The following is a 61,479-nucleotide window of genomic DNA, read 5'->3' on the forward strand; positions in this document are numbered from 1 at the left end:
AGCATTCGTCTGTACGCCGGTCAATGAACCGCAAGCGGAAAACTATAAACTGATTGCGCATGCAGTTTTTGCCCTCTACGATGCATTACATACATGCAAATATATACATATATATTTTTTATATTAAGGTGTTTTTCTATAATTGCAGCAATGAGGTGCACGCGTCGCAATGACGACGTTTTGTATGCGTTTAATGAGGTTACACTGCACACATGCATATTTAGTTATTTGTATATTTTGAAAATGTTTATTATTAAGTGGATTTATAAATTTCGACAGCGTATTGTTATCAGACCAAACCAACAACTCCGATAGGTTTGCGCAAATTGTAAATTTTTGCGCTGAGATTGCAATAAATTTAAAGGTAGGCAGAGCCACGAAAATAATGTTTCGAAAAAAAGTGAACGCTGATATGATCGACTAAGGCATTACTTATAGCCATATTGAGCTAAACAAATTTTATTACGATAAGTAGTAAGTAATATGCATTAAGGCAATTTTGATTTATTTATGAAATTTAAAATAAATTTTGTATATGTCAAAGTTGCGTGTATACCCCAACTTACACTTTTATCGCAGCTATAGAAAATCGATTGCCGAGATCAGCAATAAGCGATTTTTTTTTGTTTCTTTCATTAATTTATTTATTATGGTCGCATGCAATTTTATGATTTAATTAATATTGAATTACATTTGCCTGCCTGCCTCGCCTGTCTGTGCAATTATACAATCAACAACAATTCAATTGCCCCCTCACCTATCCCTGGTGCTGTTAATCGCCATGCGGCAACTGTACCTGCCTTTAAACGACGCTCTTAATTTATTCCTGGCAAATATTTAGCATACAAACACACAACTTGCCGAGCTTATTAATTAAGAGAGACCAACTCACACTCGGAGCATTTGCCTGTCTGCCGTATGTGTGTGTGTGTGTGTGTGTGTGTGTGTGTGTGCATGTCTTGTGGCACTCCCTGGACCAATAATCGAGAAATCATAAAAGCGTAAAATCGAAATGCCGTTGTTTCGTGGTGGCTGCAAAACTTTCAGACATCCTGTCGCTCTGTCTCGTACACTCAGCACACAGTGTACATCCTCTGGCCCCGTTTCCCTTTATTAACACGCATATCAATTCATTTTGATTGTAATTTATGCCGTAACCAATGGCTGCATATCGCTCACATCAGGCCCATCCCTCTCCCTCCCTCTCCTGTCCGAGAGCATAGCCTGTCGTGGAAAGTAATAAAATTATTGTTTATAGATATGTTGCGGCTGTAGTTAAAAGATAGATAGATAGACTATACACTCCGCCGGATACAAGTCATATGTGGCTGGATAATTGGGCTACTTTCCTGCAACGTGATGTGATGTTTAGTGGAGCGTGATCTTCAAATGGACCAGGCTTCGGACAGTGTCTAAAAGGAGTTGGCAATCCAATTAGTCACGAGTGAAACTAACAAGTTTTGCAACTTGTGAATATAGACAGCCATTATGGATCCAGGAATATATTCTATCTGTAAGATACTGTTATTATTACAAACATGCATTGAATACAGTCAAATAATTGTTATTTTTGAAAACATTTTCAACATTAGTCACAATTGCTTTAACACATGCATAAATGTTTTTAAATAACTCCTGGCACTGACAATTTACCAATTGGCCTAATTGAGCTGCCCATTGGCCCGCTTTGAGTTTTAGCTACAACTTTGTTCTCCCATCCCACGAGTCAAAAGACAAACGCCGACAAATGACCCAGCAATGAGCTTGGGTAAATGAATCAATGAATGTGAATGTGCGAATACCAAAGACTGGAGTAGAAGACAAGAATAGAACAGAATGTATTTTGTAACAATTCATTAAGCAAATAGAAATGTGCGCTAAACGCATTAAGAGATTAGCACACATATACAAAGGCAACAAATAACAACAACAACAAGAACAGTATGATAAAGAATGTAGCAATACTCATCGATAAACTGGTGAACTGGGCAACTTAATGACCCTCAGGCGATGGCCAACCGGGAATGAGAGTTGACCAAATTTAATTGTGTGTGTGTTGTTGCAAGGCGAACTTAACAAGTGTGTGTGCGTGTGCTGCATGTGGTTAGCAGTGGAATTAAGAGCATGTGTGAATAGGTAAAATCATTTGCATAGGTTTATTAAGTGCGCATTGTTTCGTCAACAATGTGAACATGGCCAACACAGACACGCACAATCTGCAACCGGAAGTTGCCAGTTGAAAATCACTTAAGTGCAATTTCGCACTTGTGCTAAAAGGGTTAAAGAACATTTCGAGGAGAGATGATGTTATGTATTTATTTTAATTATTTATTCATTTCTGATATTCTATTTATACAAGAATAATCTTCAATTCAAAGCACTCGTCCCAATATATCATATAATATCATTTTATTGTTATTGCTATTTGTGAGTTTCTTAATTAAGGACTTAATTTTTAATAGTCCTTAATTGATGAGACCGGTTTTTTTATAGACGAATAGTGCGTCTTTTGTTTGAAATAACGTATAATGGATTTTAAAATATGTATACATACATATATGTATATATATTCATATTCATATATATTCATATTTATATTATTATTTTAAATGTATTATTTAATATGTATTCCATATCTAGAATTGTGGTCTGATCTCTTTTTAATAAATAAATATTTCTCAACTGCATTAAAAACCACATTTAGTTAGTTTCTAATAAGCCGCAGTTCCCAAAGATTTCGATTAAGGCATAAATTATTCACGTTTGGGCGATCGAGCTGACCTTAAAATCTTGTTTAAATATTTATGGTGTTATAATTCAAGTTTTCGACCATTAGCCAATTATTTGGAAATTGGGCCCAATAATTTCTCTCTAAATATATTTCTTATAAAACCGTATATTTTTCGAGTTGAGCTACGTGAAAATATATTAATTAATGTATAAATTTATAATAAATTTATGTGTAAGTATAATAGAAAATATTACAATTTACTCGGACTTACACTTAGTATAACATTTATTTAATGACAAAAAACAAACAATGCATTGGTAAATAGTTTTCAAATGCTATAAATTAAATTTACGATTTTCTTAATATCTTTTATCTTTGGTATGCGCAAAAACAACTTGAAACTTCCACTAAATGTTATCTGACCCATTTCTTTTGTGTTATTTTTTACACTTAAACGTCACGTTCCTTAGCCTTAACTAAAATTCTCGCTATCCTTTTCATCAAATTTGTCTGGCAAGCTTGGCGCGTCCTTATCTTCCTTTTTTTTGTCCACGGACATGTGATAAACGTTTATGATTATTTGTATGTGCGTTTGTCGAAGTTCCTTTGACTTTGGCTGCCAATTTGACGCTGATATCTTGGGACTTGATTTACTTTAAATAGCGCAAAGCCCCAACCCCGAAACGGTGGCAAATGCAATTTATGTGTGGCAAGTGGCAGCAGCGCAAATAAAAGAAAAGAATAAACTCACACGTGACTGCAGGCCAAGCTACTGGCGCTACTGGTCAGTCAACATAAAAGTCATGGCAGCGCCTCCCTTTGTATGCCCATGCCCACATGTGTGAACAAATATTTTTTAGAGGGTGTCGTGCACTTTATGCGGGTCCTTTGCCCGAACTCCGGCAACGGCTACGTGTCATTTGGCCTATCTGGCGCTGCAAATCTTTACAGCTCCCCCCACGCTCCACGCCTGTTTAACGTGTCTACAGTTGTCGGATAACAATTTCCATAATCGCTGGTTAAACAAGGCCGCACACACACGCCTGGTCAAGCTGGCCACAGGGCGGTGTGGCAAAGTCGCAACCCGTTTATGATACATTGCCATTTGCTGTTAAGCCTTTGGCTCTTGCGGGGGAGTTTCTATTGTTGGCCTTGTTTGAATTATGCTTTACATATTTTTATTCACTTAACACAAGCTCGCATGTATCTGTGTGAGTGTCGAGCTGGTTTAATCAAATTATGGCTTATCTGACCGAAGGTCAGAACGCAAATAGCCATAAACATGTAGATTATAGTATACAACACCCAAAGTATTTCGCCGGCCAAGCAAATCACCCTGGACTCTGGCTTCTGGTTTTTGGCTTCTGGCTGGCGCTGCCCTGACCTTGTTTTTGCCAAGCTCAAAACAATTGATTGCATATTTTTAATGGGTTTTTCAGAATGTAATTAATGCATGACTTTATGAGCTTACTCCAGCCAAATTAAACACAATAAACCATTTAGTGTGGCGCTAGTTTATAAGCCAAGCTGTTAATAAATTTTAATTATAAAGAAACACCATTTGTAAGAAAACACTTAAGATATTCTTGCTTACTAAGAATTCATAGAGTTTCCGTTAATTCTGAGGAAAGAATTTTTAATCTTAAAGTCGAAGTCTATTCTGACATATAAAATGAACTTTTGCGGCGATACCCGAATCGACTGGAAAGTCATTTTGTAGATCGATCATTTACTCCCAGATTAAAGAAGTTTCAAGGATCAAGATCTCAGACGAAACTAAACGCAAGAAAAAGATTAGGAAGTAGAAAGGAATGATTTCATAAAAAATTTCATATTTTGATAGTACATATACAAAAATAAAATAAAAACAATAAATATATATAAATTCTTTTAGTCCAAATACTATGACAAACACAAATTTGCACATACTCATAAATGGACCCACCATAAGTTATACCAAAGCTCCAAGCAAAACTCAATAAATTTGATTTCGAAAAAGTAAAACCTGGGAGCGCAAATCCAACCGGCATCATTTCATGCTCAATTCAAATGTTGTTCAATCTCATTCAAACAATTTGTATTGTAGTTTTATTACCACAATAAAACGGATTAAGCAGCCAAAAGGGAAATACAATGAACCCTGTTAGTAAAGTGGGCGTGTCAGGGGCGCCCATATTCTCAATTCCACCCATACAAAACTCTACGTATGTGTAGCCTCTTTTTTTAAATTGACTGAATTTCCGCACGAATTAAATTCTGTAGCAAAAAGAACGAGAAATATTTCATGCATCAACTGACAGACAAGGCGCTGGGCGTGTTGTCCATATTATAGAGTCCTTGAGACCCATTGCCGGCATTTTTCACACTTTTGACGCGCTGCCTCTGCTGCACAATCAACGACACGTGGCAAGTGCCACATAATTTGTATCGAGCTGTAAAATACCCAAGTCTGTGCTTTATATACTGTTTTTTTTTATTATGAGTGTCAAATTTGATATGCTCAAGTCTTTAAAAATACTTTATATTGGAAATTTAAAGCCATGAGTGAAGAAAGTTGTTGTAGAATAAAAATCCATTTAGCTTAAGTTGCTTTCAGTTGCAACTCATTATAAAAATAAATTAATTTTTATGGTACACAAAGAAATAAAAAGTCTTTTGGATTAATTTTCTCAAGCTGCTTTGACATAAAAATAAATTCATTGATATCTTCCAAAAATTCTTAGATTTTACGCTATGCCTGTTACTTTGAATTGACAGGCACAAGTTGTTCGGCATGCGCTGCTGATCCCTATCTAAATCAATTATAATTCATATTCATATGCTGCCACCACACACACACACACATACACACAGACAGACATACACCCCTTCGTTGGGTAATGTGGCACAGTCAGAATGTGAAATCAAGTGTTAAAGAGTTTTGAAAAAGTCTGAAAAGTCTTTACCCATAACAATGTCGCAATTTCTTGGGGCTCTTTTTACGAGCGTTTCCGTTTGTTGCTTAGCTTAATATCGAAATAAACATACTTTATCCGTTATTGCCGTCAAATTTATGGTTTCTTAAATGCTACCATCCCCTCATGCCCATACCAGGCTGTAATATGAGAGGCAAATTGAATGGATTTTGAAAAGGGTCCCCCATGGAGCGCAAGTTCTTTAGATGTGGCCCAATGCCTGATTGGTTAATTCATCGACAGCTGGCCAAGTTTAGATAGAGATGCGAGCCGATAGATAAATAAATTCTAGACTAAATTGCAGCATATGTAGTTGTTGTTCAAAGTTTTGCTCAACTGTTGTTGAAACTTCGATCGAAGTCAAAATTCACAATTGCAATTAAAACCAAGTTGCAAGGTCACAGTTTTTGCACAGACAAGGAAAAATGCTTAAAAGTGACGACAACGCCACCGACGCTGTCGCTAACAAAATTGCAATTTTGCACATGAAAAACAAATGCAAATACACATGAATGTATAAATATGTATGTGTGTGCGTACATTCCATGAAATGCAATTGAGATCCGTGACAACATAATGCAGCAGCGGGAAATGTACAGGAGGAGGCTAACAGACACCACCACCACCTACCTACCCCAATGTAACTTAATTTTCCAGTCGCGCCTCTGCGCAGGTCCAACACTGGAAAATGAATTATAAACGCAGCGCACTGACGTAGGGGCTGAGGCGGAGGCAGAGCCAGACAAAACTCCCAACAACAACAACAACAACAAGAAAAGCTCACACAATAATGGCGGCCATAACTTGATGCTCCGGTTTAGGTGTCAAACTGAGAGAATACGCATAGGGAGCGCAATAGAAATTAAAGCATACGCAATAACAACAACAACGCAAGCAGTGGAGCAAGCGCATAATTCATATTTTACAAAAACAGCAACGCCCTCTATGCGTTCACTCTCTTTCTCTCTCTCACTCACTCTCTCTTTCTAGCACATCTCTTGATGGGCAGCCTGCGCTTCAATTGTCCTTTGGCAGGAGAAGCACTCGCATTACAATATTTATGTTTATACACCTAAAAATTGTTGCCAGCTGCTTATTAAATATATACTGGTGTGTTTATTATGTATGCCCTATTTATTAATAAGTGTAAGCTTATTTGTTTTTCTATAATAATATGAGAACATAGGCGCATATCTTCACTTAGAGAAAGAACCCTCTTAACATTATTTTACTGTCCTAAAAGAAATAATTGGTAAGATCTTTTCCTTATCATAGAGTTTCCCGCTTGATTTAAAGTCACTCTCTGTCGTAAGATCGTTTTGGTATTAAGGATAGCTCGGCAAGAAATTAAAATTAAAATTAAAATCAACTTATGTTTGTTTATATTTTTTTTAAACAAAATAAAAATGATTATTTTTGTAAGGTCTATATATTTTTACATGTAATTTCATTCCATGGAATCGTAAGTTTTTAGGTAATAGGTATATTTATATTCTATATATATTTTTTTTTTCACAAGCTTCTTAAAGTCATTCCACATTCTACAATTTTTTAAACAATTACTAAGCATCAATTGAAATTTGGATCTGCGAACTGAACTCAAACTTAACGGTAGTGCTAAATTATATTATATCTAATATAAAGTCTAAATATTGTTGTTGTTTCTTTATTGCAGGGCTTGTAAAACTACATAGCTAATGATAAAATTGCTTACTAAAAAGATCTTTCATTTTTAATTATTGTTTTTTTTTAATTATTCTGCAATTATTTACAAAAATTGTAATTAAATTTATGAGCTAAATTTCAATTAAATCTAGTCTACATGCAAGGTAATACTATTTAATTAAACAGTATTATTTATTTGTACACCTTTACCTTATGGTACGTCGGTTTAGAAGGCGCTTGCAAGAGGATTTATGTTGTTTTCTTATCGAACCAAATACTGCGTCGTCTGCTTCTATAGACGTCGCCAATTTCATCTACTCTCAGGTCTTTTTCTATATTGCTATTATTTTTTTCTTTTTCTTTATTGCTATTATTTCGTAAGCACCAAGGAGCATCACATATTAGTCTGGGCTTACAATATGCGGATTTTTCCAGGGTGTGTTTTAGGCGTTATTCCATATACTTGCAAGCCATATCGCCAGGAGGGAGCAATTTTACTTTATTGTCCAGGAACAGCTTTTTGTTTGATAGGAGCCATCAAATTTTGCTGATTAGGGTTTTAAGGGTGGCTACAATCACTAAGCATACAATTGTTGTATGCTTAGTGCTACAACGCTGGACACATGCTTGGCAAACCTAAGACGCTTGTCCAAGTGTATTCTCAGATACTTGCAGCTGAAGTGATGCCCTACGAGCTGAACCAGCAAGAAGACATCTACACAGATGCTAATTCGCAGCGCTTAGATCACGTTGGCCCCATACGATTTGCCATTCTTCAAAAGTCAAACTTGTTGCAATTGTTTCTGGGCAGAATCGCTGTATAGATTGCGATAAGGAGACGAGGATAAGAGGATATATAGAGTGGGGCCTTAGAACACTGCCCTGTGTTACCGGTCGTTTGGTCTTATATGATGCGGAGTCCACCATCTCCACTCTATCTGAGACCACCTTAAACAAACGGTCTGCTAGGTAGCTGCGTACTATCCACAGTAGTTGGGAGGGTAGAAGTGGATTGATCTTAACCAGAAGACCATTATGCCAAAATCTATCGAGTGCCTGTCTTACTCCATTGGCTTCAAATTTTTCCAGAATGAAATTAATAACCCTGTTAAGCTGCTCAGGTGAAATAAGTCTCTGTAGATCTGCAAAAATTCTGAAATTCCGAAACGCCTTTTAGTCAAGCTAAAATAAATAATCCTCGCAACTGTTTATGTTTTCAATTTACAATATTTCCTAATGATTTATAAGTGTGCGAGGTACGGAATCTTTATTATTTTAAGTTACTGCAAGAGCAATGCAACCCTATCTCTCTCTGTCTCTCTCTTTGAGAGGTACCAGCAGGTATTGCCCTGAAATAGTATACGTGAGTGTTTATATATAAAAAGTCAGCAAACAACGATACAAGCACGGTCTGTGATTAGTCAACAACAGCGACAGCTGATCGCTTTGTACAGGATGCATCAGATCGTCTTAGCTGATATCGCAATATAATCAAAGCAATGAATGTTAATCATTTAATACTTAGATTTAAAACCCTTTATTAAGGTGCAACTATAAACATTTTTTAATGCTGTTAGTCTATTAAATAGTAAGTCAGATAGTTTCTGGCAAGGACACCTGAATGCAAGCAAAGCCAAGCGAAGAAGTAAACAAAAGGCAACGCTGTATAAAGAAATCATTAGAAAATCGTGTAGCACATTAGTCTAACTGTCGACACCACCCACAGTTTGGTCATTATGTTCAACACGCAAGTCAATTGATGCAATTTGTTTGACAGCCATGTACAAGGCAGCTCTGGCAATTGGGTCGCTAGATGTTTGGGTTTGCTGCTTAGTGCTTTTGATATACTTGGTCCCCAGTGACAATTTGACATGAGAGTTGAAAATGCCGTAACAGGTTCACGGTCTAACGGCGGCACGGCGGGAGGGTGTTGATTGTGTGAGTGGGAGGCAGAGAGTGTGTGCCAGGCCTCATCAACAGTTGTGGTGGTGGTGGTGGTGATGCTGATTTAAGGGTTGGCCAGCTGCTTGCGCCTTAAATGAATTGCGGCGATTTATTGCGGTAATACTCATTTAGTCAACCGAAAACAGTGGGAGCACAAGAGAACAAGCTCAACCTCAAGTCGAGTGCAAACAAAGCGCACAATAAAAATAAATCTCGAGCTGCTGCATAGTCCTCACAAATAGGTGAGGGTGGGGGCGTTGTCTTTGCTCTGACTGAAATGTTTAGCTATACCCGTGGGAAGTTCGTGGTCTGTGATGGCATTTTTAATGGCTGTCAATACCGTGAAGTTGCCAATTACTTTTTCCGACTCGAGCTTGACCATTGAGTATTGGTATTCATGTCACTTGCAGCTGGTTGCAGATTACAATAATCACTATAATTGGACTTGCCTATGACAAAAGCAGGCACTACGTGATATGCATTTAAGTCTGTATTCTCACTAAAATCAACTTGACAATTAATAAGCCAATTTTCGGTAGCAACTCTCAGCTATCAGTGTGGCCTTCAGCACGTAAATCAGTATTATGTGCCAAAAGGAAATGAAAATGAGCTCTAAATTCAATTACAGCACTTGTCTTTGCTGCATAAATCACAATCACATAGCTGCCACACACCTGTCGCCTATGGATAATTTTGCCTAGCAAGGCGTACGTCTTATTACAATTTAATCGGCTTTTCCGCCGAGCCAACTAGGCGACCGACCATAACTCATTCGGACTTGCTTCGCTGCTCGGCGACACACTTTTGCTTGCATATTTTAATTTAATTTCTAATTTATGAGCAGATTTTCGGGCACCCATCGGGTGGGACCATAGCCCATAAGCTGTGGGGCATGGGCACGTTAATTGCTTGATAATGGTTACTTCCGTTGCCACATAATAGCATAATTAATCGATATTAAATGCACATGACGAACAATAAGCGAGAGAAATAGAGAACCCACAAAAGGTTAAATTAAACGAAGTAATTGTTAGCAACACGAGACAAAAGTCCACTTGTACTTGCCACCCACCCCTGCCCCACCCTACTTCCGCACAGCTTCCTCACATTCTCAAGGAGGGGTTGTCTGCCCCAGCACGCAAGCAACGAACATGAAACGAGGGGTAGCTGGTTTTTGGGTTTTTGATTTTTAAGCGCACAAAGTCACACGGCAGGTGGCGACTGGTCGAGGGGTAGGAATTTTGGGGCTGGGGTAGCTTTAAATGCACTCTTAATGGGATAAAATTATGTGCCTCGTCTGATTTGCGGTTTCACATAATAGACTTCTTGTCTGTCAGACAGTTGAAGCACCCCATGGCTTATAAATATGCATAGCCTTGCGCTTTTGATGACTTGCTCACTTGAATATCTTCAATGTTTGGCCAGCTTCAATCTTAAGCTAACTTATATCAAGCCTTTGACTATACTTTTAATTAAACGCTGTTGCCTAAATAATAATTTTAATTAAAACTCAGCAATTTAAATATATTTGTTTGACCCACTAATCCGCTTAAATACATTACTACCAACAATTTGTAGCTACTCTCATTTGAAATCTTATCAATGCAAAACAGCGGTCACAATTTCTTTGGACGCCAATGACCCCGCCTTGTAATTATTGCTAATGAGCATCATAAGAAGGTATAATGCTAAAGCTTAGGCAAATGAGTTATGCTAAGAGTTATTTAGCGTAAGCTATTTATATATTTTTCTTATTTTTTTCGGACACATTTACTTATCTTTATAGTCCTATCATCTTATTTTAGCTCGGTATTTTTTTAAAAATGGAATGACATCATTTTTACATTGTAATGCTTAAAAATTTCCAAGCCGCTTCTTATACTTTTAACCAGGAACCGTTAATTCATAATTATGTTTTAATAATTATTAGCCTAACAAACATTGCAGTATTTTTAATATTATACCGTTGTAAATAGTTTGATATAAGTAAAATATTAATTATTTACAAATAAAGTTTTTTTTCAGTTATAAGGTTAAATTTTAATATTCTCACTTGTCATTGTTAAAAAAGGGCCGCTTTAGTTACGCTTTAATTAATTTTCATTATTTGTTTAAACAATATTTGAACAACTGTAATATGACATATGGTATACGTTTATTATTTAATGTATATTATTAAGAAAAACCAAAAGTTTGATCGAAAACCTTATGTTGTCATATGTCTTATAAACATATCAAAATCAAGTACTATATATACGGCAGAAAAACGTCTTAAAACTCAAAACACAGTTATGAAAATTACGGTTCATGGTTTCCAAAGCTTTAAGCTTTAAAGTTTTTGTACCTCAGCAGGCAAATTTCTTGGCATTAAATGACCATTAAAAGGAGCTAAATTAAAATGAACTTTCCAAGAAGAAACTCCATCATATTCATAGCGATGCAAATACTTGGCGCGAGCAATGAACTCTTGAGTTGTTTCAGACAAACTGACGAACTCTGTGGCCAAATGTGGTTCAGGCAAGTAGGCATCATCACCGGGTAGGACATACAACACCCCATCAGAGCAGGCGTAGCCCACAGGCAAAAACAAAGTGATGCCAAGTCTACTACGGTTGGCGGAAAAATCGAAGAGTTTACGATAACTCTTGATTCCCAACAAGCGGGTTAGTTCATAGATTTGTGGTGGCATGAGCCAAACCTCGCCAAGGCGATGCAGACGCAACAGTTCCAACGGCGTGCGCCACTAAAATTAACAAATTAATATATATTCTAGACTTGAGTATGAATCGCTTGTGTTACCAAACATTCCTTTACTTCAGAGGGCTCAGCCAATAGCCTTGGTTGCTCATCCACAAATGCCATAAAGAACATTGTTTGGTGGCTTAAAATATAAAATTTATATAGTATCATTTAATTTAATTTAAGAACTAATAATCAGGTATGTTCTAAGTTATAGTTCCGGGTAAAGAGCTTAATTTGATTCCGACTCTTGCTATGTTAAGTTGTCGACTGTACAACGTTGAAATTAGAGAAAAAAATAAATTTAAGCTTACGACTAAATTTAATAGAATGAAACTGAGAGCCTGGACACAGGTGTGTCTCTTTCTTGCTTTACAAATCTATTCGCGTTTTAGAGCAGACATGAATTTCATGTTTACCCTTTTTTCACAGGAGCCGGACTGGCCCAGGCAGACCATTCATGTAGCGCCCATAGATCTGGTACGACTTGCAGCTCTCGGCAGAGCTCCAAGAAGTCAGCAGGATGGTTGTGCACACGCCTTTGCCACGCCTCGCGATCAAACTGGAGCCCATCTGAGGTCTGTGCGGTGGACACAATTGCGCCCAATTCTTTTAATTGCTCGCGGTTGCGGCAAAGCAATATTCCTACTTCCTCAAAGCATTCGCGCACAGCCGTCAAGCGTAGTGTTATCTCCCTAAGAGTATATTTTGTTAATGATAAGCTGTTATCTCTTTATATAGTGCACCTCGCACTCACCGTGCCCATATGGTAGAGCGCTTAAAGAAGCGATCATAGCAGCCAGTGCCCTGTGGTGCCAAAATGCTTGGCCTTTGGTCATTGATTAGGACAAGGCTCCGCAATGCCTCTTGTGGCACTCCAAACTGCTCCAAGTAGTCGAGCCAGGCGACATTCTCATCTCCTTGTGTGTCCAGCATGCCACCAGGAAACACAGCATGATTCATAGCCATAGAAGTAACATCGCTGCGTTTAAGCATCAGCAGCTGTAAAGTTTAAAGTTTAAAATGTGTCTAAGAGTTGTGCTTGCTACTTACTTGATAATCCTCGCCAGCAACTGCTGACACTAAAATCAGGCTGGCTGAAGTGCGCCACTTGTTGCTTAACTGAGACATTTGTTTGTTTTATTTACGAATCAATATTTATTTAAGTTAATTACAAGTATTGTTTTTAACCGGTTTTACAAAAGTAATTTGCAGCCAATTCCATAACCTTATCGTTAACTACTGCGATTAATGCGCTAAAACGATTGCAAACAATTCAAATGATAAGAAGTACAGCTGTACCAAAATAAAAATCTAAATAAGTCATACGTTTCTGTTTGCCAATCTACATACATGACTATATATTTTGCATAGACATTACATTTATTTGACGTAAAAGTGAACAGTGAATTAGCTCAGGGAAGTAGAAAAGTCCGTTTTCCATACCGTTTACATTTTTTTTGGTGCACAGTTTTTGATTTTCTTTTTTTTATACCAACAATAGTATTTGGTTCAACAAATATACATATAAATCTTAGAAGGTATTAATCCATTAAAGGCTAAATGTTTTGACAGCTTTAGACGCCATTATGTGTGTGTGAGTGAGTGGGTGTGTGTGTTTGTGTATGTTAAGTGGTGGGGGAATGTAATAACATTGCAAAACTTTCGCTCGACACTTGAACGAGTTTTATTTCATTATAAAATCAAGTGTGCTATAAGTTTTGTGCTTGTCATCGTTACATATGCGTTCCACTGTGACCTACACTATTCCTCCTTGTCGTTATCCGCAGCAGTTTCATCATCTTTGTCGCTGTCGTTATCGTAGGTGTTTGGCTGCTCACCATTACGCAGCAGTTTACCCACATATTCGTATTTCTCCTTGAATTGCATTTCCCAATCGCGCACAGTGTCCATTTCCATGGCGCCAAGGTCGCTGAGATCATCGTAGTTTTCGTTTTCATTGGCAACAACGCTGAATGTGGCCAAGTTTCGTGATGCATCGCGTCCAGCAAAGGTAGCATATGGTCCGCCCGGTCCATAAAAGCGTTTTCCCTTGGTGACGTCATAAACACTGCCATTGACTGCAACTAACACTCGACCATCTGGTTGATTACCATCGTAATGACGAAGCTCCTTCACGGTGAAGTCACGACGCAGTTTCGGCAGCTCCGGCTCTGCCTGTGCCTGTGGTACGTCTCTTATGCTTTCGGTGCGATCACGTATTATTTTGTAGACCAGAAAACAGATGATGGACACTAGCGCCAGGTTCATGGGGCTGTAAAATATCTCACGCAATACACCGGCCAAATACGAAGATTCCGCCTGCGCGGCTGTTGCATCAGCGTCCACTGTATTTTCCATCTTCAATGTGTTTTCGACTGCGTTGTTGCTGTTGCCTTGCAGATAAAATGCTTCGTTTGAACTTTGTACAATTTTTTTTCGCGTGCGTTTTGGTGCGCCTTATATGTAGTTCGTTTGTATGTATATATGTATGAGATGTAAATTACAAAGCAGACATACGAATCTACCTATTTACTTCACTATATGTTGTGGGCTCGCTTTTATAAAAAAATATGCACTCACACGAATCTCTGAATTACAGCTGTTTGCCGCAAAGGGACTTGACAACACTGTTAGTGATGGGAATATAATTGATATGTGGCCTGTACAAAATTGCCAACGAACTTACTTGATATTGTAATTTAATAATTAAAATCTTGAAAAGCGTTGTGACGCTTCATATGTGATTGTATTCCGGAAACTTTTAATAACTATCATAAATGGTGTAGCTTATTATTTTGAATAAAGCTATCAAATATATTATCTGTTATTATTGACCAAATATTTTAAAAAGATTATTCAGTGAATATGGAATATCCAGACGTTTAATCACTTTTTGCAAATAATAATCGAATGAATAAGTACTCGAGTATTGTAAGCCTGATTGTTTCAGTGTTAATTGGTCTTAAATCCCACTTTTCGCTTAAACTAAATTACTTGCCATCCCTGCACAACTTGTTGCTCCCGTCGCTTGCTTATCAACACTTATGACTTCAAATGTGTCCTGCCGTGAACTTAGCAACACTGACGCATTCAAATTCGTGCCCAACGAAAGCGTGCAGCTGAGCGTACGCAGATTAGCGTGCACAATGGGGAAACGTAGCAAGTGTAACAAAGTGTACAAAAAGAAGCTGCGAAGATATCTCTAAGAGTAACAGCGTGGCAAAATGTACTTAAGGGCACGCAATGTTCTTTCACTTACACTTGCAGTTTTAGAGCCAAAGCAACTGCAATACAATGAAACTTTTAATATCCGTACTATTGTTGGGCTGCTTTTACGCTAGCACCACAGCACAAGACATTAAGAAGATTGAGCAACTACTGCAGCAGCAGACGCAGGATCTTAATGAGACGAATCGTTTAATGGAGCATATTAATTCCACCAATAAACAGATCGTGGTCGACTTAGCGCAACAGCGAGTCTGGTTAAGCTCCATACAAAATGTTGAGCAACTGATGGCTAAGCAGAATCTATTTCTCGATGCGCAATCTGTGGTTATTAAGGAAGCACTAAACAACATTACTAAACGTGGTGGAGAATATACAGAGCGCTTGCTTAAAGAATTGGCCAACTTGGCGCGTCTGCAGCTCTCAACAAAGCTACAGATTAGTAACTTGGAGCAAAAGCTAGATGCTTATCAAAACAACATGGTTAGAAATGCACGTAACATTGACAACAACATACTCGATCTGACCAAACTGATCTCACGCGCTGTGCTGCCCCAACTTAATGGTCTTCAATGCTCCTTCGACAGCTTGGAAACATCTCATATAAACATTGAAGTGGAGCTTAAGAGTTTGGCTCGCATTAAGGAACTAAGCGAGAACTCAAGCAGCAAACTAAACACTTTGGGCCAGCAGTTATCCAGCTTAAATCGCACTCAAGAGGCACGTCTATCCGCTCTAACTGGCGCTGTTAACCAACTAAAGCCCATTAATACATGGCAAATGGAGAATGCGCTGCGTGAGCTTATTCTTTCCCAAAAACGTGTTGAGATCGACTTGGAGTCATGCGGCAAGCATTCTACACCGTATGTTGTTCATCAAAGACCCACTGTTTATTCACAGTCATATACTATTGAGGAAGCCGCTCCAGCGCATACACCACAACCAAGCAAGCCCGATCTAGTGCAGGTTTGGACTGTCAAGGAGCCAAATCGTCCAAGTATGTATCCGCCATCATAAATCTTTTTAAATGTGCTAAGTAAATTTTATTTTGTAGGAGCACCTCAGCAAACTAGTGCCTATGCAGATTCTCCCAAGCCAAAGCCACAACCTGGCAGACCGAGCAATCCCGGACACAATCATTATCACAGTTTAAAGTCCGGCACCGCAGCTGCTCATGCTGTCTCCTGGCAGGAACGTCTGCCCTGGGAAGCTGCTGCTCAGTACCAGTCTGTTCCGGCACCAACTTACAAGCCTTACAAAAGACCTTCGCCAACACAGAAACCTTGCACCATAAATTCAGCTTCTTCTTCATATGGACCACTTCTGTCGCCCCCACCTTCTTATGCTCAATCGATTCCGAGCCAGGGACAACAGTCCTGGTATGTCGCGTCGACTTACTAATAAGTGGAAGAAAACAATAACAAAACAATGTACATACAACAATATAGAACAATTTTAATGAATAACATCAATAAATAAATTCAAAGATATACAGTACGCATACATATGTAATATGTATTTAATTACCTGCATGAAAAGTTTGACTTCACATACATATATACGATATATATGATATGATTTGATTTGTATAGTCGATAGTGCCCAAAAATATAGGAAAATTCTTATAGCACCAGTTTTTCAAAAAAAAAAAAATAGATTACCTGCAGACATTATTAAAGATTCCTTTCTTAAAAGAACATTTAGAAGTCATACATATGTATGTATATTAAATTACATTAAAATATGTGTAGTTATCTAAAACGTGTAAAACGTAGAACGTGTTCCTTTGTGGAATTTTAGTTGTAACCATTTGATTTTGGTTTTTGGTATTTCAGAAATACTTGTAAAAACTTATGCCTGCAATTTAATGAAACACGAAATTAGGTTTTGTTTAAGCAAATTAATATTTTCAGGGTCGAAAATGTTTAAAAATTTGTTGAGCGTGGAAATTGGCGAAAAAAAATGTACGTATCTATAATATATGTGTCTAGAATTAAACCTTTGTGTCAATAGAAAGAACTACAAATTTCGCAAAGCTTATTGCAATGGAATTTACATGGAATGGCAATTTTTTGACTTTCTTACTTTAGGTACATGTTATTTTCCCGATATGGTAGTAAGATAGACGACCTTCAGAGTATTATGTCAGTTTGGTCCACTTACTGAATGAACTCATCTCAAAAGCGAGGCAGCTGCAAACCTAGAATTCGGCACGTTTGTTTCGGCTTCTAGTATCTACGGGTTCAAAATGTTGGTCAAATATGGCTTATCTGGTTATGGAAGAATGAAGAAAACGTGACCCAACCGCTACACTTGTAACACACAATTGTTATAAACAGCCATAATGTCGTTGAACCATTTATGATATGATACGGTGGGAAGATTTAGCTGTTTGACAAACAAGATACATACATATTCAAAATAACGTTTTTATATATCTAACAAGTGTTCAAATTTAAGACAATCTTTAGAAGTGCATAAGTGCATAGACGCTGATTAATTGCAATGTAAGGTCGGGCACGTGCCAGGTGTGGTCAGCGCATTGACTATTTAAAGTGCAAACAATGCTAAGCAAAGGCAGTTCCACTTTGAACCTTCCACATAGTAGAGCTATAAGCATGCAATCCATACTAATAGCTATCTGTCTAGGCGCTATTCTGGTCACGGCACAGGAGCCGCCGGTAGAGCAGTCATCCATGCTAGTGCCACCGGTTCCTGGCCTAATTTCAGGTGCGCAAATCTTTCAGATTGTAAGCTTACTCGAGAGCAACGGCAGATCTCTGAATAGCTTGGAGCGCAGATCCGATAGCATTAGTCAGAGCCAAAAGGGCATTGAGGTCAAGCTGCAACTTATAGGACAGGATGTGGTTGGCATATCACGTGTGGAAGAGGCACTTAAACGTCTAGACTTGGCTACGGCCAGCAATTTCAGGTCGACTGCCAGCGATATTAGAAATGTAACTGCCAGCATTAAAGAGGCTGAGACTAGAACCGATAGATCCATTGGCAATCTGGCACGTGGTCAGCAGGAAATCAAGGTGGTCCTGGCCAAGGTGGACGCCAATCAAATACGTAACGATCGCACTCTTAATGAGGTCGCCAGATCGGTGCAGAACAGTATTGCGGGTCTAGACAATCTTCTTAAGCAAACCGTGCTCAGAGAGTTACTTGCTCTTGTACAAAGTGCCAAGAAACTGGAACAAAGCCAAAGACACATTGAGAGTAAGGTAATGCAGATAGATCAGCTGGCTGCTCTGACCAGCATCACGGCCAATAAAGTGAACCAACTGGACCAAGGCATACGTGCGCTCAACAATACTCAACAGCAGCAGCTCAATGGCATTGGCCAGATCTTACACAAGGTTGGCACCACCTCTTGGCAGATTGATCATAAGCTGGGCGTTCTGCTGAGCAGCCAGAAAAATATTGAACGCGCGTTGGAGGATTGCAAGAAGTCACAGGCACCACACAAGAACTATCACGCCGAGCCACAGGCACCTCACAAGAACTATCACGCCGAGCCACAGCCACCGAAGTCACTTTACGACAGCGCTTATGAGGATACCTCATATGAGGATACCTCATATTTACATCAACTATGGTATGGCAAGGATCAGTAAACTGGAGTGCGCGTTTAACAGCAACAACAAATAATATTTTATTTTACAACTAACAGTAACAATTGATTTAACTAACAAATGCAAATCTGGCTTAAGCGTCAAGAATGTTTTAAAGACGCTAAAGGCACTAATCGAACCCGTTAACTCACTGTACTAATAAAGATGTTTCAATTACAAGCAATGAATTCTTACAAACGCTTTGATACTTTATAGACCAGAAAAGGTACTTTCATCATCGCCTGCATAATATTGTTGTTGGATATAGACTGTTAATTGCGGTCATAGCTTCGAACGCCTCTTTTTTCACTCTATGGAGTAACTTTTCTGCAACTCAGTGCCGAAACAAATTATTTAACATTTTCTCGGATCTAGTGGATTCACCTGACCATCTGCAGGCTGAAAGTTTATAAGCAATTCAGATTCATGCTGATTTTTATGCTCGGATCGATGCAAGTTCTTCGCTAATGCACGAAACTCTTTAGTACTTAGACCAGTTTCAATTTTGTCATTACAGGAGTCAGCATCAACGGGATACATATCATCGCCAGGTAGGAGATGCACTTGTCCATCGGTGCATTTGTACATGACTGGATGCATTAATATGCAACCGTTGCTGGCACGCATACAAGCAAATTGGCGTAGTTCTTTCAGTGTATTAAAGTTAAGACAGCGCGAGAGCTCATAAAATTGCGGTGGAGGTAGCCACAGTTCCTTCTTTAGCGCAGCTTGCAAATAGTCTAAGGGCGAGCGCCACTGTGGATTGTATATGGTTAGGATATGTTTCAAAGGAAGGGAAGTACACATACCGAATAATCCTTAACCTCATTGGCTTCCGTCAGCACACAAGGTTGCTGCTCTAGTGCAGTTAGGAAAAATGCAGTCTGAAAACGCTTCTTAAATGTTGAAGGTGTGCGCCAGGCGGACCATTCGTGTAGCGCCCACACATCTGGCAACACATCTAGCTGCTGGCAAAGCGTAAGGAACTTGCTTGCATCGTTGTGTACCATATGCTGCCAGTGCTTGCGATCGAACTGTTCATGGAACTGTGCATAGCCTGATGTAGAGGTCAAAGTCTTGCGATCTCGACAGAGCAAAATGCCCATTTCCTCAAAGGTTTCGCGTAGCGCAGTGAGACGCAAAGATAGCGGTCTAGAATATTAGCAAATTATCAGATAAGCAATTGAGAATGTTTTAATGTGCTTTACGTCTCTAGCTCATTGTTGTTGTCGTGTGTGGTAATCTTGCAGATCTCTGTTAATTTGGCTGCGCTTATGTCATAGCGTTGAAAGTGTTCCAGCCAAGCGGGAGAAGCATCTTTTAAGTCACAGACACCGCCGGGAAAAACCGAGGAGTCTGGCATGAAGCTGGACTTGGATGTTCGTGTAAGGAGCAGCGCCTGCAAGCCGAACTTATGTTAATTATATCGAGCAATTATTTATTAACATGCTTACATTATAATCATAGATATGGGCACCAGCATTTTTAGTTTTGGCTAAGATTAACAGACTGGCAGACTGTCGAATTTTGTTTAAAGCTAGCTTCGACATGGCAACAACAGATAAGAACTATTTACACACATCGTGCAAACGTTACCTATCGATCGAGTAGTGTTAATGTGTGGTGGCCTCTCGATCGTAGTGTTGGTGCCATCACTTATTTTGATAGATGGCTGTTGAACTCACGGTACAAAGTTACAATATGTTTGAGTTTACAGAACGAGCAACTTAGGTTGTTAGTTGCAGTAATTAAAAATGAGTGACTTGACTGAGTGGCAAGCCGAGTACAGACCCTCGTCTAGTCTAATTTTAGCCAGTAAACAGCAAGTGGAAGCTAAGGCGGATGAGTATGACTACAAAGTGAGTATTTTAAAAAACAAACATTTTACATAGTATTGTCTTAATAAATGTATTCTTTTTACCTTAGCTGCTGTTAATCAAACGCACGGAGCGCACGTCTTATGCTGTGAACCATTGTGTCTTTCCTGGTGGTGTCTTTGAGGCAACGGCAGATGAATCAGCGGGTTGGCTTGAATATTTTGCAGACTGTGGCATTAGCAAGACCCAATTGGAGGTGCTCAGTTGTCGTCAGTCTAGCAATAGACCCAGGCTTATGACCGAAGGCCAGTATTTCTCCAGAGACATCTCGCTGCGTCTGACAGCGCTACGGGAATGCTTTGAGGAAGTGGGCATACTCTTGTGCCGCAGTCGCTCCACTCTATCGGATTTGACCACTGGCAAGCCAGCGCAAGTAGTATTGCATTTTTTAGAATTGGAGGCGTGGCAACAACGTGTGCACAACGATGCAAAACAGTTCTTACAGCTCTGTAAATATCTTCAAGTCGTACCCGATCTCTGGGGTCTAAGCGAATGGTCTGTTTGGCGCACAGCTGCTACTGCAGCTGCTAATCGCAAATATGATACAGTATACTATATAGCCGCCTTGGAGTCAAACAATGTGCTGTTACAGCTGGAGCAGCAGGAAGTGCAGGCAGCCTATTGGCTGACTCCCATTGATTGTTGGCGCAGATCACATCAGGCTGATATCTGGTTGCCCTTTATGCTGCTCTATGAAATTGGGCGTCTGATGAGCATGCGCTGCTGGAAGGGACTGCTTGAGTTTTCTCGGCAGCGTAGCGTACAAGGGTCTACGTTACTGCAGCCTATTTACTATCGCTGTGATGATTGCATGTTTGGTGTTCTACCAGGAGATGAGCTATATTTGGCTGAGCCTTACAAATTCAAAGAATACATACGGCTGCCTGGCAGCATGGGGGAGATAAACGCTCGCTCTAAACTCTATAACCGTTATATGGCATACGATTTCTATAATGTGCAATTGGCCAGCAATGTGCAGCCGCTGGATGGACATTTGCGTCTGCAGGCAAAGATTAACACACAGTTAGCTAAATTATAATTAAATTCGCTTTAGTTTAATTTTAAACTTTAATCAAGTCAAGGCTATGCCCAGCTCTGTTTTTATATTACTACAAGCATGACACAAATCCCTCGAGGACAACAAACGCTCTCTAGCACATTTTTCCAGCTGCTCGATGCTTTGACGCTGCTGCAGTGCAGCGCCTGCCTCAGACACAGAACGCGAGTATTCAATTGCCAGCAATGTATCTGAAGTCTCTTCTTCCAGATCAGATTGACAAAGCGCGCATTTGGCATCTACTTCCACGTTCAAGCATCTTTTAGCAGCAATTTTATCGCCCGTTCGAAAAATTGTCGACACTGTGGATGCATAATTCAACTGCAGATTGTCAACAAAGGACTTGGTTAGATTTTGCAAACTAGCTGAATCTTTATCAAGCTCATTTATTGTAGGGAACGCTTGCAGCTGTTGCGCCTTCACATACAACTGCACCTCCTGCGCATTGAGGTCTTTTAAGGGACGTAGCAGCTTAACTTGCGCTGGCAAGCGATCATCGAAAAGAGCTACATCTAAGGCTACGCTGCCACCCCGACCTAAGGCAATTGAGCTCAAGAGCTGTGTGGCTAGCGTGCTGCATATGCTTGACTCAAAAATATGACTACATCTCAGCTGCGCAGCCACAGCGCCCATGAGACGCTTGCGTTGTTGTTGTGCATAATCCTGATGTGCTGTCAAGTTTCGATGCTTCTCGAGCTGCTTGGGCTCAGCTATAGCTATGTAATTATCCAGCAGTTGTACGCTATCAGGCGTCGCATTCGAATGCACCACATGGAATTCGAAGGGTGTGTAACGCCTTTGACAATCGCGCAATGCTGGCAATGGATCTCGCTTACTTAAGCTGCTCCCGGCGTCTATGTAGAGCACGCGTACATTACAGTGCAGTCGTTTGAAGGTGTTCTGGGTCTGGGCATAATGTAGCATGTCTAGCAGCACCAAGGACTCAGGAGTGCCGTCGATCAATAGCAGCACTTCAGCTCCGCGTGGCAGCGCTTTGGATGCACCCAAAGCAGCGCGAAACTTGTGTCTCGCATAGTTGAGGAAACAAGCGCGACATTCTGGCTGACGAAAGTTTAATTTGTAAAGCTCCTCTGCTGGTTGTGAACACTTGGTGCAATCGCCAGCAGTAGTGACAGCTTGGGATTCCACTGAGCTGGGCAACATGGCATGCATGCCTCCCTCATCCCCAAAATCGTCCTCACCAATGCTGCACATGGTCGCTAAGAGACACACACAATTTATTGCATCAACAAATGAAATAAAAAAAATATTACAACGCGCGTGTTATTTTATAGTGGTGGCACATATACTAGATTGCATTAGCGAGTGTATCGATTGGCGAACTTATCGTTTGTGCGATATGCAGCTAAGCAATCAACCTTGCGCGTAGTAAAAAAGTGCAGTGAAAAATACAAAAATAACTATTTAAAAGTGTAGTTTATTGTAAAAAACTATTGCATAAGTAAAATTTAGTGCCTAAGGTATGTGTAAAATGTGACAGTACTTAGTAAAGATCTTGTTAATTGCCTAGAAAATGAGCGCAAAAAATTAGCTGCTCGGTTTCGTTGTGTGCGTGAGTATAAGTGTCGCTATAGCTGAGACTGTGTGCGTGTGTGTGTGTGGCCAACACTCGTAAAAGTATCGGGTAGCACAATCGAGAAACTTTCTTATTGGAATAATTTACACACAACTAGACTGATACATACGTATGTACATACATATGCAGTGAATGGCAGACATAGTTTGTTTTAAGCCAGCTGTCAGTCATAAAATTTACAGAAATATTTCAAAGACGCGTATGAATTTTAAATGTGCACAAAGCCTACTTGTCTGGCAAATAAACAATTACGACGACCACAACCACAAATATAACAAAAGCAACAACAACAGCAAAAAAAAGTAGTGTGTGAATGATAAGCGCTGAAAATAATAAGTGGCAAGCACGTTCGTTGCTTAATTTATTTTAGCTAAAATACTGTAACATAAATAATACGAAGTGCAGGGCAATTGTTAATGTTATTTTTTCATATTTGTTTTGCAGCATTTTAGCAAATATTGTAAATAAATTCAATTGAAAGAATAAGCCGCTCACACCCCCTGTGGTGGGTAGACAGAGACAGCAAGAGACAGAAGCAAGTAAGCAACGAAGCGAGTGAACAGCGGAGCAGGCGGCAGAGGTCATATTAAAAATAAGTATTTTTGTGGCCCCCTACAACAACAAGAAAAAGAAGAAAAGAAGAAGCAGATTAGCACGCAGACCAACGGAATTAGTGCAACAAAATTTGTGGCCCAGCAAGAAAATGATATTGGAGAACTCGGATAAGCTGAAGGATTGGCTGAGCGTAGTGCTCGAGCCACTGTAAGTAAAACTGTTATCGATGCCGATATATAGTACTTTTTTACTATTATGTGACAGTGAAAACTTGCATTGATTTGTGAAGCAAGTACTGTCAGCAATTTTTGATTTCTCTATTTTTTTTTTTCGTTATTGACAGCTGCGATGCAGACTCTTCGGCGTTGGCACGCTACGTCATTGCGTTGTTAAAAAAAGACAAATCGGATAAGGATCTCAAGCGCATCATGATCGAGCAGTTGGATGTGTTTCTATCAGATGAGACGACACGCTTTGTGGAGCGTTTATTCGAAGCCATTGCCAGTGAGGAATATCTAACGATGCCAGCGCCTTTGCCATCGTCTGCTTCAGTTATGCCTGAATTGGAGCTGGAGCATGATTTGGATGGTGTAGCCGAGCTTGAGGCTGCGCTACTATCCGCTTCCTCACCACCACCTCCACCACCCCCGCCAAAAGATATTGTGATAAAGCTCGATGGTGATCAGCAGCAACAGAGCAGCAGCAGCGATGCGTTAGCACAATCCTCATCCATACAGGCCGTTGACGGCAGCATTAGTACCTCCAATGCCACGGATCCCAACCAGACTGGGATACATGGCAACAAGACAGCCTTCGATGTAAGTTGGACTTAGACTTAAGTTCGCAACAGAAATATTTAAAATATAAAGAACTGAGTGAGGTTTTGTTTGATATAATAATCAATTATTGTTAGAATTACAATTAATTTATTCATTCATTACTGCTTTAAACGCTTTAGTCAAATTATATTGGCTGAGGTGTAGGAAAATATGTTTGAAAAAAAAAGATAATCACACGATATGTTATTGTAGTGGCTACTTAAATACTTGGATTATTATTATTTTTAATTATGTAATCTAGTGTTACAAAACTAATGCGAATAACACATTTTTAAGTATTTCTAATTCACTGCTTTACTATATACATACATGATATTAACAGCAATGACAACTTTTTAAATTTTTGTACACATATTTTGTTTCTTTCAGCACAAAACCAAAGACTCTCACAGCAGCAGCAGCGCTGGCGTCAATAGCAATCAGTCGCAGTTAACACATCATCATCATCATCAGCCACAGCATCACGGGAGTGTCGCTGTTGGGTTTGTGCGTAGCGTAAGTCCACGCAGCGGGGCAGTTGTTGTGCCACCCAATGGTGGCGCTTATGCTGCCGACAAGGAGAATCAGCCACGCGACAGTCGTCGTCGACGAGCCTCGCTGCGTTCACGTTCACGCTCACGTTCCCGATCCAATGAGCGTTCGTTTAGACGTTCGCGCTCGCGTGATCGTCGAAACAATGAGCGCGAGAAGAGTCAGCGGCAGTTCCGCAACAAATCGCCGCCAGGTGGACATCGACGCAATAACAACAATGGTAGTTTTGATAGGCGTCGCATAGGCAATGGCAACAACAGCAATAACAACAACAACAGCAGCAGCAACAATAACAGCAACAATAGGCAACGCAGTCGGTCCAAATCGCCAGACACACGCAACACGCGACGTGGGATCAACAACAGCAACAACAACAACAATGTGGAGTCAGCAAGCAGTTCCGCAGCAGCAGCAGCTGCATCGGGTGCCGCGCCTGTGTCTGTAGCTGCTCCAGTTCATCCAGTGGCAGCCATGGCGCGTCAGCGTTGCCGAGACTTTGATGAGAAAGGCTACTGCGTGCGCGGAGAGACCTGTCCCTGGGATCATGGCATTAATCCCGTGGTTTTCGAAGGCATTAACAATTCCACGCTGATGATGTCCATGCGCGAGTATAATCCTGATGCACCTGAGATTTGGTCACGTGGCGCTGGCGCCGGAGTGCCTGCAGTGGCAGGCGCTGCTCAAGCGCAGCAGCCAGCAGGAACGCAGCCGCAGCCAGGACAGCAGGGCAGCATTAACCCCTTTAGCGGCAATGTACGCGCCTGTGCGCCTGTTGGTGTGCCACATGCCTCAGACTATGCGCCGCCAGTGCCGGCACCACCACCCAACATGATGCAGTTCCCCTTTAATCCGACGGCAGTTACCACTCCGCTGCAGCGTCAGCTTATACCCATACCAGTGATGGACGGTGGTGCAGCGGGCGAGATGGGAAAGCGTCGCTTTGAGCTGGAGGACAGCGTGGCCATTGCCGATGTGCCCAGTAAGATGCGCAAGTTACCAATCAATAGTCGCCTGGGACCGCGTGTTAATCCCAATATGCAGCAGCACAATAGCTCGCTGGAGCTGCGCAAGGTGCCGCGTGGCCTCAACACCATAGCGCATCTGAACAATCATTTTGCCAAGTTCGGCAAAATAGTCAATATACAAGTGTCATATGAGGGTGATCCCGAGGCGGCGATTGTTACATTCTCCACGCACGCCGAGGCTAATGTGGCCTATCGCAGCACCGAGGCGGTGCTAAACAACCGCTTCATCAAAGTGTTCTGGCACAACGACAACAACAGCAGTGGAGCAGGAGCTGGTAACATCGGCGGAAACAGCGATGTGGGCAACTCCTTGAACCGCAAGAGTCAATATCATTTGCATAATGTTCCTGCAGTACCCACGCCGAATGCGGACAGCGCCAAGATTAGCAACAGCCAGGCCACGCCTCTGGGCGAAGCAGGCAGCGCCAACAATGCCTACACAACTCCAGCGGGCGAGCTGGCTAGCACGGCGGCGCCTGCATCCATGCGACTCAAGCTGAACACGAATGCTGCCACAAACGGGCCCCGACCCAATGCGGCGCCTATGGCCAATGCGGCCAGCTTGCGTAAGAAACAGGAGGAACAGCAAAAGGCCATGCATCAGCTTGCAAATGGTCTGCGCAAACGCAAGCAAGAGCTGCTCCAGAGCTATGTGAAGCAAATGAAAACTGCACTAGAGCTGGTGGAGCGTATGGATCAGCAGGATGTGCAGCGTGCACCCACACTGGAGACCATCAAAGTACTTCAGGCGACCATTGACAAGCTGCGTAAGGATGTGCATGCCGATCAGGATCTGGTGCAGGCGCAAATACAGCAACAACAACAACAGCAGCAGCAACAGCAACAAGCAATGCCTGTAAAAAAGTCCAAAGAGCAGCAGAAAAAGGAATTGCTCGACATGGAGCTGGAGCTCATTGCGCAGCAGCAAGAGGGAAACGACACTACAGCCATACAAAAGCGTCTGGAGGAACTTCAACGCACGCTTGCTAACTCAAACGCTGCTGGCGGCAATGGTGCCTTAGCTGGCGGCAAGCTACCAGGCGGGGCTGCACGCAAACGTGCGAACTTTCCCGAGGGCTCAACACGCGTCGATCGTCGTCCCAAAGCAATTGTTGTCACCGGCTTTGCGGCAGAGGAGGCGGACTTTGTACTGGGCCACTTTAAGGTGAGTGCTAGCATAGAATAATTTCAAAAAACACAACCAAAACCAACCACTAATAATCTTTTTTTTTGGACATTAGTGATTTTAAAAACCAAATACAGATTTCCTATGAAAAAGACTGCAAATTTTTCTATTATTCACAAATTATTTTCTATTGGTGGCTCTGTTGAAAAGTCAAGATAAATGCCAAGGTTTAGTTCGTAGATGGTGAAAGCACTGGAATATTACATTTTTCAAAAGTAGCTCATACAAAATCCTAATTATAAATTTGTTTTGACTTGCAGCATTTCGGTGAGATATCGAAACATGATGTGGACCGTGAAATTCCGCAATTGATACTCTCTTATGCGACGCGTTTGAACGCCGAGCAAGCCGTGCTACGTGGCAAGATGTACAAAGACAAACGCCTGCAGGTAATTCATGATGGTATACTATTTGTATTTAGTTTGCTTTAATCGTATCTTTTGCAGATATCATGGGCACCTGTAATAACACCATTGCCAGCAGTGCCTATGGGCGCTCCGGCTGAACGTTCGCCTGTGGTGGTTACAGCCGGCGACAAGACAGACAATCCCAAGCAGCTGCTGCAGTCGGTTAGTGAAAGCGAGTCACTGTTGGGTAGCGATACACTGCCGGAGCTACGCCTGGAGGATGAAGAGGAGGATGAGGAGTCTGAGGATCGTTCCTGGCGTCGTTGATGTTTAGCCAACCAGCGCTCCTTCTAGGCAAACTCACTCTGGCTAATATACTTGCTAGGAACGAAACGCATTCTTCTGTATTTTCTATTGTTGTTATTATATATATCTTAAAGTGCAACGGATACATTGATTAGTGTATGCCACAGCATTAGTTAACATCGTTAATTGTGTATACACAATCAAACAAACCCAAAACAAACTAAAATGAGGAAAAATATGTACAATATTTTTAAAAATGTAAAGGAAACACAAATACACTGAACATTTGCAACTGTTGGTAGCTCCTCGTCTAATACTAAAGGAATATATATATATATATATATATTTATATATATATCTATAAAAAAGAACATCTTAAATTAAAAGCTCTTAATATTACTAATACTAACTGAATATAAGTTATCTATATAATGTATGTATTTAGTATGCACATTCGTCAACTTGGTTCGAATGGGTATATTTAAGCGTCTCAATATAGTCGACAATTAACAGCAATGGAACAGTAAGAACACAGCTAATGCTATACAGTTACCAAATGCAGCTATTGTTGCATTGTTTAAGCATCTTATATATTACATACTATTATACTACCTTGTAATTACATACTTTTTCCCTGCTATCCTTTACACATGTTCAGTTAAACAGCAACAAAAAAAAAAAGCAAAACACAAAAAATTACTAAACAAAAAAATTGCAAAAACAAGAAATCAAAGTTAAAACAAAAATATAGCAACGTGAATACTGAAGCAAGTTAAAGAGAGAAAGAGTATAATAAATAAAATAAATAGTTTCGTATTTGCTATTAATTTCACATAAAAAATCTGTTGTTTTAATTCAGAATGAAAACTAAATTGGTCGCACATTTGAATATGTGCATATATTTTCTAATATAAGGTGTTTGAAAATTTGCGCCTTACTATCTTATCGATATATTCCTCGGCCAATCGATTCAATAGCTGTGAAACTCTGCTTTAAGTCTTAAAACTTAAACAGAAGGGGTAGTTTACAGAGTATAAGACGCTCAAAATATAAATTGTTGTGAATATTTATAAATTGAATGTAAAAAAACATCAATGTGGATGAACAAAAAAGAAGGATTAAATTAAAAAACTAGCATTAAGCAAGCAACTGCAAAGTTTTGCGTTCGTTGAACAACCCTCAGTCAAATTCACTCAACAGCGGCTGCTTCCCCGTTTCTTATACGGAAATAGAAGCAGTGGTAATAAAATCACTCAATTGCATTTGAGCTGGTGAAATGCGAAATGGAATTATTAATTTGTTGTTGCATTACTTAGACTTAGCTGGAGACAACTTTTTGGTGGTTGCATCTTTTAGACTTCAATTGATTTCATTTAACAATAAAGTTTAACATTTTTGAGCAGCTTATAAATTTCATACGTGAACATATAATATATACATACATATTTGGAGCTGGGGAATTCATTTTTCTAGCAGCAATAACATTATCAACTCTTGTTAATTTTTTTTTTTTTTAAAATTAAGTCATTTATTGCGGTCAGAATCATTCATACTTTTGAATATGACCGGTCGTATGTGTGGGAAGATATGTTTTGTACGTTTTGGGCGTAGACTATTGACAATTAATGGGATTATTGGAGTGTATTTATGTTATACTTCTAACAGGTAGATCTGTTGGGTGAATTCTTTTTATACACTTTGACATTTTTGAAAAAATGGAAAAGGGTATCATGAAGTTGTGAAAATGTATGTAACAGGGAGAAGAGAGGCGTGGCAGACCCTATAAAGTATATATTCATGATCAGCAAGACAAATTGAGTCGATATAGCCATGTCCGTCTGTCGAGTGCGTGGTTCTCAGCAACTATAAGAGCTTGAGAGCAACCAAACCAAGATGCTCCTATATCCAGGACACTACGCTTTTATTATTTTTTAATTTCCTCCCCCCCCGCAAATCGAAAAAAAAAACAATATAAGGGAGTAAAAAAATCTTTTAAAACTCTGAAATAAATAAATAATAATTAAAATAATTGCCTAGTCATGCTTTAGACTGATTGTAAATTTCAGAACAATCGGATACATAACTTAGGAAATATTTACATTTCAATTTTCAATATAGAATCGGGCGTGCACGGCTGGACGCGCTGCCGACGCAGATTTCTCTCAAAATATAAAAACGAAATTCTTTCTTCTTATTAAGTCTTATTAAGTTATTAAATTATAAGTGTATTTATGCCTTCGTTGGGGCATCAATTTATATATTCTTGATCAGCAAAAAACTATTTACAATTAAAGGCTATCAAAAACTTTGCCGGAGCATGAGGAGGCTCAATGGATAGGGCAGGAGCCCTAACAAGGGCAGGAGCCCTAACAAGGGCAGGAGCCCGCAACAACATCGATGATTTTCAGAAGGGCTCGTTCTATTTGCTATTAGATGAGATTTTCCTACCTTGCCACATTGGTAGGGTCTTAGAATTAACCATTGAAAAGATCTTACAATCAGGCAGAGAAGATTACCTCATTGCCATTATAACTGATGGCAATGCTAGTAATTTAGCTGGGATTGACAGGGCAGAACTTTTTTAAATTGTCCGATAGTTAGACTCTATTGCTTTACCCATCTTAAGAATATATGGTATAGGACAAATGGTAGGCTCCGAGCTGTTGGCGTTGGCTGCTGACAATTGAGGTGAGTGTAAATTATATATATGTTATGTTAATAAGAATAATATTTTGATTGTAATCCGTTTTTCGTTCCGTTGGTTTCAATGTGTGTACGGACCTTACTTTATTCAATACGGAGCTCAAAATGCCGTGCTACTGTTACTGACATTTGAAAAATAGACTGTTTAGTCATACAAGGCATTCGGCTCGCGCTCTCTTTGGGCGTGCTCACTAAGTTCTTCTGTCTATGCACTTATCTTCTATCACTTTACAATTCGCTAGTAATTATTAGGCCGTGCCTATAATTATCTTCCTTCACTTACATTCTATATCCGTAACATATAAGATATAGTTCTGTCACTTCTAACCGCTTACTTATTATTAGTAATAATAATTAATACGGCCGTGCCCATAATTACACCTGGCCCTCGCTCAACACGGCGGTTACGTTTCTAGAAAACCTCGTGTTAAGCGAAACATGGATTCAGTACAAAATAAGGGGTTACGTTCTAAAAATTCAAAATTGGCAGCAAACAAAATTTTGTATTGTTCAAATTTGGTATGTTCTTATTAAAGTTTCATACATTTGTTCAAAATTAACCAAAAGTTATTATGTATATGCCTTTAATAAAAGCATACCATTCATATTTTTAAACTTAAAAGTTGGTATTTAATTAAAAAAGTTGCTTCTTATAATTAATTAATAGGTTAAACTTTATAGAAACTAAAAAATGTTGAAAAGTAGGGGATCATATGTTTTATTCATATCATAATTAATAATTTGAATTCATAATTCATAATTTTAATTCATAGTTCATAACTAAAAATTCATAATTCATAATATGAAATGCATTTGGTGGCATTTATAGTTAAAGCCAGTTTGTTTTAACATGGTTTCTTTTTTGGTGGCTGTTTTGAGGAGGGCATTAATTTATGCCACCTGATTCTAGTTGAATCAAAAGGGTCGTGATTTTATATGTAAAAATGTTTGATTTTAATTTGTTGTTGGATTTCGTTTACACAGTGCACAATTGTTTAGTTTTTATTAATTATGTATTTGTTAATTGTTTTAAAGATGATTTTAACAATGTTTTTTGTAATGCGCAAGCGACGACAAATTTGCGGACCGAAAGCGAGAGAACGAAAAGTGCGAATGACAAAGATAAGAAAAAGAGCGTGCACCTGTGTGCTTAGCGAGTAAGAAGAAGAGTAAGACAAAGATAAGCAAAGCAAGAAGAACAAAAGGAATGATCAATAATTTGGCGGGTGGAATTTACGTTAAGTTTGAATTTGAATGTGCATATAATTTACTTAAACTAAAAATGAATTTAACTAGTATTAGTATTATTGAAACTAAAAATGATTAAGCGTTATAATTGCTGGCTCTGCTCCCGACATGCTCCCCCCGCCGGAAGAGGCACGCTGACAGATGATGTGGTCTCAAGGGGCAGAACAGCCAATTTGCTGACAGCTCGCTTAGTGACACCAGTAGCCGTACGAATTACTGCCACTCGAGAGACGCCGTCTTTTCCAGGTATGGTGCTCTCGACTCTGCCCATGCGCCATTGCAGAGGAGGAAGGTTTTCGTCTTTTAGCACCACAATGCTATTGGGTAGAAGACTCGGCTTAGACGATCGCCACTTGCCACGTTCGCGTTGCCACGCAGCGATAGATAGGAAGTGCACCATTTTCGCCAGAATGTCTGCTGCATCTGACAGACTCGTTGCCATCGGCTCAGACGGCTGATGTCGAGGTGAGTTATGTCTGGCTCCTCGATAGCGGCAAAGGAGGCACCAATAAGGAAGTGGCCAGGAGTGAGGATGTCCAAGTCGTCAGGGCTCTCTGAAAGAGGACAAATTGGACGTGAGTTCAACATGGCCGAGATTTCGCAAAACTAAAGTTCGAAGTTCGTTAAATGTTAGCAGAGATTTGCCAACCACACGAATGAAGTGGAATTTGGCAGATTTAACGGCGGCCTCCCATAGTCCACCAAAGTGCGGGGAACGGGGAGGAATGAATTGCCAGTTTATGCCAAGCGAGACGAAGCAGTCGCGTAGTGCGAAATTTTGCGGGTCGGAGAGAAACAGTTCCGCCAACTCCTTCAGCTCATTTTTCGCACCGACAAAATTGGTTGCATTGTCCGACCAAATTGTATGCGGCTTGCCTCTGGTACTGATGAAGCGCCTCAAGGATGCGATGAACGACATGGCAGATAAGTCCTCTACCAACTCCAAATGTGAGGCCTTCGTGGCGAAGCAAACGAAAATTGCTATGTAGCATTTCGTTGGAGGACGATTTCTGACTTCTGATTTGGAATAAAATGGGCCGCAGAAGTCGATACCAGTCGTTTTTAAAGGGCGACATGGTTGCACTCGACTTGCTGGCAGCGGAGCCATAATGGTCTCGAGAATCGAAGGCTTCAGGCGAAAACATCTAATGCATTTGTTGACTGTGGCTGCAACCGTTTTTCGGCCTCCAATTGGCCAAAACCTTTGTCGCAGGGCAGCTAACAGGCTTTGAGGTCCAGCGTGCAGGAACTTGACGTGAAAATGCGCAATGATTGCGCGAGTGACTGGATGGTCCTTTGGCAGCAGCAATGGATGTCTCGCGTCGTAGTCCAGGATCGAGTTTTGAAGACGACCTCCAACGCGAATCAGGCCTGAACCGTCCAGGATAGGGTGCAGTGAGAACAGCTTGCTTTTGGATTTGACCTCCTTCTTCGCACTCAGCGCCCGGAGTTCGTCCGAAAACCAGGTTTCCTGGATCGACTTGAGAAGCAGATGCGTGCCGTCTTTGATGTCGTCCACCGTGAGGGGTCCTCTGCGACGTTCCTGGTTGCGGCTTTTTAAGCGTGAGAAGCGGTGTATGTATCCAAAAACTCTCTGCAGCCTGCCAAATGAGTTTTGGAACTTACAGGCGTAGGATATGTCTGGATTCTCAGACAGAATGAAGACGCTTCGGCGACGTTCAGGCAAGTCTGTCAAAGAAGGCACAAGAGCAGGCCAGGAGAAGTGGTCCAATTTCAAGAATGGCGGCCCTTCACGCCATTAATTTTGATTTCAGTAGCTCGAGTGGTGTGCATCCTCTTGACAATATGTCAGCCGGATTGACATCGGTTGGTACGTGGTGCCATTTCATATCCTTGGTGCGATCCTGAATTTGAGCAATCCTGTTGGATACGAAAATGTTGAATTCTGAAGGAGGCTGACGAATCCAAGATAAAACAATGGTCGAATCGGACCAACAATGATAAGAGCAATGAGATGATATGGTTTGTGCGATATTTCCGACTAGTTCTGACAGTAGAAGTGATGCGCATAGCTCCAATTTGGGTACCGTAAGAGTTTTTAAAGGCGAGACTCTTGACTTTGAGCACAGCGTTGAAACGATGCCATGCTACTCTGACCGCACGTAAACACAAGCTCCAAATGCAGCGAGACTTGCATCACAAAATGCATGGACTTGTTGACGGATCTGAACCACATCCTCTATGGAATCGCCTCCAGAGATCAGATCGTCGACATAAAAATCTCTGCGAACTATTTTCGAAGCCAAGGGAAAGTTGTCCTCCTCATCATATGACAGCTGCTGCATGGCACGAATTGCTAAAAATGCAGCAGGCTTGGTACCATAAGTAACAGTGTCGAGAGTGTAAACTTTGATGTCTTCATTTGGGTTGTCTCGCCAAAGGATGGATTGCAGGTGCTGATCTGGGTGCGTGACACGAACGCAACGATACATTTTACAAATGTCCTTACACAATGCAACCTTGAAAAATCGAAATCTGAGTAGCGTGTTGAAGATTTTTGGCTGAATTGAGGGCCCTGTGAATAGCAAATCATTCAAAGAGTATCCAGATGTTGACTTTGCCGAACCATCGAAGACAACCCGAAGTTTTGTTGTCGAACTATCGAGCTTTTGAACACAGAGATGAGGCAAATAAAACTGCGGAAGCGAATGCTGACGAGATGACTGTGACATGTGTCCTAGATCGAGGTACTCCTTTATAAACGCCATGTATTGAGATTTTAGCGTTGAATTTTTCGATAATTTGGACTCTAAGGACTTGAATCGACGGACAGCACGGTCATACGAATCTCCAAGCATTTCGAAGCTAGTCTTAGCAGGGAGATGCACTGAATATTGGCCAGATTTGAGACGAGAAAAAGTCCTTACGAAAAGCTGCTCACACAAGGCATCCTCATCAGTTTGCACGATAGGAGAGCCGCAATAACTGTCGATTTCCCAGAATTTCCTGATAATGTCGTAGAACGAATCCGGCTGTGGTTGGGCGATGGAATCTGAGGATAAGGCAGGCAATACGGAGTGATTGGCGCTTGGCAACGAGATGCCTCCAGAAACGACCCAGCCAAATCTGGTTTTCTGCAAGGTAGGCAAGTGTTTGGCCAATTGTATCTGCCCTACACAGAGCAATTCAAAGAAGAGACCAGCTCCGATGAGCAGGTCAATTCGCTGGCTCTTGTAGAAGAGCGGATCAGCGAGAACGATGTTTTTGGGAATGTTCCAGCCAGCGGAGTCGACATCGAAATGGGGCTGTTGACCAGTGATCGTAGGCATCATGGCTGCAGAAATCGAAGTGCGATAGACACTGTTTCTGGATTGCACTACGATGCTGACAGATTTGTCAGCCGAGTGAGACGAGGAACCTATCCCTGAGATGGAGCTACTTGAATGATGAGGTGTGAGCTGAAGCTGACTGACGAATCGAGAGGTTATAATGTTAATCTGAGCGCTGGAATCCAACAGTGCTCTACATGGCACGAGTACGCCAGAACGACTTTTAACAAAAACAATGGCAGTGGCAAGCAGCACATAATCGGCTTGCCTGTCCGTCAGAGCTTCAGGTGAGGCGGTGGGAGAGGCAATAGACAAGAGAGCAGTCGAGTTGTGAGAACTTGGAGCGGGAATTGTATGTGAGGATGATGGTGCGGTAGCTTGATCAATATGCAGCAGAGAATAATGTCTTAATTGGCAATGCCTGCAATGGCCTGACTTGCATTGCTGCACTCCGTGGCCTTTGCGCAAGCAATTTAAACAAAGGTGTAGTCTCTTGGCCTCTTTATAACGCAATATGGGGGTGAGGTTAAGGAATTGCGAGCATTTTGAAATTAAATGGTCCTTTGCATTGCATAATGAACATAATGAGGTGTTAGAAGATGCGATGAGAGCTGTGCGGATGGGTTTGTTAGCATGCGATTTTCCCACCTGCTTGCCCGGTGCTTGGGTTACCATGGCATATTCCAAATTTTCCAGCATACGGCATCTTTTTTCCATGAAGGCTGCCATATCCGTCCACTTCAGCAGCTTGCTCGATTGCAATCCTTCCTCCCATTTCTCCTGCGTATTTTGATCCAGCTTCGAGGTGACCAAGTGAATTAACAAGCCATCCAAAATCTCCTGCGTGGTTGCCATCGAATTAAGAGAGCGCAAATGCGAATTCATTTCATCGCTGAGCTGCCGCAAACTGACTGCAGAACCTCTCTCCACACCTGAAAGCCCAAACAGAGACCGAATATGTGCCTGAAAATGCAAGAGTTTGTTATCAAATCTCGAAATTAGCAAGTCGATGGCTTTGTCACAGTAAGCTCTAAAGCACGAATGGTGTCCAGCGCTGCGCCGTCTAAGCAGGAACGAAGATGCTGGAACTTCTCCAGCTTACATACGCCATCCATGTTGCCAACTACGGTCTTGAACGTGCCGTAAAATCCAGGCCAGTCAACTACTCAAAAGGTAGCAAGTGCAAATATATATGTATGCTTGTATGTATGTCTTTTTGCCGAATTGCAAAAAGAACTATGCCACTATAATTGTTTTATTAAAACACTTTTACTAACACAAAGATCACGTCGGGGTCACCAAATGTTTTGAGGAGGGCATTAATTTATGCCACCTGAGTCTAGTTGAATCAAAAGGGTCGTGATTTTATATGTAAAAATGTTTGATTTTAATTTGTTGTTGGATTTCGTTTACACAGTGCACAATTGTTTAGTTTTTAATTATGTATTTGTTAATTGTTTAACATATGATTTTAACAATGTTTTTTGTAATGCGCAAGCGACGACAAATTTGCGGACCGAAAGCGAGAGAACGAATATTGCGAATGACAAAGATAAGAAAAAGAGCGTGCACCTGTGTGCTTAGCGAGTAAGAAGAAGAGTAAGACAAAGATAAGCAAAGCAAGAAGAACAAAAGGAATGATCAATAATTTGGCGGGTGGAATTTACGTTAAGTTTGAATTTGAAAGTGCATATAATTTACTTAAACTAAAAATGAATTTAACTAGTATTAGTATTATTGAAACTAAAAATGATTAAGCGTTATAATTGCTGGCTCTGCTCCCGACAGTGGCTCCTTGTAAAAATCAGTAATTTTTGATTGTTTTGTGGCTTTTAAAGCTTCTTTATAGCAGTCCTTATAAGGCAAAAGTATTTTTTCCAACTCTCTCTTAAACTTAAGTCGTCGTTCGATGACCGGATCTGAATTTAAAAAGCATGATTCCAAGCTGCTAGCATATGCGAATCCCTCTCGGAGCTTATCTATCGTTAAACTCATCGGATTGGTTTCTTCAGAGCTGCTGTCATCTGATTGCGAATTGATTGCTTCATTCACAGCAATCTCAAGCAATGATTCGTCATTAATTTCTTCATCTTCAAATAACTCTTTCAAGTCATCATTTGCCATATCGTCGAATCCTTCACCTTCAATCAAGTGAGCAAGGTCCAATATATCCTGGAATCCACGTTTTGGTTCTTCTATTTCATGGAACCCCTGAATTTCTTCTGGGTACGTGGTAGCAGCTGCATCATCGGCCGATGCTGCTTCGCCCTGAAATTTGAGGCTATGAATGGAGAACCTTTTTTTAAATTTCTCGAACCATCCATTACTAGCAACGAAATCTATGCTGGAAGAGGCCTCTCCATTTTCCTCGAGCAGTCCATAAATCCTGAGTGCCTTTTCCTGAATGATCCGCTGGCTTAAAAGGGCATTTTTTTCGTAGCAATCGTCAATCCAAATGCTAAGTGCTCTTTCCATTTTCTCCAAATTGCTGCACGTGCTCTATTGGTAAATTTTGTAGATATAGATGATCCAATGCTTCCTGCACGTCGTATTTCAGTTTCATTTTTTTTGATAGTGCGAACTGTTGCCTCATTAAAATCAAGACTTCTTGCAATTTCCGTGGCAGTTTCACCATTGTCTAAGCGGCTTAGAATTTCTATTTTCGTTTCTATAGAAATGACTTTTCGTTTTAAAGGACCAGGGTATTTATTAGTAAGAACACACTTACTTTCTTATCGTCGAAACGTACATATATAGTTCTGTAGCTCCTCTCGCAAGCCGGCCGTGCCGCATACATATATGTGCATACATACGAAATTTACTTGTGAACTTAACTAAAACTAAACATAAAATTACCTGCAGAAGGCTGTAATAAATATATACATACATATATGCTAAAGAAAAATCTCGTTTTCTAATATATTTTCTAGTATATTCGGGCGTTTAATCGCGACCTGCAAGCAATACAGCTAGCGACAAGTCGCTAGCGCAACATAGACAATTTGACTCATTTTGATAGTAAAAGGCATTTTCATGCCAGCAGAACGCTGCTGGAGTCCTGCTTCAATATTGATGCCTCATTGAAGAAGATAAAGAATCAACAAAAGGAAAAGTTTGCGGAGATAATGAAGGAAGTGACCAATGGACAATGCTGCAGTCAGCAGCAGCACAGTCACCAGCTCGCTGACCAGCGACAGCAGCAGCGCTAATACCAAATTCACAGTGTGGCTGAGCATTACTACCATGGCTTTCGTTTGCTATTCATCGATACGGCCGCTGTTTATAAAATTCTTTCCCGCCATGCTGCCGTCCACATTTCAAACGGCCAAGGATCGCAACGAGCGCCTGTGGCGTGAGCCAAGTTTTTGCAAAAGACCGCACTTTGTGCGTGAGTGCGTGCTGAAGCTGAATACCATTGCCACCACCACCTTGTTGCGGTTTCAGCTGCCACATGAAGCTTCACTCGTTGGCCAGCGATGATCACGTTATTGCCCGCAAGGGTGTGGACTCTTTGGATCTGTTTGAGCTGCAGCTAGCCTGCAAAGCGCGTGGGATGCGTGCTTATAGTTTGACGGCGGATCGTTTAAGATTTCAGCTCAAGGAGTGATTTGACTTGTCGCTTAATGAGCAGGTAAGCTTTGTTTGCTCACAATTAAAATCACTTTTTTCGCCTACAGGTTCCACCCACTTTGCGCGTGCTGCCGGATGCATAGTGCCGATAGTGAGAAGGTCATCTGAACAATTTTACGGTGCTCAACAATTTGGAGCATCATCAGCAGCAAATCAAACAGGTGCAGACGCTTAGGCACACCAGTGGTGCATATTGATGAGCTGGCTTCCACGATACGCCGCAGGTTGTGATGATGAAGCTTGATGCGGACAAGAACGGTGCTATATATGGTGCAGAAGATCACTAGCTAATATCTAATAATAATTTAATCTAATTTCTAATAAGCAATAAAGTTTAAACATTTTTGTGCAGCTGCAATTAGTGCTTATATTTTATTAAGCACCAGTGTATGTAAGTGTCATCTGGTAGGAAATTATAGCGTAATTAGTTGCCCGCCCATAAGTTGTCTAACTTGCTTAAACTTCTTGAATTTTAGTCGGATAATATACAAAAAAGATTGACAGAGTTCTTACATATACAACTGGAGTTTGTAGTGGCCAAAAAGAGAAAAAAGTAGTAATAACATTAGAACATACAAATACTACTATTTTATCACATATGCGTAGATCAAGAAACATCATTGCGCGAGAGCAAAGCTTAAGTGCAGTGACCTCTTGTAAGCAGACGGACGTAACTGCACAATCGTACGATGACGACGTTTTGTGCTGGCGCCAAGCACGCGCTTCCTATGTCTGGCGTTAGAACAAAAAGAAGGCAGCTACCGTCTGGCTAGACAAAGCGAAAGCTTTCGCTAGCGAGAGTGAATCATGGCAAAATTTGCGCTGGTCAGTTTAGTAAAGAGATCGAACTGAAAGAGACAAGTCATACAGTTCGTCTCTAAAGTCAAGTATTCTATAAACGCGTGTGCAATGGAAAAGTTATAGTTAAAGTGAAATTGAAACTAAGCAGTCACTTACTGCCCTGACTGATTTAAGAAAGCCTAACTGCAGAAAAAGAAAAGCAGATCACCCCGTCCCGTCCTCGGGCAATGACTCCAGCGCCTAGGCGAGGCCAAATTATTTAAAATTCTGGGAGGAAACCAGCGTCCAGTGTTTGGCGGTGATTAATCTGGAGACCTGTTCCCGACCCGCCTAGAACGAATTCAGAACCGGACCAGAAATACAATAATATAATTAATAATAATATAATTAATAATAATTACTATAACTAAAAAGAAACATATGTGTTAAGCAAATCAGCAACGCGTTAGCGAAATGCATACAAAAATTGAATTGAGCTAAGCCTGAAGGAAAACTTAACCTAGGCTTATTAACATATAGCTTAAACCTAATATTGATTTAACCTCAGTAATTCTTTTTGCTTTAAAAGTTAAACTTAATATAACCTACTTAATTGAATATATTTTTTTTTATTGATACTAGTTTTAATATTATAATGTAAACTGAATTGAAATCGAAAGAGGATTTATTAAAACGGGCATGTACATGTAAAAATTTGGTTTAACGTGCTCGTCTGCGTAGATATATATTTATGCGAATTCTTTTCCTTTTAACAGCTAAAATACACAAAGCATCGCTGAGCTCAACGACGGCAAGGAGTAAAAAATTAGAAATGCTGTAAGTCACAAACAAACGAATTAAAATTTTATTTAACTCTATGGCCTTCAGCCTACTTAAATACCTATATATACATATATATATATATCTAGTAATATTTGAGCACGAGTGTGGCCACTTGAAAATATTTATATTTATATACAACGTATGCATACCCTTTTAATTATATTATTTTTTTTTCTTACATTTTTTTTTATGCAAATCATTTCTAAATTGTTTAGTGATAATTATAAACACAATTATACTTTTTTTTTACTTAAGCGTTTAACTATTACAATTGTCTAATAATGAAATCATTAAATAAGCCCCTAAAATTTAAATCTATTAACATGTTCTAAATTTCGTTGATCGTAGCTTGGTAGGGTATGGCTGGTAATAGTATGAGTTAGCACTAGTCCCATAAAGAGGGCGCGATAAGTCTTCGCGCAAAGGTAGGGTGGGTATAGAATCGTGGGCGCACTGCCACCTGAGTCGCACAATAAACATCAACAAGCCATCGTAAATGGTTCGAGGGAGTGCATTGGTGAGGATCGGCATCTAAGGTCGGATTCTATGGTGCTCTTCTAGTACACATAGATATTTCTTTAGTTAAATTTATCCTGGTTTTATTAAACAATCAAATGTGCACTTATTATTTATGTGAGTCAGTGAGAGTGGGAAACCAAGCAGAGAGAAAGAGAGAGTAGAAAGAACCCCGACACAAGCCGGCGAGCTAGCAAGAGCATAGCTAGAAGTGCACAGTACGAAATCTCTTCCAGTCTGACGTATTCCTGAGCTAAAATAACAACTTTTCGGCCCCACTCTGACTTCAACTCTACAAGTTTTTCGATTTAAATGTATTTTGTGCTACACAAATATCACATATAATTTGTACAAAAGTATGTTTAAATCCAAGTATTACAAGAAACCATTTTTAAGCAGATCTATTTGTAGTAGTTTTCCATTTCAGTTTCAAACTTTTGTGTCATATTGATGCGGCTATTTTCTTTTTGCTTTGTTATGCCACTTCCCGAATCCGTATTCCGATCTAGTTGAATGACATCTAAGGTATACTTCTTTAAATGAAGCTGACAACATTCCACTTGATCAGCAATGTGTTCCTCGCAATATTTATTGAGTCTGTCATGTTTGATGCGTAACAGCTCTAGCAGATCCTTCTTTTCAATTTGTAACTGTAAAATCTTCAATTTTTGTTTCTCTATTATGCTGTTCTTACTGTTGAGTTGCTGTTCTTGATATTGCAGCTGTTGTTGCTATAAGTAAAACGAAAAACATTAAAGCATTTGATTTATTATTATTTGCGACAGCCCTAAACAGCTGATTTCAATTTAACCTTAAAATTAACTTACTATTTCTTTGTCTGGATGTGGAGTATCTGCAGTGGAAATGAATGGGTTAATAAGCCGCTGCGCTTCATTGACTGCTTGATGATCCTGATGATGATTAGGATCCGTTGTAACGTGTTTGCGGCTCATTTCCCTTTATTTATTAATGAAATTTGGGTGTGTGAAAGCTTGAATCTTATTTGTAGTGTGACCATATGCGTTATGCAAAACGCCTAAAGAAAATATCGATAAGTGGTTATCGTATTCATCAGAAGAATAGAACATTTTCTCAGGCACTTTTTTCTAGTCTTCTTCAGCAGTTTAATTTATTTAGCACAAAGTAGAAAGTAGTGAAAACTAAACAAAAATAAAACTTGGAGAAATAAAAAAAAAAAAATCAAAAATAAAACTTGGAGAAATAGATATGCATATTATGCAAGTCAAGACAGACGTTGATAGACAAGAAGCTCCTGTCAAAGTTGGACTAATAGACAAACAACTTTACGCTAAAAAGGCAAAAGAGCACTTTTGTTGTTGTTGTTGCAATTGTCGGATGTCCAGCTAGTAGGAAATGCAACGTTTTCCAGCAGGAAATGCAGTCGAGTAACTTTTCATGGCTACTGCAATTTCGGGCAAGGCTTTTAGCAGCTTCTGTGTGTTATCAGGAAGTTGTCGCATTTCAATGGGAAAACTTTCATACGAAAGTGCAGAACATAAATGGGAAAACAGTTGGCAGAACAACAGGAACAGCAACGACCATTAAAAGCGTTAACAGTCGCTGAGAACGAACGAGAAGCTTGTCGAAAGCTACAGAATGCGGAAATCATATACATATGTACACAAGAAGATATTCAGTATGGGCACATGGAGGCGAAGTTAGGATGCAGCCCTTAAATGGCTTTTGGTTAAAGCCTAACATTTCAGGAGATCCAGACCAAGAGTTGAGGGTTAGGATATATCATGTTTATGAGGGAGAGAGCGAGAATTCTCGCTAGTCCATTTTCGTGCCCTATCAATCTTGCCTTTTACTGGCTGGAGTAGTTATTTATTTCCTCCAAGACTGCCCATCTTGAGGTGTAACAAGGCGTTGCGGACGAACCACTCGCAACCGGTAATTAGCCTGAATGCCTTTTTTTGTGCCACCTGCACTATCTAGGCGACTCCCCAGCTTTGGCGTCCATATTTCCATCGGAGCGATTATTTGTTTATAGACTGTCAGTTTGTTTGCTTGCTTGGTCTTTGGGGGTAGTAGCCTAAAAAGCTTGAGCAGTGCAGATCGTGTCCAAGTCGTCATCTCCGTTACGTGCTTTCCAAAGGTTAGTCTGCGATCGAGTACTAGGCCAAGGGCAGGCAGGTTGTTCCCGCATCTGTGTCCTCACATCGATTATACATCGATTTATAAAGCGGCAAAAAGTAAAAATTGTGCTCTATAGATAGATCTCATCGATGGGCAATAGATGTTTTCACCAAGAAACCATAGTTCTATAATCAATTCATAGTCCGCGATTCCTCAGCTGAAATATTGAAAATTTATTATGTTGCAATATATTTTGCGTTTATCTTTCGTTGCTGACATAATTGTTAGGAAAAAAAAACTCAGGTACGCAAATACCTCTTTCCTTGAATCATAAACGGTAGACATAGCATTTTAGCCCGTTTTAAATGAAATCGCAGTTTAATGATACATTTTAGTGATACATTTTTAATTAGCGTTAAATATAATTACTTGAGTATTAAGTGTATTTAGTGTTTAATGTTTATTTATAGCGAGTGTACTAAGTGGCAGGCCACGCTCAACGTGAACATTTTCTGGACCTGGAAAATTAAATTAAAAAATACACTTAAATTTATTTATAAACAATAAAATCTTATTCAGTTTTTTCGTGCATTATCCCTCAATTCCTTCTTTAATCAATTTACTTAACCGAGCGTCCATTTTTGTAATTCGCTTAGAGTTACAACAAATTTCATGTGAACTAGAACATTGAATGTTCGTGGGCCCTAAAAAATATGAAATGTAAAAAACATTTATCCATTTATAAAGTCACGGTAAGCTAGCATATACATAAATATTTAGCATATACTCGTTAAAATAACAAGATAAGCTACCGCGCCAAAGATTAGACAGCACATAGTCCATAACAGAGATACACACAACTCGTTTGCCTCAAAAAAGCAGCAAGAGTTTGTTTTAACACTATTAGGAGAATGTGTTTGTGCACATATAGTTGCTAGTATCTCATGTAAAAACAGCAACTATATAGTACTATTAGCAGAGAGCCTAAAAAGGAATGCAAACAGTCGACCAAAAACTAAAAGCGCATTCTGAAAATCGAAAAGAACCTAAAAAGCCGCAAATATTCAACCACAACGACCGAAACGAGACTCGTCTAAAGCACACACACACACACATACATACTCCCAGTCAACTCGCACAATTAAATATTCAGAGCGAATATTTCCTTGCTCGCTGGTAAAAAGTGATAATGCGAAATGGCAAAAAATAAAAATAAAACATCAAAAGTTGCAAGTAAAAATTGCAAAGTTTTGCGAAGCTCCGCACGTGAAAGTCAAACAAAAATTCTTTTTTTTTTTTTGAGCTGTGAGCACGCAAGAGTTAAGCTTAAAATAAACATGCATGCATTCATATATAACTACAACTCTAAGCTTATTCCACGTGACTGAGGAGTTTGTGTGTCTTTTTATAAAAAGAAAACTTTCATATTAGTATTTGAAAAGTTTATAAGTTCAATAATTTTCACTTGAACTTTGAATTGTGATTGACATCTGGCATTCAATGCCATGCCATGAATTTTTTTCAATTAAGTGTAAGTTGCTTATCCACAAAAATCTCTAATCAAAATACCACTCTAAATGACCTCTTCACATAGTACTTATGTCAGGACCTACACGCATTCGTATTTGGCGTACTAATTGGGAACAGCCAGAGCCAAAGACCAAACGTCATTTCGACAGTCACGTCCTTCTGCAAGTTTGTCCTTTGCCCTTTAAATTATTCCTACTCCCTGCCTGACAGCTGTATAACCACACACACACACACACACACATACATGATGCAACTAATCCATGTTGAGCAAATGTGAAATATATTTCAGCTTGCAAAACTGCAAACTAATCAACATAATTTTACTGCTTGTCGGTCAGCACCTAATTTATGTTTGGGCTTTACCATTACGAGAAGTATAATGAGGGATGTTGGTGCAGGGATTTGATTTTTAGAACATAATTAAATTTAAAAGGAAATGCCGCACAAGAGTATTTTAATTTAAATATATGCACTGGTTCCAAAAATTCAGCTAACGTGAACAAGTTAAATCTACACAATGATTGAAAATAAAAAGTGCACCCATTTATATTACCATTTTCAACAGAACAGAATACATATCAATATTTGAATATTTGTCTAGAGCGTAAAACTCATAATTTTGATACTAATTACGCTCAATTAATGCAATTAACACTCAAACACACGAATGTGCAAGGACATGGCTAAGTGCATTTCCTACTCTCTACTCTCTGACTCTCTCTGCCAGACTACGCTATTGCTGCGGCACTTTGTAGCTCCATTAAAACACATATAAATCAATTAAAAAGTGCACGATACCAACAGCAGCTTAGCACATGAAGTTGCGTTATGCCTTTTTAGTTTCTTGTTATATTTTTGCAATGCCAAATGAATTTGCTGCTTTTGCCAAAATCAAATGCGGCTTTCTGCTCAGAGCTAAGATGATTAATTAGCACAATTTTGGCCTATGACCAAGTTGCACATAGCTTGTTTGTCAGTCGACTGTGTCATGTTAGTTGGCCTGCTGATTTAATTTAAAGCGCATTATCCGCCTAACAAGTTTGTGGTGTCCTTACACCATGCAAATTGAGCTTAATGTACGCACCCTTTGCTTACCACACTTTGTGGCACATTTGAATTGAGCTTGAAAGACATGCTAATTTAATTTCTCAAAATTATATTTATATATTCAGCTTTGAACGTAAAGCTGTCTAAATGTGAAATTTAAAACCACAAGTTGTCGCGCTACACAAATTTTTATGATTTTCTGAGCATTTTCATTGTTGAGTTTTGAGTTCTGCTTACATTAGTACGCAAATAAACTTTTCAAGCTTTCGTCTAATGAGCCTTGTAGCTTTCTGTCTCTCTCTCTCTCTCTCTCTCTCTCTCTCTATCGTCTCTCTTCTCTAGCTATTGCTGTGCATTATGTGCAGAATATTAAAATTCGTTGGGCTTTAGTCTTGGTCAAAAGGAAGCCAAATATTTCTATTGTATAAACAATCAACAAATGTAAGCATATAAATTTTTGCAAAGTACATAAAGCGGTTGCTTTATTAAAATTATGGAAAAACAGTTCCATTATTAGTTGGTTGCATTAAATTTTAAAATAAGTTTATTAATAACAGATGACATTTGAGATTCGTCGCAATACTTTAATAGCATCAAGTAATGTGAAAAATATATTATTTTTATAAATTAGCTGCGAAGACATTAGTAAAATTTATATTCAGCTATATCTTTATAAAATAAAGATTACATTGGCATGGCTTAAAATTTCACGAACTACTGAGATATTTCTCACATGCGATTTGTGCCGGGCATAACATTTGCATCTGTTGGTTTGTGTCTTTGCTAATCTAAAGCAAGCAAACACAATTTTTGAATGTTAGCTGTTAAGGCTGCGTCTGTTAACAGCGTCGCATTATGTCAAAACAACCAAAAGCACCGTTTAAGGCCTAACAATGATGACAAAAAGACAAGCTTAGCCGCAGGCCATTCTTGGAGAAGGCTTGAGACCTGATTTCTTAATCAATATGCCAGCGATTAGGCAAATGACAGGTGATAGAGGCCCGCTGCAAGGAAATTACCGGGTAACAGCGAGGCAGAAATGAAAATGGGAGAGAGCGAGAGCGCAGGCAAACACAAAAGCCGATGAGGTGCAGTGCGCTCTGCTATAAAAATGTGTGCGCCCAAAAGGAGAGACGAGTTTTTTTTTTTTTGCTTTATTTTTGTTCATTTCTGTTTGTCCGACTTCGAGGCGACTTTAACGTCGCTTGCTCTAAATTTTGGTACCAGATTTAAGCGGCTTCAAGATGGCAACTGTAATACGAAGCAGTTGCTTTGCATGAAGGAGCTGCAATACATGAAAATCATGCGAAATTATTCCAAGAAGTAGCTGTTATATGCTTAGCAACACTCATTGGACTGCCTGTCAATTTGCGAATTTATATTTCAGTTGGCTCGGTTACACTACAATAAAAGAGTACGACAAGTATGTGAACGAAATATTTGATAATATTGCAAGACACCTGGCAGCCAGCAAAAGGGCATAGAAAAGTTCAATGGGCTTTGGCGAGCAAAATCAATCACGTTGCCCTGGGCCAGGCCTAGGAGCCGGTTCTTTTAGCTAACAAGCATACTAAAAGCGGGCTAAAAATAAATTGAAATTATAGAGAATTACCCATAGGCATTGAGGGAAAATTGCTTGCTTTTGCTCTTAGCTGGCAGTGGCAAAGCTGGCAGTGGACAGGCGAAGTGAGAATGGTGGGAAGAGGAAAGTGAATAAATTATTAGCACATTATACACTTAGCTGTAAAACTGTAACAGTATCTGCATGCGCCCCAGGACGCAAATTGCACGCTTATTAGACTAATAACAAGCAATATACAAATTGCCAATGGTAGCGAATTCACCTTGGCAGAGCGCAGGTATAAAAAATACGCTTTATGTAAAATGAGCGAATGGCTTGCAGCAAAATTGGATTTTTAAACGGCGCGGCGCAGATGCTGTGTGTGGTGTTCCTTTTTATTACCGCGTTTATTTTATAGCATACTTTATGACGAACAATTGTTGTCACTCGCTATGAAATGAGTTGCTAATTACATATGCACATTCCGCATTGTTTGCCACTGTCACCCTAAAGTATGCAAAAGTTATTTAAAACGAAGCGTTCGCCGCCCGGTTCTGCCCTCCACGGCAGTCCAAATAAACATTTGCTCAAATGAAACGCCTGAAAAGTATGTTATACATAATACACAGTGCCGCGCACTATGGGGAATCTGACCTGTTTTTGTGGTATTCATTTCAATATTTTGGGAGTGATACACTTCGTAATGATTCATTCATTTTAAGAAGCTAATGAAAACTGTTGGAGCCCATCATTGGACTAAAATGCTTTCCCAAAATTCTTGTACAAGCGCTCCCAATTTGTTTCTGTATTGAAAACTTCAACAATCAGTTTGGCAGGAATTCCCCATAGTACAGTTGCTGTTGACACGCACAAACACACAGAAATGTACAAACAGTGCTGAGGTTGTTGTTGTTGATTTAGATTTTTTCTGGCGCCCAGCTCATGTGGGCAACTGTGAAGTACCTGAGAGAGCCTTGGAAAGCACTTGCGCTAGACTGACTGAAGAGTAGCGCCTAAAAGCACACATAAACATAAGCAGATGTGTTCTGAAAAGCAGTTTCTTGCTATAATCGCCTAAAATGTTAAATTAAATTTACATATTTAAAGGTAAGCTTGGAAGAAATAGATTTCGCTCTGGCAAAATGAAATTGAAATCATTTTAGGGAACACCCTCATTGCTGTATATAGCTGCTGAATTCCCTTAATGGCCACTTGGGAGCCTTGGCTGCCTTAACAACAGTATTGAGACAATCAGGCAACTGTCAAGTCGCCGTTAGTTTGCTGTTTTTTTATGTTACTCTTAATTGGCGCCAACGGGTCTACGCCCTTTGTACCGCCCACTGCTGCCCAGAATGGGTTGGGTCTGCAACGTTATGGGTATTGATTGATTTGCCACGCCCGCAACCCGTTCGATATACGCCCACATGATTGAAGCGTGATTTGTCAGCAAGGTCAGCTGCTAAAGTCCATTTAGGGGGCCCATTGCTAATAGGACTGCAGTGGACCGAAATGTGTGCGCTTCGGTCATGGTCAGCAGCTAACGGCGCTGTCAGCAGTTAATAAATATAAATTGTGGCCTGCGCACAAGCGGCGTGCACACTGTACTGTACAGTAGATCACTGTCGCTATCGCTGTCTCTGGCAGCTGTCAGCTGCAATTTGCAGCAACTATTAAAGTATTTTAGTCGTCGTTGCAGTCAATTTTGTGTCTGCAATCACGATTACAGCTTTGACTGATTGATGCCGGCCATCAAAGCGCATTTGCTGTTTACGCACTGCTTTTATTATTATTTGATTGCGGCTTATTGTTGCTTGGCATATGCCAATTGATTGTTTGCCTGCGTCAGCTTTCAAACGCAGCTTACTTTGTCATCAAAATGTTATTTACTGCAGATGCAGACTTTGTCTCACTGCTGCTGAAAGTTAAATAAGCGTGATTCTTGCATAAGAAGAGCTGAACAGCTCAGAGCTTAGTAATCGTGCCTATGAAGGAAAGGTCCACCATTCTTATATTTAAAAAAAAAATAATAAATAAATAAATAATCTATTTAAGGGTACCGGATACCTTTCAATTAATTAAATGCTGATTGTTCTGTAAAAAAAATCGGGTGGTTTACATTTTTGTTTAAATTTTTGATGACTTAGAAGGTTGTTCTGATGGCAAAAAATACTTTTATAAAGATATTTTTTGCTCTTGTGTCGACATCAGCTTCAAACCAGAACGAATTAAAGTTGGGGGCAGCCAACTTCTTTATACAATTTGACTAGGGCTTCAAAGAAAACACACGCACACACTCACATTCATATACATGTGTGTATGAATATATAAATGTAAATGTACAAATAAAAGTTTACGCGTCACAGCACTTTTCGCTTCAACTACGATTTACATTTGGAAAACTTCACGATACCCTCTTAAATGTTTGATAATAAGTTTAAGGTGTATTAAAAGTGAGTTGAAAATTAGTACAAATTTAAATATTCCCATTTAACATTGATGTGAGCATTCTCACAATATCTCACTTAGCTTGTAGTCTACAATAAATGCGTTTGATATACTTTACATAAGACTTATTGACTTGTTTTTATAAAACTAAACTGTTTTGCATAGTAATTGCCTGTGGAAAATTATAATGGCAGCGCGAGTATTTAATAACTTTATGCCTCGGAAAACTAACGAATTAAATGTTGGATGTGGCATAAGGGGGCATAAGCTAACAGCAAATGCGAATGAGAAACGACATTTCTCATTTGCGAATTTTCATTACAGTGCCAAAGCCCAAAAAGGAAGCTAAAGTAAAGCAAAGTATAAGAAAACAGTAAGAAAGCAGGGCAGGCAAGCCAACTCGGCTGCTCTGCATTGTAGTCGAGGCGCCAAAGCAAGATAAATGGCGCAGAAGTAAACACAGACTGGTGTGAAAAGTGTGGACAGGCGGGCAGCTGTGTAAGCCATGGCAGAAAATCAAAAAAACGCTGGCCAACGTAACAAGCGAAACAATAGTCGCATACAATTCATAGATGAAAGCGAGAGCAAGAGATGCGAATACTAAAGAGCCAACGTCGTGTCTACCAGCTGTTGTCGCTGATGATGAGACGGCGGCGGCAGCAGCAGCGGCTGCCAAATGAGCCAACAGCCAAGTCCTCAGCCTCTCAATCTCTCAGCATCTCAGCCGACTTTGGCTGACAAGTGTTGTGTGCCTGTGTGGCAGATTAATTTATTTTATGGCAACTTTCTTTTTTGCGAATAGCGTCATTTTTTCTCGCTGTTACTGCTTGTTCTCGTTGGGTATCCAGGATTGCCGTGTTTTGGCCAGAAACAGTTTACTTAATAAATTATATAAAGCTGTCTCTTTCGCACGCATAAATTGCTAGTTACGTGTCACGTTCATTTCTCGATTTAGCTTCCTAACGCTTTGCATATTTGAAATGTTTTCAATGTGCAGCGAGTTATGAAAAATCAATATACACTTTGAGGATTTAAATGTTAGAAATAAATTATGATATTATATATTCCGTTTCTAGCCCCGTGTCAAGAGCAAACGAAATGTTGATGTTTTTGGCAATGCAAAGTATTGAATATTGCTTCGTAGGAATCTTTAAAAACACCATGTGTTATTAGATTAGAGAAAATCAAATTAGTTGATACAGTCCTATGCAACTATTGAAACTTGAATTTGCTTAAAAGAAGCTTTATAAATTTATAACATTTTTAAACCAATTCTGATTAGCTGTTTAATCGTCAAGAGACTTTACTTTTTGCAATTGAAGCCAATTTCCAATTTGAAATATGTCTGGCGAATTAGCCTCAGTTTTTTATTTGCATGCGTTCATTTTTCTATTTGTTTGCTATTGATATGCGATTGGCAATCAACGGTTGATTGCACTGAATTTTAGAGGCTCATGGAGAGTTTTGAATTTTAGTTTATGAATAAATCAAGCTGTTATGGGTATGAAACTAGTACATATTGATATTTATGCTTTAAGTAAATGTGGCATTTAAGAAAATAGGATGTTCAAATCTTTATTACCATCACAAAAGCTTACAGCTTAATTTTCTTTTAATATTAAAGGCATTAAGTGCCTCCGAAAGTGAATAAATTTTAAATTATTTGTGAAAAGCTTAAATATGCTTTGCTCTTTTAACAGTTGTTAGCTGTGTGCAGCAGCTTGCCAAAAAAGTTTACAATTTTACTTTAACTCGCTGGCCAAGTAATAGAGAAGGATAAGAGAAAAAGTTGGCAACAGCGGCACGGTTCAAGCGTTTCAACTCTTTGCTTCATTACGGCAAAATCCCATTGAAAAGCGAAATCAAGTCAGACATGTAAGATGCTTATCCTTGGCTTTCACGCACATACACAGACTCACTCACACTCACATGCATGTGCAGAGCTGAGCTCATTGCCACTTTGCAACTGAGTCAGAACAGAGCAGCAATCAGCTTAACCCTTTTCGTGCTATGAGTTAGCAAGACGACCAACAACAAAGAGCTAAATCCAAACGGAAATCCCGCTTTTAATTATATTTATGCCCAAGCGGCCAATACGCTACCAGCATGTTACGCATACACACAAAAAAAAATAAAAAATGGTAAAGTGCGTGTGCGCCAGGCTTAAAAACAAAACAAATAAAAAATGAATTCAAGGCGTTTTTGTAAAATTTCGTCCTGCCGGAGAGCGAATAAAGTTGTTCAGCACCTTGGCGCCGAAAAGTGGGCTACGAAAAAGGGTTATACAGCCTAGTGTCTCGCTCTCGCTCTCTCTTTCTCTTGAGTTTGTGACAGTCGGAGTGAGTATTATATAAATTGCTGTCAGCCAGCGCATATTCGCCCATTTGCAATAGTCAAAAGTTAATCAAATCAATGCTCGACCGCTCGTCGGTCTCGACTTAGTAACGTGTCTATTTGTTGTTTGTCAATCACTAAGATACTTCATGGGTACATGTGTGTGTGTGTGTGTGTGAGTGTGTGTGTGTGTGTGTGTGTGTCAGGTGCAAACTTAGTAGACAAGCATCTACACTAAGACAAACACTGAGCTCCTCTCGAGGCTACAGTTGCGCACCCTTGTCGCCTCAGACCTTGGCTTTGTTCTCACGCCTGACTGACTTCATTTGTAGCGTGTGTCTCTCTCTCTCTCTCTCTCAGTCTTTCTTTCTGTTTCTTTGTCTGCCTCCTGCTCTTGTCTTCGTGGGCGGCTTTCAGCTTGTGTTTAAGCTAAGTGCATGCTTCATCTAGCTCACATAACACCATTTTCAATTTGAACTTAAAATTGAACTGGGACAAAGGCATTGCCGACATTGAAATTGAAATCAAAAGCAAAAGCAAAGGCAAACCCAAGATCTCGAGCTCTAGTTCAAGCTCGGCAAACCGTAACAATGATAACGCGCATGGAAACTGAAATTTCTTGGGGAATCGGATTCGAGTGCAATTCGCATTTGGCAATGTTTTTTATATATTCAATGCGATACATTTGATATTTCAACGATAGGTTGTCGTCGTCATTGCGAAATTATAATAGCAACGGAAATTGGCAAAGAAAAGCAAGAAATTGCTTGCGTACAGCAATTCAATCAATTGAAGCGCAGGCTGACTTGACTTGGCTTGAACTTTAGGAGAATGAGATAAAAGGCAATCAAACTTCAGTAAGCTCGCAATTCATTCCGTTTTATAGCTTACTCTAAAAGTATACAAATTAAATGAACATTAACTGCTTTGACAGCAATAAAATTCAAAATGAATTAATAGAAACTCGAAGCGATTGCTGCAGTGCACAGATAAGTGTAACAGTTTAAAAATTCATAGCATACTTTTGGGAGGCATTAGGTGGTGCAGAGTCTGTCAATTTGTTAGCTCTGGCTCTGGCCCAAAAGTGAAGCCATTAATTGTCGTTTGTCCAAAGCGCACATAAACTAGGCAATTGAAGTGCGCGCAGCCTTGAAGGACAGGCAGGATCTGTTGGGAGCCGGTTGTGGCTTTGGTGTAGCATTTAATTGTTTAGCGGGCGTTGCGTGTTTTGCATGCACAAGTAGGCGTGGCATCACGGCTCAAGCGCTCTAATTTCTAATTGGCATGCCATGCACGTAGCCAAGGCGAGCGCCTTTTAATTAGAGGCCCACGCAGGATACAAAGCAGGATATACGCACCGGTAAGCAAGTGAGCCAAAGTCCAGCCATTGACAGCTTGCGATCCAAGCAGTTAATTAACTCTGCGCTGAGCTGCAGTTAGAGGCTTAGCTTAAGGGGCGTGGCAAACTAAAATGTATGCATGCCAAAACGAGTTGTAATTGTTGTTGAGCAGAGAAAAAAAAAGGGTGACGCAAAATGCAGCAGAGCTGTAGCAGGTAAGCGTTGGGGTTGCTTGCCACATGCCCCAAGCCTGTGGCAGCAGCAACAACTGCAACAGCAACAGCAACAGTGCTTAACCTCGACGTTTTGCTGCCTGCTGTTCGTTTATGCGATTTGTGCGGCTGCCAGTCTCAGTTCCAGTCGCAGTCACAGCCACAGCTCAGCCTCAGCATCAGTTGTTTTCGGCTTTGCTGACGTTCTTTTGTTGCAAGCTACCAGACACACACATGCAGACATGGAAAAGCCAGCTGCATTCAAAGCTGCGTGAAAAATTAGCGTCATTGCCATTCGCCGTTTACGTTAGTTGCAGCTGCCGTTTCCAGTTAAGCGCCAAGTTCTTGTTGCATGCAGCTTTCTGCCTGAACATTTGTTAAAGAGGACAAACTGCCAGTTGAGCACAAAATAATAAAAAGTATTCATACTCTTTGGGTACAAATCTAATTTTTGCAACTGCTTGTCACTATGATTTTGAGCTGGAGCGTTTCCTTACACAGAGTATATTTTTTGTAGCTTGCCCAAAATGCGATTGGGGTAGACTTTTCTGAGAAGTTCGTAAACGTTAAGTGTAAGTGTTGAAATGCTTTTATTTATATTTATTAATTTGCAAGATTAATTACTATACAACATAATATAATAACTAAATGTGGTGAGTGCTAGCTACCAAGGCTAGCGACTCGAGGTTTTATTTATAGTTCGAATTAAATTACAATGAATGAGTTCCTATTGAAGTGCAATTCAAATAATTATTTGTTATCCATAGCTGCCTTGTCTAGTGTAAGCGGATCCTTGACAATCAATATAACTATGGCGGTCATTCCTTATTGCGATGCTACTTATTGTTTTTTATAGGAAAAACAACAATTTACTGCCAAGTAACTGCATAACCAATAAACATGATGTTTATTTTTGTGTGTGATTTATTTCAGATTTCGTTTTTTTAATTTGAATTGGAGCGATGAGAAAAAATAAAAAATATAAGCGAATTGCATCGGAAATAGGAGAAACTGCGTACCAAATTTAATGGCTCTTGTCTTTGAGTTCTTGTTGTTTATACAGATAGACGGCCATAGCTATATCCCTTCAGTTTGTCTTGCTGACCAAGTATATATATTTTATAGGGTTTGCCACGCTTTCTTCTACCTTCATTGTATCACTTTTCCGTTGTTTATGAAATATGTCAAAATGCGTCAAAGATTGGAGAATAACCCAAACTTCCACTCATATCTTTCTTAATGGTAGATATTAATTAGTTAAAGAGTATACAGATCCCTTATTCTTACTATAAAGGAAAATTCTTAGTCAGGATGTACACTGCTGTTTACTCGTTATCTTTGTTGCAGATTTTCGTGGATTTGGGGTTCGTCACATGTGGTCTACAGCATTTGGACTCTGAGCTGAAAACATTGACGTGGTGGCGAGCTCATATAAACGCAGCAAAATTGCGTGGGGTGCGCTAATACAAATATATACAAATATATTTTTTGTTATTTGTTGGTGAGACACGTAAAAGTTTTTCAAAATTCAAGGCATGTTAGCAATAAAAATAGCTTAAGTAAAAGACAGCACCACCAAGGCAAATATGTAATATTGTATACAAAGCTCGACAAATATAATTAAATGACTGACTGCATAGCTTAACGTTATTATTATTAAAATTAGATATCCATTTACAAGGTCTGCTTTAAGCAATTAAATTCCCAGAATTGTGCATCATTTTCACTTGTTAAGCTTTGCCACACACGCATAATTTCATATTCAAAATTGGAGAATTTGTTTTGCATTGTAAGCCGAAGCACACACACACACACACACACCCACAAGCACACACACACTTGCACATGCATTTTCATAAGTATTGCCCTTGCCATTGCGATTGCACACAGAGTCAAAGTTTGTCTGGTTGCACCCAACGGGCTGGGCTGGGTCTAACCTAAAGTTTTATCCCCCATTCAGTTGAGAATTTGAAAAATTACATATGAAAATCTGTTGTGTCTGCGTCTGTAGCTGTAACTGCAAATGTATATGTATGTGTATATGTTTTTGTATTCGTATTTATATTTGTATTTGTGCACGTGTGCTTGTTGTTTTTGCATTTGTCATCGAAAAATGTACTCTCTGCTTCAGCAGCCAATTTAAAAATACAAACTTGCTCCCTTGCTGTCGTCTGCTGCTGCTCCAGCAGTTTTCAATTTTTGTGTGATGAAAGCATCCACAAAATATATGTACATATATAAAAGTGCACAAATTTTATTGTGAGCCACATGCGAATTCAAAACGGTAAACAATGTGCAGAGCGAGACGGCGTGAAGATAAAAGAGCGTGCGATAGAGATGGAGAGCGAGCGATATAAGGCAGCTGAGATTCGAGATTCGAGAGGTTGTAAGCTCGTTACGAGCATGCCCTTGGGCAAAACCAATTAAATTTTCACTGCAAACGAAAATTGCGTATGAAAATCAAGTTGAACGGCAACAATTTTGCGAGCACAATGCTCATTTTAATTAGCAAACGGAATGCCAAAAAAAAAAGAATAACGAAAACTAAATTGGTATTTGGTTGGCATTGTTTTGATAATAACCTAAACAAATTAATACGAGGAAAAACTGAAAATAAACACAACTTGTTACTGGCAATTGGGTAAATTAAGTTGTTTAATTTGCAGACCCAGTGCAAAATGTTCAATACGGTCTTTAAGTTTGGTTGAAAAAGACAATTCCCCAAGAGACCTGTAAGACGTAAGACCTGTAAGACTTGGACTAACTTAATTATATTCTACCTATACTACAGCTAACAGACTAGGATCATTAATTATAGAGTCCGCTCGATTGTCCAGAACGATAAGATAGTATGTAAGAATAACATTTGCTGAATAAAGATAAAGAGAAAATTAATAAACATATAAAAAAAAAAGCTTGTTTAAATTCCATATCTTGGTATAGATAATTCTTGTTTATTAACACACACCTACAACCGATTTTGGTTGGTTGCTCTAGCTCTTATAGTTGCTGATAAACACGCACTCATACAGACGGATATGTACAGGGTCACATTCTGCCGGCTGCGCGTGAATTTACTTTCTAGATTAAGATATTTTTAACCTTATTTTCTAGTTACAAATATGATTGAGTTAAATGGTAGCTTGCTGCCATTGTTGCCACAGTTAAAAACATTGTTGCACATCACTTAATTAAGTATACGACGCGTATGTTGCTCAACTGTAATTCTCTTCTTATGAATTTAGCGCAATCACTTAAAGTAGTTTCATACAAATGTGGTTAGATACTGGCAGTCTTGCATCAGTTTGAAGCAGTTTTGCCTTTTCACATTCTTCCCAAGCGCACGAGCGTTGAGCAATTAAAAATGCGCCGCATTTGCAAGTAATTAACAAAGTTTTTGCTACTTGTGCAAAAGTTTCTTTCATTTATTCACACGCATACATATTTACAATGTACATATACACATGTGCAAAATATACATGTAGCCATGTGTGTGTGTGTGTGTGGTCGGGCACACCTTTGCATATAGCATAAACGCTGCTTGACCTTTGACTTATTGATTTACAATTTTAGTTTACATTTAATAATGCTGCAGCTTATCAGCTCGAAATTCTTTTGCACATAAATGCGAGCATAAACAATAAACGCACAAGCAGTTGGTGACTCCCACTCAAAACCAAATGCAAAGCTAAAAACAACAAGAACAGCAAGCAGATGAAATGAAATAAAAATTCAAGTCGAGAATGTAAATGCCACAGTTTGAGCAGTCTGCCCGCATTTTCACAGCTTTCCATGCCACTTAACAAATGCAAGTGAAGGGAAAACATGAATGCTGTGTTAGAAATTGATTTCTTTGCCAGCGTCTGCTTAACTGCAATGCATAATTGATAGCAAGTTATGTTCGAGTCAAGCACTTTGTGCTCATTCATAGAATATCGAAATAAATAAAGCTCTTATTTTAATTTTCCATGGTGTCAATTGTTCAGTCGAAAATCATTGTGTCATGAGATATTTCAATACAACAAAGCCATTTCTTGTTCATTCATTTCTCTTTGCAGCGTATTCAGTCTTTGGACATAACATGACAAAGCATTCTCTTTCAATTTCTGTGTAATTTTTTCACACCTGTGGCGCTGCCAGTTGCCCATCCAACTTGCCGTCCCACACTTTGGTGTCTGACATATTTGAATATGACAGCAGCAGTAGCAGCAGTAGCAGCAGCAGCAGCTGTGTGGGCGTTTGTTACCTTGAATTGGATGTGGCTGCCGTGGTTTCGTATCGTGTGAGCATTTGGCATGCTCATCGCCCCTTTGGCTCGCTTGCAAATCGCTTGTTGAGTTCGATGCCCTACTGACATAGATTTCAAGGCGATTTGTGCAACGTTTAGTTGCGTATGCGCCGCAAGCTCTGTTTTTCGATTTTTTCAGGTTTCTGTACTAGCTCTGCATTTTTCCCGTTAGATTTATAGCATATTGGCCAGAGGCTGCTATACCACGCTGCACAGTGGGTAATTCGACCCCACAATTTGGTCATAATTGAAAATAAAGTAAAAGAACTAGTTTTTTGAGTGAACTCAACAGCAATATTGAGGCGTGGCACGATAATAAGACGGGCATAAAATTGTTTTTTATTAATTAATCACCGCGTCTGTGAATGATGATTGGAAGAACCAAGCTAAAGCCACTGGATGGGTCCCAGAATGCGGATAGCGGCAGGCGCCTTACTCAGGCAAAAATAGGCAGTCCCAGACATCTAGCCGATTTCTAATAGTTGTTTGACTCCTCAACAATATATTTTCACACACACCAAAACTTCTTTATGCGCTTCTACCCAACTCCCACCCCGCAAGACTTATTTAGCTTTAGTTTTTCAACATTTACTACAACATTTTATAAAAATATAATTCAGAAACTAGAAAGTAACAATTTGAATTAAGATTACCTTTTTTTTATGTTTATTTATGTTTAGCATGTTGTTACCAGTTGTAGGTAACTTGTTTAATCTAACTGTAAGTGGGAAATTCCATTAAAAGCTATTATCACAGATAAGCTTATTTCTATACTATGTAACAACATATATATACATAAATAATATTATGCAATGGTGATGTTGCCAAAGATTTTTAGGACAAGATGCCTCTTGGTTCTTTTGACTCTTCTCGTTGTATTTACCAAATCCTGTCTAGGGTGTTATGGTGAGCTGCTGGCCTGTTTGAGACCATGTGCAAAGCTATTGTACTCCCCGGGACTCAATTTGTAGAGCGTTTCAAAAATTAATTTTGTTTTACCTTACACACATTGACGACGATAAGACAATAATTTATTGCACTACACTAAATATAGTTCAAGATAACAATTTATTCTTCGATTGTAATGCAAAATCCGAAATTAATTAAAATTGATCAATTCTAAAATTCTTAATATTGTAACAAATTACTCGATATTCGCTGACTTAAACATCTGTTATCATTGGCATCAAAATCAAGTTATTGTAATTGGGATTTGGCCAAATACTCAGCTGGAATATCCCACTGTTAGCTGGTATGCTCTGTATCATTTAAGTAAGCGTTTACAGGACTTATGTCACTTTTGGTTGAGCGTGCGCATCACTGTGAACCAAAGCGTAAAAATTTATTAAATTTTGCGTAATTACCTTATAATTACGCATTCTGTTAGAAATATTTATATATGTATATGTGTATATGTGCATGCATAGTATAGAAAAAGAATTTGAATGAAATTAAGCGCAAAAAAATGCTTTCTAGCTAAAACTGCATGACATTTTGTAATTATCTAGAACAAGCGCATTTAGCACACGCACGAACACACACACTCACACAAACGAGCACACGCACTCACACATTGAAAACGAGTTGCTGCTTGCGCACATAAAAAATCGTTACATACTTTTGTGGGCTGCTGGGCATTTACATGCACATTTTTGCTGCTAACTGCAAAACACACACACACACACACAGATGAAGGCACAAAAACATTTACTAACACATACACAGTTAGCAAATAAGAATGTAAAACGCATTTGACTTGCTATTCGCTCGCTTAAATTAAATGAAATATTTTGCTAAGCCAGAAATTTGAGGACTTTGTGTTAAAATTGTTAATTAAATGCGAGCGAGCAAGCGTTGTAAATTATTAAGTGCGTTAGCGCATATAAAATACAATGTGTTGCAATTAAATTCAACCTTAAGCGGACTTGCCTTTAATGCGCCCACACACTTTTCATTTTGTGTGCTGTATTAACAGCCTATAAAAAAATACACACGCCGCTTTATGGCAACCTTGTTTCTGCTGTGTGTGTGTGTGTGTATGCAGATTTATTAAAACATTTGGAGCGAACAATATGTAGTTGGCCAGCATAAAAAAAGACCAGTTAAACCAACTTTAAATACACTGCTTGCTGCTTTTATAAATATTACGTTTAATTTAATAAAAATAAAGCGAAAGCTGCAAATAAAAAATAAAAATATATATTTAAACTAACAGACATGCATCGATTATCACTTACCTGCCTTTGCCTTACGTTGTGCTTTCAGTCAACGCTCAGCAGAGCATGCAACGCTTTAATTAATAACACCGTATAGCTTTCAGCTTTCGGATCCGAGTGCCTATCAATTAGTCAAAGAGTGGATCGCTGATTCGTTAATTTAACACACACGCACGCATATAAATGCCAGTGTTAAGCGAAATGGCAGCTAAAGTTACATGAGTACACATATAAATTTCCGCAGGGTAGCATTAATGTTAATTTTTAATATTATTAACGCAGCCTCTTCCGCTTGTTTGCGCTACACTTGAGCTTAAGCTCCACGAATTCAGTGCACACTCGAGTTGCCGCTCGACAAAGTTGAACTACAACAAAATATTAAAAAGTGCACAACTGGCTTCTGCGCATTTATTCCATTTAATGAGAATGCAAAGAGTAACAAAAGCACTTGAAAGTATAGCCTGGAAATCGTGGCGCCAAACAAGGCAACACTTTATTTCGGCCAACTTATCGCCAACATCCGCCCAAATAAATTTTGTATATAAACATCAAAGCGCACACATTGTCGCCACACACAATGCAAATGTTGCCTGTGATAACTTGATCAATATAACATTTTGCATACATCGATGCATGCCAGGCACACAGGACTTGAAATTATGCTAATGCTACGCATACTTTGCTCGAATAATAAAGCCTCAGGTCTCGCTCGATGACGTAATTGGAGACGTACCACGGCATCCCAGATGCATGCCGCGCAGCTCTTGATTGGACGACTCTCAGTCTGTCTCTGTCATTTTTGGTAGCTAACAACAATGGGCAGGCCAGCGCTGCTATCGGAGCTTCTTTAAGGAGCTGCTCTTGCCACTTATCAGTGCAGTCAGCCATTCCTGGACTGCATTGGAGGCGGTTTGCAATGACACATGGGATGCTACGCATACTTTGCTCGAATAATAAAGCATTCTTTTAAGGGGCCAGCAAATGTTCTCTGTCATTTTTGGTAGCTAACAACAATGGGCAGGCCAGCGCTGCTATCGGAGCTTCTTTAAGGAGCTGCTCTTGCCACTTATCAGTGCAGTCCCCTTCCTGTTGCTAAAGCCTAGAGTTATTGTTTATAACACCGATGCCCTGTCCTTGACCTCTCGCAGCTTGCCAGCCCTTCATGTCCGATATAATTTGGCAGTTTTTGTTGCTGCTT

General features: G+C 39.6%; 10 protein-coding genes across 10 annotated transcripts; 4 read left to right on the forward strand and 6 right to left on the reverse strand.

Annotated features, from left to right (window-relative positions):
* Positions 1–11,469: 11,469 nt before the first annotated feature.
* LOC108607678 (nucleoside diphosphate-linked moiety X motif 19) lies at positions 11,470–13,421 on the reverse strand. The gene is made up of 5 exons (XM_017998635.2): positions 13,087–13,421; positions 12,791–13,035; positions 12,453–12,728; positions 12,094–12,175; positions 11,470–12,037 (listed from the first exon to the last, which is right to left on the reverse strand). Exons 1-5 carry the CDS (start codon positions 13,162–13,164, stop codon positions 11,624–11,626), a joined length of 1,095 nt encoding a protein of 364 aa, XP_017854124.2. The 5' UTR covers positions 13,165–13,421; the 3' UTR covers positions 11,470–11,623.
* Positions 13,422–13,516: 95 nt separating this feature from the next.
* Positions 13,517–14,603, reverse strand: LOC108607682 (membrane-associated progesterone receptor component 1). Its single transcript, XM_017998638.2, has one exon. The coding sequence runs from the start codon at positions 14,392–14,394 to the stop codon at positions 13,798–13,800; it is 597 nt and encodes a 198-aa protein (XP_017854127.2). The 5' UTR covers positions 14,395–14,603; the 3' UTR covers positions 13,517–13,797.
* Positions 14,604–15,330: 727 nt separating this feature from the next.
* Positions 15,331–16,686, forward strand: LOC108608320. Its single transcript, XM_017999654.2, has 2 exons — positions 15,331–16,258; positions 16,316–16,686. The coding sequence occupies exons 1-2, from the start codon at positions 15,331–15,333 to the stop codon at positions 16,660–16,662; spliced, it is 1,275 nt and encodes a 424-aa protein (XP_017855143.2). The 3' UTR covers positions 16,663–16,686.
* Positions 16,687–17,879: 1,193 nt separating this feature from the next.
* On the forward strand, positions 17,880–18,881 carry LOC108608310. The gene has a single exon (XM_017999641.1). It carries the CDS (start codon positions 17,880–17,882, stop codon positions 18,879–18,881), a length of 1,002 nt encoding a protein of 333 aa, XP_017855130.1.
* A 24-nt stretch (positions 18,882–18,905) lies between these two features.
* On the reverse strand, positions 18,906–20,457 carry LOC108607680 (nucleoside diphosphate-linked moiety X motif 19). The gene is made up of 4 exons (XM_017998636.2): positions 20,333–20,457; positions 20,087–20,277; positions 19,688–20,030; positions 18,906–19,634 (listed from the first exon to the last, which is right to left on the reverse strand). Exons 1-4 carry the CDS (start codon positions 20,426–20,428, stop codon positions 19,233–19,235), a joined length of 1,032 nt encoding a protein of 343 aa, XP_017854125.1. The 5' UTR covers positions 20,429–20,457; the 3' UTR covers positions 18,906–19,232.
* Positions 20,458–20,556: 99 nt separating this feature from the next.
* Positions 20,557–21,799, forward strand: LOC108607681 (nucleoside diphosphate-linked moiety X motif 19). Its single transcript, XM_017998637.2, has 2 exons — positions 20,557–20,737; positions 20,805–21,799. The coding sequence occupies exons 1-2, from the start codon at positions 20,633–20,635 to the stop codon at positions 21,792–21,794; spliced, it is 1,095 nt and encodes a 364-aa protein (XP_017854126.2). The 5' UTR covers positions 20,557–20,632; the 3' UTR covers positions 21,795–21,799.
* A 5-nt stretch (positions 21,800–21,804) lies between these two features.
* LOC108607677 (cytoplasmic tRNA 2-thiolation protein 2) lies at positions 21,805–23,131 on the reverse strand. The gene has a single exon (XM_017998634.2). It carries the CDS (start codon positions 23,025–23,027, stop codon positions 21,828–21,830), a length of 1,200 nt encoding a protein of 399 aa, XP_017854123.2. The 5' UTR covers positions 23,028–23,131; the 3' UTR covers positions 21,805–21,827.
* An 82-nt stretch (positions 23,132–23,213) lies between these two features.
* On the forward strand, positions 23,214–28,517 carry LOC108607676 (zinc finger protein swm). Its single transcript, XM_017998632.2, has 6 exons — positions 23,214–23,293; positions 23,854–24,171; positions 24,308–24,782; positions 25,173–27,524; positions 27,806–27,934; positions 27,992–28,517. Exons 2-6 carry the CDS (start codon positions 24,113–24,115, stop codon positions 28,217–28,219), a joined length of 3,243 nt encoding a protein of 1,080 aa, XP_017854121.2. The 5' UTR covers positions 23,214–23,293; positions 23,854–24,112; the 3' UTR covers positions 28,220–28,517.
* A 5,398-nt stretch (positions 28,518–33,915) lies between these two features.
* On the reverse strand, positions 33,916–37,118 carry LOC117134649. Its single transcript, XM_033294843.1, has 2 exons — positions 36,088–37,118; positions 33,916–34,030 (listed from the first exon to the last, which is right to left on the reverse strand). Exons 1-2 carry the CDS (start codon positions 36,322–36,324, stop codon positions 33,959–33,961), a joined length of 309 nt encoding a protein of 102 aa, XP_033150734.1. The 5' UTR covers positions 36,325–37,118; the 3' UTR covers positions 33,916–33,958.
* Positions 37,119–40,981: 3,863 nt separating this feature from the next.
* On the reverse strand, positions 40,982–42,238 carry LOC108603809 (maker485). Its single transcript, XM_017992917.2, has 2 exons — positions 42,036–42,238; positions 40,982–41,939 (listed from the first exon to the last, which is right to left on the reverse strand). The coding sequence occupies exons 1-2, from the start codon at positions 42,159–42,161 to the stop codon at positions 41,610–41,612; spliced, it is 456 nt and encodes a 151-aa protein (XP_017848406.1). The 5' UTR covers positions 42,162–42,238; the 3' UTR covers positions 40,982–41,609.
* Positions 42,239–61,479: the final 19,241 nt, after the last annotated feature.

This window comes from Drosophila busckii, unplaced genomic scaffold (genome assembly GCF_011750605.1).
Source record: "Drosophila busckii strain San Diego stock center, stock number 13000-0081.31 unplaced genomic scaffold, ASM1175060v1 hic_scaffold_51, whole genome shotgun sequence".
Classification (NCBI taxonomy): Eukaryota; Metazoa; Arthropoda; class Insecta; order Diptera; family Drosophilidae; genus Drosophila; species Drosophila busckii.

What these genes read in the sequence shown, in the direction of transcription:
- LOC108607678 (XM_017998635.2), bottom strand. Translation starts at nt 13,164, where the DNA reads ATGTCTCAGTTAAGCAACAAGTGGCGCACTTCAGCCAGCCTGATTTTA. An exon ending in CGCTCTACCATATGGGCACG is followed by an intron (nt 12,729 to 12,790) that starts GTGAGTGCGAGG and finishes ATATACTCTTAG; the next exon opens with GGAGATAACACTACGCTTGA. An exon ending in CCGGCTCCTGTGAAAAAAGG is followed by an intron (nt 12,176 to 12,452) that starts GTAAACATGAAA and finishes TTATATTTTAAG; the next exon opens with CCACCAAACAATGTTCTTTA.
- LOC108607682 (XM_017998638.2), bottom strand. Translation starts at nt 14,394, where the DNA reads ATGGAAAATACAGTGGACGCTGATGCAACAGCCGCGCAGGCGGAATCT.
- LOC108608320 (XM_017999654.2), top strand. Translation starts at nt 15,331, where the DNA reads ATGAAACTTTTAATATCCGTACTATTGTTGGGCTGCTTTTACGCTAGC. An exon ending in CAAGGAGCCAAATCGTCCAA is followed by an intron (nt 16,259 to 16,315) that starts GTATGTATCCGC and finishes TTTATTTTGTAG; the next exon opens with GAGCACCTCAGCAAACTAGT.
- LOC108608310 (XM_017999641.1), top strand. Translation starts at nt 17,880, where the DNA reads ATGCAATCCATACTAATAGCTATCTGTCTAGGCGCTATTCTGGTCACG.
- LOC108607680 (XM_017998636.2), bottom strand. Translation starts at nt 20,428, where the DNA reads ATGTCGAAGCTAGCTTTAAACAAAATTCGACAGTCTGCCAGTCTGTTA. An exon ending in CCCATATCTATGATTATAAT is followed by an intron (nt 20,278 to 20,332) that starts GTAAGCATGTTA and finishes TTCGGCTTGCAG; the next exon opens with GCGCTGCTCCTTACACGAAC. An exon ending in ATGAGGTTAAGGATTATTCG is followed by an intron (nt 19,635 to 19,687) that starts GTATGTGTACTT and finishes TACAATCCACAG; the next exon opens with TGGCGCTCGCCCTTAGACTA.
- LOC108607681 (XM_017998637.2), top strand. Translation starts at nt 20,633, where the DNA reads ATGAGTGACTTGACTGAGTGGCAAGCCGAGTACAGACCCTCGTCTAGT. An exon ending in CGGATGAGTATGACTACAAA is followed by an intron (nt 20,738 to 20,804) that starts GTGAGTATTTTA and finishes TTTTTACCTTAG; the next exon opens with CTGCTGTTAATCAAACGCAC.
- LOC108607677 (XM_017998634.2), bottom strand. Translation starts at nt 23,027, where the DNA reads ATGTGCAGCATTGGTGAGGACGATTTTGGGGATGAGGGAGGCATGCAT.
- LOC108607676 (XM_017998632.2), top strand. Translation starts at nt 24,113, where the DNA reads ATGATATTGGAGAACTCGGATAAGCTGAAGGATTGGCTGAGCGTAGTG. An exon ending in GCAACAAGACAGCCTTCGAT is followed by an intron (nt 24,783 to 25,172) that starts GTAAGTTGGACT and finishes TGTTTCTTTCAG; the next exon opens with CACAAAACCAAAGACTCTCA. An exon ending in ACAAAGACAAACGCCTGCAG is followed by an intron (nt 27,935 to 27,991) that starts GTAATTCATGAT and finishes TATCTTTTGCAG; the next exon opens with ATATCATGGGCACCTGTAAT.
- LOC117134649 (XM_033294843.1), bottom strand. Translation starts at nt 36,324, where the DNA reads ATGAATTCGCATTTGCGCTCTCTTAATTCGATGGCAACCACGCAGGAG. An exon ending in CCCAAGCACCGGGCAAGCAG is followed by an intron (nt 34,031 to 36,087) that starts GTGGGAAAATCG and finishes CGTATCCAACAG; the next exon opens with GATTGCTCAAATTCAGGATC.
- LOC108603809 (XM_017992917.2), bottom strand. Translation starts at nt 42,161, where the DNA reads ATGAGCCGCAAACACGTTACAACGGATCCTAATCATCATCAGGATCAT. An exon ending in CACATCCAGACAAAGAAATA is followed by an intron (nt 41,940 to 42,035) that starts GTAAGTTAATTT and finishes TTTTACTTATAG; the next exon opens with CAACAACAGCTGCAATATCA.